This window comes from Oryza glaberrima, chromosome 9 (genome assembly GCF_000147395.1).
Source record: "Oryza glaberrima chromosome 9, OglaRS2, whole genome shotgun sequence".
Lineage (NCBI taxonomy): Eukaryota > Viridiplantae > Streptophyta > Magnoliopsida > Poales > Poaceae > Oryza > Oryza glaberrima.
In genome coordinates, this window is record NC_068334.1 from 17,586,887 (window position 1) to 17,652,204 (window position 65,318).

Here is a 65,318-nt window from a genome sequence, read left to right on the forward strand (position 1 = left end):
CCTCGCCTCTACGTCTGGTTTATACAGCTACCATTAATGATGGACATCATCGTCTTCCGTCGCCGACTGGTTATGCCGCCGCCGACTGGTGCTTTTATCTTCACAATTACGCGTCTTCACTACCGGTTTGCTTCTGTTGCCGCCGACTCATGTTCACTTCATCACGGCTATGCAACTTTGTCACCATGGTGGAGCAACTTCATTTTTATTATCTTCGGCATCGGCAAACTCTATTGCCTCTACTTCGCAAGCTTTGCTACTTCACCAACCATGACGACTACAAGAGTTTCGACACCTCGGCATACGTCACCAAATATGATGCCGTGTTATTTTATTACAACAAGTGGTGTTCCAATCTTCAATATTTATCTTCACTCAAGCAATGACTACTCGACGACAAGAAGTTACAGTTCTCGACTCTATGTTCAGTTGTTTCCCAACTAACCAAAGAGCCGGGGGCTACACAAATACAAGACTCTCAAAATTCGACAAGCTGAAGCAATCAATTAATCAGCCAACAAGTCAATTCCAGGAGTCATTATCTTCGTCTTTGCTTTAGACCAGAGTTATCAACCAATCAGCTCAGTTTCGACGAGTTGGACAACATCATCTACTTTCCTCCAAGTGAAGCATCTGCAACAGCTATAACACCAATTTGATGGATTATTGTCACTGACATCATCACCAGCACCTCTGCTTCATCGGCCCTGACATCAACTCTGTTGCTAATAGATGACTATGTCTTCGCCGACTTATTATTTCACTTTCACGGTTGCTATCGACTGGATCACCGACATTGTTATCTTCATCAACATCCTGTCAAGCCTCTTCAACATAGCCCACTCTACTGCTATTGATGGGCAACTTCGTCATTATATTTGATCATCTATGATTGCTGCTTATCATCATTACTGTCGGTTGCGTTTGTCGTCGCCGACTATTTTCTTCATCTTCATGATTGGTGGATTTCGTCATCGCCTTTGATGCGTGTCTACATCTTCACCGTCGGCTTGCTTTCATCACCACCGACCGGTATTCTCGCCTTCATGGATGGCTTATTATGTCGCCACTAATGGGCATCTTCATCTTCTTCACCAGCTGCATTGTCTGTCACCGACTGATTATTTCGCTGCTATGGCTACACAACTTTATCGCTGGGCGCCTTCATATTCATTGCTGGCTGACCTAACTGTTGCCGACTGGTTTCTTCGCCTCCACGGCTATGCAACTTCATCACTTTTGATTGGTATCACTATCTTCACTACTACCAATATTTTTGCCACCTCTGGTGGACAATATTATCTCTATATTGGTCGTCTTGTCTCTATACCAACTGCGTCAGCTACCATCAATGGACAATTGTGACTACGACAAAAGGACAAGCTATATACTCAGGGGCTTACTACCTCAAACACAAGTATCATACCTTCAATTTGGACTTGTTCCGGATACATGCAACATGAATTTGATGATCATGGGTTTATTTTCTATGCTCAAAGACTGGACTATTTATTATTCCCCATAAGGGTTATCAACCGAATACTTGTGCCAGTCGGAATTCAATTGTTATATCTATTTTGGAGTATCCCATAAAGGATAATCACTCAGATCAGAAGCTATTCATATGAGCTACACTTTGTCTATATCACCCGAAAGATTTATTACTCGGGAGCATGTTATATGCGTCATCCTTTAAAGGGTGTCGAAGGCATATTTTTTGGCCTAGGCCTAATATGTCTGCAGCCCATATTTTCAGGTGTGGCCTGTCACGTTCTTTTAGGGACTTAGGCATCTTTTTTGCTTAGGCAAAAGTGCGTGTGATTATGTGCCCAATACCTTAAAATCCTTTTATACCGCAGTTACTCGACTTTTTAGGAGTTGGTACAATGCATTTTAAAAGGTGCCAAACAGTAATGCTTTATATAGCTCCCCGCTGACTTTTTTATATAAGTCAAGGCGTTGTTTGGGTTCATAAAGCAATTGATTGGATACAATATTATTGCTTTTTGCCACGTAAGTGTGCACTTTTATTGACCAATATTATGGCTTAGGCTGATTATATATTTTGGTCATTTTCCATGCGGTTGGTAAATCCTTTATGAGTTTATTTACTCGGATTTTATACCACATATGCCATATATTTCCAGGTGTGGTGAAACCATGTGTCCTCTAGGGACTTAAGCACATCTATTAAAGCAGTGTGCGCATGTCGTATGCCCAATACTTTGGAAATTTCTTTATTCACAACATACAAGCTTCTTTATAGCTGTTTTGCTATGTGAATTTTCAATGATGTAGCCAACTTTAGGTTACACTCATCATATTTTACAAAGCAGTCGGTATATCACTCGGATCATGTTATTCAGGGATTCACACCGCATATGCTACATATTAATATCAAGTCGCTTGGTTGACTATAATTATCGAAGCCACTCGGTTGGTTGGATTATTTATTCCTTGACTATATGCTTGGTTTGTTCAATTAACCACATAGTTGAGGGCTACACCTATTAGGTACATCTAGTCGATGCACCTGACTTTATTTTTCAGCCCTTCACAGTCTTCAGATTTGGTAAAAGTACTCGGGAGACCATGGCAAAGATGATTGAAGCACTCGGCTTTGGAGTAATCTAGTTTGAGAGAAGATTATCTTTTCGACTGTGAAGGTCTCAGGGGCTACTGTGGAGATTTTGGGTACCCCATACCCACACGGCATGGTTATCCGACTAGTTATAGGGGATAACTTATATATATGGAATATGTAACAGATTATGACTTGGGTATTACGTTTCCTTGTATATTACGGAACGGCCTAAAGTCCTGGTTTGATAAGATTGTAAAGTAGATTTAGGAAACTGATACCGTATTGGATAAGGTTTCTATCTTGTAATCCTGCCCCCCATCCTATATAAGGTTGGCAGGAGGCCCTCTAGGGGGCATGAGACAACTAGATCGTCAGATCTATAATTCACCCGGCGGATTCAAATCTCCAAACAGGAGTAGGGTATTACCTCTCATTGAGAGGGCCTGAACCTGTCTAAATCCTTTGTCTCTGCATCCATCCACTTTTAAGTCTCGTGCGCTACCTCCTTTTATTATTGCCGAATTCATGTTTCGACACATAGTTGAGTATAGGTTGTAGTTACAATGTAGTTAGAGCGTAGTTTCAATGCAGTTATACTATAGTTACAATACAATTGTAAACTCTGCATTTCTTTCAATGGATACGGGGAACTCATGTTCTTCTAGTATAAAAAAAAGTAGTTACAATACAGTTAGAATATAACTACACTTTAATTATACTATAGTTATATTTAAAAATATTTTATATAATCGAAAAACTTGCAGCAACTTTTTAATACTTGCTCAGATAATTGTGTCTTCTCCGTCTTCGTCTCGCTTGTCGAAACAAGATTTCGACAATATAAAGGGGTAGCGCATGAGACCTAAAAGTGGATGGATGCGGAGATAAGGATTTAGACAGGTTCAGGCCCTCTCAATGAGAGGTAATACCCTACTCCTGTTTGGGGATTTGAATCTGCCAGGTGTAGTATTGATCTGATGATCAGTTGTGAATCATCTTGCCCTAGAGGGCCTCCTGCCCGTCTTATATAGAATGGGGGGGGGGGCAGGATTACAAGATAAAAAACGTAACCAATATGGTATCGGTTTCCTAAATCTATTATCAAACCAAAACTTTAGGCCGTTCCGTAATATACAAGAAAACGTAATACTCAAGTCATGATCCGTTACATATTTCATAGATATAAGTTATCCCCTAAAATTAGTAGGATAACCATGCCGTGTGGGTATGGGGTACCCATAATCTCCACATCGCTGAACACCTATGCAAACTACTCAACTAAGGCCCTGTTTAGTTCGTGAAAAGAAAATTTTTGGGTGTCACATCGAATGTTTGATCGGATGTCGGAAGGGGTTTTCGGATACAAATGGAAAAACTAATTTCATAACTCGCTTGGAAACCACGAGACGAATCTTTTGAGCCTAATTAAGCCGTCATTAGCACATGTGGGTTATTGTAACACTTATAGCTAATAATGAACTAATTAGGCTTAAAAGATTTGTCTCGCGATTTCCATACAAACTGTGTAATTAGTTTTTTAATCTATATTTAATGTTATATATATGTGTTTAAAGATTCGATGTGATTTTTTTGGAAAAAAAATTTAGGAACAGAACCAGGGCTAATTATATCTTCCAGATCGACATGGAGATCTGGACTGATCAACTATAGATACGTACATGTAAACGTTAATTGGTTGCCGAGCTTGTCTGTGGGCCTTCCACCACGTACAGAGTCCACAGCAAACAGCAGAGTACGCACGTACACGCCTCAGCTCATAATTGAGGAGGCGAGACGGCATGTGTGTACGTATACTACATGCGAAGGGGAGGAGCGAAGGCGAAGCCCCTCTCTAGCCACCTACTCTCTCCCCCGCGTACTTAATTTGTTCCTTTTGTCTGCTGATCGATCGATTGATACACTGTAGATCCTATATAATTGATGTGTCTGTCGTCTGTGGGGACTCCGGATAAAATTAACACGCCATGCACCAACGCATTCATAGCGTGTGTGTGCACGCAACGACGCGCGTGCAGCTAGCTAGCATGCAGATGCAGGGTGTTGTAGGGCACAGGACATGCAGAGCCATCGGCCATGGCCATTGCAGTCAGCAGATGCTGCTGCTGCTGCATGCTTCATTTCCTCACCGATCCATCCATCGGTGGATCTGTGTACCGGCCGGTGTGTACGCTTGATTTCCTCGACGTGCTAAGGTGTTTCAGCTATCGTGGTCGAAGTACTGCTCCTTCACCTATGTTAAAATTTATATAAAAAGGTTGCTTTATTTTGTAACAGAGGAAGAACGAGCTAATTATTACCCGTTTTCTTTGGGGGTTGGGGGGGGGGGGGGGGTGGGGGGGGGGGTCACGAGTAGAAGCATGCAGCTGCAGACTCGATCGGTGATGCAGACTATGGCGAGTAACTGACAGATGTGATAGAGGAGGCATATAGAGCAGATCGAGAGGAGCATATGCAGGCATGCATCACATGCCGTGCTAGCTCGCTGCTGGATGGAAGCCGAAGCCGTTATGGGCAATGGCATGGGCAATAATGGAATAGGATTGTTGTTTATCGAGGGGGTATGTTTGTTCATTTCGATCGGATTGTGCTCCTCCTACTGTTCGCTGCGTCCGGACGGAGTGACTGTGCATCGTGCCATCCATGAATACACTTGTTCACTTAAAAGTAAAAGAAAAGGGGAAGAGGCATGATTATTGCTGACTACATATATGTATTGGGCAAGTTTGGTGTTAGTATCAGAATTATACAGAACTTGAGGCTTGAATATTATTGCCTAGATTATTTATTTTTTTTTCATCATTCTGTTAGATGTAGAGCAGCTATTCTAACTCTAGATATCGAATTTATTAGATATTTTTGAATCTTAATTATGTATCTTAAGTTAGCTAGCAATTGATATTTAATTGTAAAAACAAGTGCTGAAAGAACTAGAGAACCATCATAAGAAAAAAGAAGAAAAATAGCGGAGATACATTTTTACATATACTAGTAATATGTTCATACATTGCAACTGAGCTATACCATTAAGAATGATCTAGGTGCGGATCGAACCTAAATCACATTTTTTGTTGTTAACCAACCTTTTTTATCTGGGAATTTTCTTTTATTATGCGAGAGAGTGTGTTGCGCACAAGGGGAAATAGGGGAGGAAGGAACCAACGACTCCACTTTTAAATAGTAAACAACCGTTTTTTATCTAGGAATTTTCTTTTGTTATGCGAGTGCACGCTGCATTTGAGGGGAGGACAAAACAAGTGTGCTATTAAGTAATAGAGGACATAATTCACAATCCTTTACAAAACAAAATCCACCTTTAAATAAATTTAACATGTTAAGGGAACAATTATTTTTACTATTCGGAAGTTACTACTGATGAATGAATATAATTATTTTTAAGTCCATGTAAAAATAGAGATCCAGAGTAAAAAAAATAAATTTAACATGGCATGGGAACAAAGAGGAGCATTTACAATCAAATTGGATTACATCAAAGCGAGGACCATGCTTTGATTATCATTGGTTAGCAAGTTCAGGTTGATATCTTTTAATACTGAAAGAATACATAGTTCTGCATCTGTATCATCCACACTTCACGATGAATATGATACTCTAACTACTAAAAACTTCGAAGGAAATACTCCTGGAATAAGGGGGAAAACCGTGAATAGATGGTGGCGGCTAACTATTAAAGCACTGAAGTATACTTTTGCAACAGTACAGTAATAGGAGTAATCCTTTCTCTTTCCGGAATGCTCCTGGAGAGCATGTTCCTCTGATGTGCCCTTCTGCCGGCAGACTCATCTACTCATCAGTCAAAGTATCAAATGCACAGGGGGTGTTTAGATCTATGGACTTAACTTTAGTCCATGTATTTAGACACTAATTTAGAGTATTAAATATAGACTACTTATAAAACTAATTACATAAATAAAAGCTAATTCGCGAGACAAATTTTTTAAGCCTAACTAATCCATAATTAGAAAATGTTTACTGTAGCATCACATAGGCTAATCATAGATTAATTAGGCTCAATAGATTCGTCTCGCGTATTAGTCCAAGATTATAGATTGGTTTTATTAATAGTCTACGTTTAATATTTATAATTAATGTCTAAACATCCGATGTGATAGTTTCTTAAAGTTTTAGTCACATCTAAATAGGTATTGCGAACTGTAAATTAATTGCCCCTCACCTTAAAAATTCAGATATCAACGATCTCCAGCAAACGTAGAAAAGGGAATTGAATGGTCCTGGAAGAAAGTAAAAACCGTGAATAGATCATGGCGGCTACTAGCTTAAAAGGGGTCAATTTCCCATCCTCCAATTCTGGCACATGCAGTAAATTAAACGAGTTTTTTTATCCTCTTGGAATGTTGCAACTTGCAAGGAAGCATGTTTTACGTGCTTGATGTGGCGTTTTGCCCCTGAACTCGTTCGTGGTATGTTCATTCTAGCTAGCTAAGGCCGGATTCTAAACTTCTTGGCTGGATTACTTTCTCTTTTTTTTCTTGTTTATTGTGAGTGCGCTAGCTAATTCCTAAACTATTAAATAACATATTTTGGGTAAAAAAAACTTTTATGTAAAAACTGTTTTTTAAAAAATAAATCTATTTTCAAGTTTATAACAGTGAACACTTAATTAATCATACAACAATGTCCTTTCTCATTTTGCGTGTCACCAAAAATTTCAACCAAACCACACACGCGAATGAAGCCTTAGACTACATGTCACGTCAAATACGTCGATTTCTATCTAGTCGGCCATCACCAAATTAACCCTAAAAATATCATCTCCCTGCATGCATGCCAGCGAATTCTACAGTTAGACCATATATGAAGCTGTCTCGACACCGACATGATTTGTATATATCGGCATGCCTGGCTAGTGCAAGCACAAACCTCCAGATAACCCTCAAGGCTAGGGCAACCGATGATAACCCAATTGATTCAATTCACATGAGAAACCGATTTGCAGGCAGGTATTGGTAGCTACCATGCAGAAAAAAAGGGAGAAAAGGCCGGAGAGAAACGGAGAAGAAATTTGCCTGGATCGCGACGGCCGGGGAAGGGGATTGTGATCGATGGTCTCCCCTCTCCTTTTCCATGTCCTTTGATTAAATGCACACACCCATTTGCCCTACCGTGCAACCACATCACTATTGTACGCATCACACCACCACACCCCTTGTTCTCTGGCCACTATTTCCAATTCAATGCCACCACTGTTGGGTCCTTTATTGCTTATACCTTGAACCCACTCTGTCTGCTGGGATCTTCTACCTCTCAAACCTAATGCATTGCATGGCGCATGCCCATTGGATGCCATGCTTAAATCAAAATAAATATATATACTTAAGGCAGACTGTCTCATTTCAACTTTTTGAAGAAGAGGGTAGCTAATAATTATGTTTGTGGAATAGGACGTACTCCATAATAGTACTACATAAGAAAAGTGATAATAACCCTATTGCTAATACAAATTATGTAAGACCGTACAAATACAGAGTTCAAACACTACACCATTACCAAGAATTACCATATGTCATTGGTCAGAGAAAATCTATTATACTGACAAACTATATGTCGCTATAACTGTTTGGCGACCTATCAACCCACAACAATTCCTTCTTTACAAACATACATGTTGTCTGTCAGAAATTTAGTGGCTCCACATCGTTTTTAAGTCACTGCGATACAGACCATCGCCCATCGGTGGGCTCTAATTACTACTAAAACTTATCTTGTTGGCTATACAGCAGTTCTAGCTACTTCTGGGCTAATTTATTTAACGTTGGGAGAATAGAATTTAGTTCTCTCCATATCAAATATATTTGGCTACAGGGAGCACTACAATTTTTTTTGAACGACTCAAACCAGACATTGTGAAGTTTATATTGATAGAGTAGGAAAAAAATTACACGATTACAACCCTAGGAGGTCGCAACCAGGAAAACGAAGAAAAAATAACCCACCCACCCCCCCCCCCCCAAAAAAAACACAGACAACGCCAACGCAAATACCTAAGAGAAGGTTAGCACTGAACCGGCCGTCGCTAGGCTAACAAAGAAAATACAGCTGATGTCGTCTAGAACCTATAGAGGGAGCACTACAATTTTAGGTTGATAAAAGCTCAAGAAAATTACTCAGAGCAATATAACCACCTTCTCCTGGACTTTTTCCTTCTCAAAAATTGAAGAAAAAACATATATACCGGCAAAATTCGAAGAGGTCGCAGTCGCAGGTGGTGCAATGTGTGCATAGCGTATGAATGAATGCCCAAACCCAATTGATAACACACGGCGGCATCTCGTTTTGGTCCAGTGGACCCGGCACACAAATGTATTAAGACGCATGTGTTTCCTCAGGCTAGCTGCATGGATCAGATCAATTACCTCTTAAATCCCCACCGGCTATGTACAGAGATCGCACCAGCTGCCTAATTAATTGGAACAGTAGACGGCTAGCCGTCGAGCTAGGCCACCTATGCACACACTGTGTGTGGGCACCGGGTTTCAATGCTCCTTCCCCGACAATTCGATCTGTCTATAGCTTCTTAATTATATAGCCCAATGCAATAATAATCTCTTAACCAATTATTTGCTTGTGATCTCGATGATCAAATGTTCAAGCAGGGTGGCTATAAAGTACATGCATGCAATAAGTTACTTCATTATGGCAGAATATGAGAAACCACTATACTATATGACAGATAGCTAATCGCGTAGACAATGTATTTAAGTCTTTGTGAGCTGTTTATATACAGCTATTCGAATTAACTGGACGAGTCATACAAGGCGCAATTATGTCCATCCTAATACAGTAGATCTGTTATTAACTATCAAATTAATTCTGTCTAAAAATATATATTTATAATAAGTTGAAACACGTCCAATTGGTTAGATGGAGGTATCCCGCCTTCTACCTTCTCATCTTTCCATTCGCATCTGCCTCGACCTTTTTTTTATTATATGCATGTAGGGTTATTGTGGTTATTTATATGTACTAATATATCCATTTTTTTATAATACAATTATTTCGGGAGGGAGGTACTACTATGTACGCTTACACAATACTACTCTATCCTAAAATAAAAAGTGTAACCATTTTCATTACAAGGGGCGCATTGCATGCATGCAATTAGCTAGAACATCTCCCTCCTTTTATTTTATTTTTTAAATTCTGCACTCTTAAAATCTCTAAACCCATTGGGTACCTGGATTGTATTTACTAGAGTGATCTAGATAAATAATTAATAATTATTGTGCCTTATATCTAGGATGGAACATATTTGTATATTTGAAATGTAACAATAATAATAACATTGTATGGCAAGTGTAATATATTAATGGAGCTATTTCTAGAGGAAGACTAACACGGAATGGGTTGACTAGTCAATATAATCAGTGGTGGTCCTCAGCAACAACTAGGTTTTGACTCTTGAGCTAATGATTTTTCCCGATTAATTTGAAATTATTTCATTAATTAACTATATTAGTTCTATCAAGTTTCTGTTTGTTCTATATACTGGCAAGTTTCCAAGTGAGCATCTTTTGTTATTAGTATTATTGTACTGCTCAATAGTTAGCTATGCTAATTAATTGAGTTCAGGTTAGCCTGAACAATAATTAAGATTAATTCCTCTAATTTCCAATCAATGCATGTATAATTATTGAACATGAATGGTACTGGATCTGTCCATGCTCCCCGATTTATTGACTGGCTTGGGATTAGCACTCACTCGCAATCTCACATCGATCATCTACAGGAATTGCACGGGCCACTAGCTAATTGAACAGTAACTTGCTGGTAAGGCCGCCTATATCTATAGTAATACTGTTCGCTCCTTGAATGCTGGTTTGAATATATCCTATTCCACGTGTAATTAATAATGGCCTTTAAATTTATTCTTCTTTTCAGGTGTTAAATGTATGCATAGTTGTGGCCAGAAAAGGCCAATCATATTTGATTCTGGATCTTACAGACAATTGGGCAGAGGTAATTAGGCTATATATAAATGAAATCTGTAGTGCAACGGTGCAACCATCTTATTGTTTAAGAGGGTAAAAAAAAAAAACTGGTTGAACTAATTATAAGACAAGTCTACAATTGACAATGACGAGACTTTTATTATTGTTCCGAGAGGTATAAAGAGGTATAGATAAACCAGTGTTAGAGCAAGTTTAATAGTATAGCCAACTACTAACTCCAAATTATCTATAGTCAATTTAATAGCCGATTAATATAATAGTTACCTATAAACATATATTACATGATTTATAGTTGTCCCACCAATACACACATGTATCTTAGAGTCCGTGCTGCAGCTGGCTACAAATCTGTAACCTGCTGCTCTTATCTCTCCTCCCTTATCTCCTCGAAATGTGTTTATAGCAGGCTTATAGTCTGCTATTGCACCTGCTCTTAGGCTGAGTTCATTCCCTTGAGTTCCCAACTCATCTCCCTTGTTTTCCACGCGAACGCTTTTTAAATTACTAAACGGTGCGTGTTTTGCAAAAAGTTTTTATAGGAAAGTTGTTTAAAAAAAATCATATTAATCTATTTTCAAGTTTTTATTAGTTAATACTTAATTAATCATATGTTGATCTATCGTTCCGTTTTACGTGTGGAGGGGAAGGGTTCCTAATCCCTCCAAAAGAACACAGCCTAGTCAGTGTTATATAACTTTACCCCGAAGGTATATTTCTCATGAATAACACAAATACTCGTAGTATACCTCTCATAAACAGAAGAAAACATTAAAAACATACTGCCTTTGTCTAAAACAATTAAGCAATTCTAGATACGATTATTAAGAAAGTAGGTGGAAATAATTTGGGGAATGTTAAGATTAGCTGATAAGAGAAAGTAGAAGAAATTGAATAGAGAATGATTGTGATCGGTTGAGAGAAGGAGATAGGTGAAGAAATAGCTTAATCAAAGATCGAGTGGTAGAAATAGCTTCATTTTGAAACGGAGTGAGTATATAAATATGAGTTTTCAATCTTATCCTAACTCCAATCTATAAGATTAATTATGATACCTCCTTTCACAAAGAGGTAAATATCAAATATAAGGAAATATATACCTCTCTCCAAGCTAAGGATGAGAGAAAGAAAACCTATTAATAAAGACCACCACCGAATAACTTTAATAGGTGAATTGTAAGTCTATAATTTGTTTAAGCGATGTATATGTAGTAATCTGTCATAGCATTATAGTCCATTTTCATTATCTTAATAAAATGGAGTAATGACCTGCCCTCAATGCATGTTGGAATTAAGAGTGTTGGTTGTGTAATCGTAAGGAATATAGTTTTTTTTTTTTTGTAAATATATCTTACTCCTACTTAGGTACCAAAGAATGTCTACGATCAGGTTGGAATTGTACAACTTGATGGCCAAAAAGATTAATTTCCATTATTTTTTCTCAATTTGTAAGCAAAAAACACTATCCCTGCATGTGCCTTATAATCCAATGATTTCTGTGGTGCAGCCAGCGAAAGTGCGAAACATTCGCCTCGACCATATATTTACTACGATCACAATTCACAAATGGTCCCGGTATAAGAACCACGTACGCCGTTTGCTTTCAGATGGCGAAAAGACGGAAACCCACATTAATTCAGTGTTGGTCCCTTGCTGATTCATTCTCCCTAGCTAAAATCTTGCTACATGTTCTCTCTACATCTCTACGTACCGTAGCCAAATTAGTTAAGGTAAATAAATTTCCATCGAGAATAATGTTTTTAATTCTGCCGGTTAATCATGCTAACAGTTGTTAATTTGTTTTTAGTCTAGCTAGCTCTTTTTATAAGCGGGATCAGGTTACTCTCAGCTCCCTCAATTAGCAGGTATCTCCCACCGCGATGTTAAAAACAAAAGGAGAATTTACATTATTTGTATATATATATTTCCCTGTTTATTACTTATATATGTCCCGTTCTTAGAAACGTCCTAAAATATGTGCAGTCAAACCTCAAAATCTTAAGTTATTAATAGATTAATTCAAAGGTATCATGATTCAAAATATGAAAAATGTTGACATATTTGTGTCATGAAAAACTCTTTCATAATTTATTTTTTATAATTATATAGTTTGATATAGTAATGATAAAATGTATTGGAGACTGTGTCAATGTCCAACCAAATCATCCTCTTAAGAACATAAGTACTAGTAACTGCATCAAGAGCCCTGTTAAAAATAAAAGGATAATTTACATTATGTTTATATAGTAAATGAAATCAATTACTTGGAAAATGCCATCAAGAAGAGGTCTAAGGCATCAATATATACTTCGGTTTTTTTCTCACCAAGTGTTATGACGTCTAGACTCTAATTAACAATAGCAAAATGGATTCTCCAAAAAATACAAATACTATATTGATGTCACATTTTACACCCTTTTCATATTCTTACAATATACTATGTGTTTATATAGGGCAGTTTCGCATTGTAATATCCAAAGTTTTGAAGTTCGGAAAGAATATTTAAATCAGCCTCTCAACATTTGGTACTTGAAACGGTAATTATAATTATATGCTATATAACATTTCATAATTTCAAGCAAGCAAAATTGAATATGTTACCATTAAGAAGATACTAGCTGAATCGATGGACTGGAACCCAACACCTTCCCTCGAAAGGGCAAAGTTGTGATCATTTCAGAACGACGAGCGCAAATTCCACACTAAAACATAGCTAATGTACAGAAAATGTGATGTGGTGACATTTTTACTACGGGATATTTTAAATGTTTAGATTAGTCATTCAAGAACAGTATATGCGAATCTTCCTCTATAAAAATATTTTATAGATTATAATTTTGCTATATATTCAATTTATATGACAAGTGTACATATGTAATAAAAGTTTTGCTCCAAAGATGCATATCGAAAAAAAATTGTAAGAATTAATATCCGTGTTATTTTGTAGCCACATTCATATAGGGGGTTGTTTAGTTCCCAAAACAAAATTTTTCACCCATTACATCGAATGTTTGGACACATGCATGGAGTATTAAACGTGGACAAAAAAAACAATTACACAATTTGCGTGTAAATTGCGAGACGAATCTTTTAAGCCTAATTGCGCCATGATTTGATAATGTGGTGCTACAGTAAACATTTGCTAATGACGGATTAATTAGGCTTAATAAATTTGTCTCGTAGTTTCCTGGTGGAATATATAATTTGTTTTGTTATTAGACTGCGTTTAATACTTCAAATGTGTGTCCGTATGTTCAATGTGACAACCAAACCTAAAAATTTTTCCCTACTAACAAGGCCTTGCGCCCCTAGAATCTTCCTCCGGATTTTCTTATTCGTCCCTTGAGCCTTCCCTTTAAAGTCCAATATTTGTCCTCTTAGTTTTCTTCTAAAGTGCCATATATATTTATCCTCTTGGGTCCTATATATATATTTGTTCTCTAGGCTCCCATATCATCCTCGGATCTCTCGTCTCGATTCCTATATTTGTCCTTTAGGATCCCTCATCCCATATATATTCATATTCTAGGTGCTTCATACATCCTGAATTTAGTTAATTTTATTCGTTTTTTAACCGATTCAGAAAACATCTTTTTTCCATTATTACAATATTTCGGAAATTAATGTAAGAACTCGTAAAGTTGCACGTTTGTAGTTTGGTCAAGACCGGTGATGATGTTCTTAGTTGTCTTTTGACACAAGCTATTGCTCATCTTTAAATAGCAGCATCAATAATCCGTGAATTGTGGCCCCGGACAAAACAAATTGACCTATAACAAAATGCTAATAATGTGTATATATAAGGAACAACAGTACCGGGCCGAAAGAAAGAAAACCCATCTGGACAAGATTTCTCCATCAAAATTTTATAAACCAAACACATAATAATAGTACATGTACCATCACTAGCTTGTAACTATGGGCACACACAATAAATGGGTTTTCGTTTCAAATAAGGACATATGGAAAAATGAATCGATCAATGGAAATTTGACTACAAATCTTTTTTTCCCATAAAAAGAACATTTCTTATAATATATCTGGCGAGCTGGTGAGAATATAGAGAAGTATATATATAATCCCCTAGCTTATAGCACTAATTAATTCCTGGATTTTTAGCTTTACTAAGTGTCACAATCTTGAGTAAACATTTGGATTGTTTGGGGAGCTAGCCGAGATTCTCGGAGTATCTATGGCTGCTAGAAGCCCCCTAAAGAGGGCATATATTTCTTATCTATATTTTGATTCTATTCATGAACCTTTTAATGAATATATAAAATACAAAATTTAAGTGATAAAGTCACAAGGTATTGATTGGCCAGTGAAATTCGAGCCCAGTGAGACATCGATTTTTCGCCAATCTAGAAAAATCGACACATTTCGAATGAATTTCCATAAACTCCAAACATGATAACTCGAGATGATCCAAATTCCCGAAATCCGATCAAAATTCATCGAGCTTGTGAAGCCTTACTCTGCAGAAAGAACATGTCCCTCCTTACGAGAAAGAAAAAAAAACCAAGAGGGGAAGCACCACTGGTGCGGTGCTGAAGTAGAAAATCTGGTGCTGAAGTCGTATGCACATGATTTCACCCATCAGAGTTTAAATCCTGATGTCCAAGAATACTATGCATGTGCTGAAGTAGAAAATCTGGTGCTGAAGTCGTATGCACATGATTTCACCCATCAGAGTTTAAATCCTGATGTCCAAGAATACTACGCACATGTAGTTGGGCTTCCAACAAGATTTTACTGAAATCAGAGATGCGCTGTTGGTTTCCGACTCTTGGAGAGTGTATAATGGTGTGCGCGCGCGTGCATCCATCTTGTAATCCGAAAAAACAAGAGTTATCTCCCGGTACATCGTACGTACGTACCACGTCCTCCATGCACACATTAGCTAATTAACCTCCACAGTAAATAGTAAATATACTCATTCCCAATCCCCTTCGGGGACCTTCCCTCTCACACTCACACGCCCTATAATAACCCCTCGCCAACTACCACGCCCACGCCACCACACACGCACACGAGCTGTGTCGATCTCTCCATAGCAAGAGGCGCAAGTTACCTTGCCAGCCATGGAGAACCCCTACTACGCGAGCTTCCTCAAGAATCACCACCGCCGCTACTGCTTCTCCACCCCGCCGTCGCCGTCGCCGTCGCCGGCTGGCGCTTACTCCTCCTCCTCCTTCCCGTTCTTTCCGACGGCGGGGGTGACGTCGACGACGGCCGCGACGCCGCCGACGACGACTGCCCCGCCGTCGCCTCCGCTCCGGGAGGCCTTGCCGCTACTGTCCCTCACCCCAGCCTCGCGCGGCGGCACGACGGCGGCGCAAGAGCGTGCGCGGCAGCGGGGGGAGGAGGACTACACCGACGACGACGACGGCGCGGAGGAGGAGGGAGCGGACGAGGAGGACGTGCCGGGCTCGACGCCCGGCGGCGGCGGCGGTGGAGGCGGCGATAGACACCACCAGCTCCGTCGTCGCCGCGCGGGGCGGCTCTTCGCCGACCTGAACACCAAGGCTGCGGCGGGAGACCCGATGGACGTGGAGGGCTCCGGCTCCGGCTGCTGCGCCGCCGAAGCCGCCGCGGCGGGGGACGACGACGCGGACGTCACGGTCGCGCTGCACATCGGCCTGCCGAGCCCGACCGCCGCCGCCGACCTCATCTCGGGGCTCTCGTCAGCAGCCGGGAGAAGATCCTCCACCGCGCGTCGTGACGAGGAAGAGGACGAGGCGGAGGAAGCCGGCGGCGCGAGCAGGGACGACGGCGACGGCGGCGACGCCGCCGACGCCGCGGCGCCGCTAGGGTTCGCGTCGACGCCGATCGGGCGTCTGAACAAGGGCCAGTACTGGATCCCGACGCCGTCGCAGATCCTCATCGGCCCCACGCAATTCTCCTGCCCCGTCTGCTTCAAAACCTTCAACCGATACAACAACATGCAGGTCAGCCAGCAATTTCTTCATTTCTCTTCACAGCTTAATTCTGCTAGCTGCTACTGTTCTTGCTTGCTCTAGATTATCGCTGCTCCATTTAATTTTATTCTTTTTTGCGATTCTTTGTGGGTTATTGCTGTTCAGTTTTGTCGCAATTCAAGACTAATAAGTGATTAATTTACTTAGAATTAGACATAGCATCATGCGTGATCCCCAAACTGTACCACTAGTGGTCCTCTTGTTCGTCTTCCCCCGTTTTTGTCGTCATGGTATGACAAAGCATAAGTCTTCTTCAGTAGATTGATAAATCCCTTTTCTTAGGCTAGAATAAATCCGATCTAGCTAGAACTGATTTTTTTTTCTTTCAAGCATATCCTAATTGCAATCACCTAACAAATAAATGATACCGACAGTAGGCGACGCAATTTTTACCTTTTCTTTCTAAGATCTGGCTATGAAATATTTCTACAGTAGTAGTTCAGGAAAGCTTTATGGCTCTTGAACGAACGCTGCATATCTAGCTGGGTGTAATTACTTGCTAGTTCTTTTGTCGGAATAATGTTTGACAATGCGTCTCACTCGTTCTATATATACCTCTTGATCCCATTAACGTATGCTTCTTATACTTAGCTAGTTACTCAGCCTCGATCAGCATGCGAACGAAAACCTGCACTACCTTTATATAAAAACAAAAAACTGAATTTTATTTTTGCCGGGTTGACTGAAAGAATTAGGCCGACCGAATTTTATTAGGATTGGTAAGAAGAAAGCCTGAACCTAATTAATTACTTAAGAGTTATCTGTTTACAGTGATTAATTAAGTGATATACATATGTATCTATGTAAAAATATCCATATATTCACCAACCTCTCTTTGCATTATAGGTACTCTGCTAGCTGCTAAACCTACATATTATCTGAGAAATTCTTGACAAAAAACGTCCCACACAACATGCAGCTGATCTTGGAATTATCGTACACTAGTAAATCTCGATTATCAAGTGTGTCTTGCCACTCCATAGCCGGGCTAGCTAGCTTAAGAACATGAATCCCGTCTTTTCTTTCTCTGAACATTAATTTGTTCTTTTGCTCGATCTGTCAGACCAATGAACGATGAAGCATGAAGCTCCTATTCCAAAGTCAATTTTTTTTAGAAACACAGTATAAACGTAATCGCTCATAACATGTGTACATTCATCCATATGAACGCATACACGCACACCATATTTTTAATGAACGACAAAGTATGAAGCTCCTATTTCCAAAGCCATATAATTTGAACTACAGAGATAGCTTTTTTTTTTCCATTCGAAAAAAAAATCCATTCAATGAGATAGCTATATTTTGAAACGGGCGACCTATTTTCAAAGCCATCTAGTTTGAAACGGAGGGAACATGAAAGCTAGAGAGCAGTTCAATTCTCCTTCGATTCCATGGCTGCTAGTGCTAGCTCGTACCTTTTTGTTTAGCTTATCGTTGAAATACGACGAGTACTAGCAACTGCTAGCAAGCAAGCTATAAGAGAAGGAGATTTGCTCCGGTCCAAAAAAAAAAAAAAAGTACCTCAAGGTATTGGTACCCTGTGGTATCAAATCGTTTCGGATCGTTAGATCTAACAATACCCATCCTGCCCAGCTATATCCGACGATCGGAAATGATTTAATAACGTGAGGTACCGCTACCTTGAGTTAGAGCAAATCTCATAAGAGAAGCAGTGGATACAAGCTACACGTGCTGGTGTCTGGTCTGGTCTCTGAGATCACCGGAGATTGAGCTGAGCTGAGATGAGGAGGAGAGGGTTGCAGTTGTGCACGCACAGTGCCGCCTTTTCGTGTGATTGAACAAGACAGATATGGCCAGGCCGGGGCAGCCATGCCATGCAAATGCAAATGCAGTCATACATGCATGCGACTTTTATGCTTTTCTGGGGGCGCTCTTGCTTTTTACAGGGGGCTCTCTTTAGAAATGCACGCATTATTAGAGTGGTGGTTCGTCAGAGCTAGCAGAGATCCCAGTGAAGATCTCTTCTCCAGAGACTTCACCTTTGCATGATCTGCATGAATAAGATTTGTACTAAGTAGATTAGATGAGTCCTGGTGTATCTATTGACGGATGGAAAGAGATCTCATTAGCATGCATGCAGCAGCTAGCTATAGTGTGTGTGTCTGATGATATCTCTGATGAAAAAGCTTAGCTTTGCTCAGCTCAGCTGCATGCACAGACAGGCAGGGCAGGGGCCAGGTGTTCCTGGTGCTAGCTACTTTCTTCTACTCCAATGGTGTGAAGTGTGTGTGGTAGTATCTCACAGCAGCCAGCATGCAGTCCACTACCATATGACACTGATCTCTCTAGCTTTCAGATGATGGAGCTTTTTTGCCAAGCTAGCTTAGGTTGGATGTTTGATCAAGCCACATTAACCTTTTCTTCCTTCGTTTCTCACTTGTCAAGAGCTAGTGGTTTTGCTACAGCTGCCGTTTACCTCTCCCAAGAACTGCAAGAGATGTGCAGTGTTCTTGCTGTAGCTTAGCTCCACTGTCCCTGACGCACACACTGTGCTCCTCAGGCACAAGCACGCCACACACTCTCTCATCTCACAAGCAACAGTCACAAACACACAAGCAATGGTCTACTCCTACTACTAGCTAAGCCATAGCCTTGTCTGATCTGAAGAGCTACATATATAGCGCTCTCACTTTCAAAAGGCCGGCGTTTCTTCTGCGCTCATGCGGCTTCTCCGGTTTATCACAGCTGCATGCATGGGGAAAGCCGGAAAGTTTGTGTGAGAAAGAGCAAGGAGAGATTGATGCATGAGCCGGCCAGGTCCAGCCAGATCGACTCCCTTCTGATCATCCGTACTAGATGTCTGCAAATATCTCAAGATAAGCAAACGCATTAAAAAGAAAGCCAGTATACGGTGTCCTAGTACCACACCGAAATGAACAGCAGCAGTAACAGTACAAGTCTGCATGTTCACATGGAAACCACCATTGCCTGAACCCAGCCTGCAAATCCAGCATACGATCATACAGACAACAACCTGACATCTGCGTTCTGAGTTACTAGCGGTGTACGTACATATACACGGAGTAGTTTTCAGGAGTTGTGTGTTGTGTTTATCTAACTTAGGGCGTATATAGTAGTATTGTACAATGTTTATTTGATACAGTATATACGTAATACAGTAATATGATGAGTGCAATATGATAATATGCAGATGCATATGTGGGGGCATGGGTCGCAGTACAGGAAGGGGCCGGAGTCGCTGCGGGGGATACAGCCGACGGCGATGCTGCGGCTGCCGTGCTACTGCTGCGCGGCGGGCTGCCGGAACAACATCGACCACCCGCGGGCGAAGCCGCTCAAGGACTTCAGGACGCTGCAGACGCACTACAAGCGGAAGCACGGGCTGAAGCCGTTCCTGTGCCGCAAGTGCGGGAAGGCGTTCGCCGTCAAGGGCGACTGGCGCACCCACGAGAAGAACTGCGGCAAGCTCTGGTACTGCCTCTGCGGCTCCGAGTTCAAGCACAAGCGGTCCCTCAAGGACCACGCCCGCGCCTTCGGCCACGGCCACGGCGCGCTCGGCGGCGCCGCCGCCCTCGACGACGACGACGACGGCGCCGTCTCCGACCTCGACCACGACTCCTCCTCCACCGCCCCCGCGGCCCGATCCCTCTAATCACAAAGACTTGCTTCGGTCCAGCAAAAAGTATCTCGAAGTACTGATACCTCACATTACTAAATCGTTTCTGATCGTTGGATTTAGCTGGATAAGATATGTATTATTGGATCCAGCGATTGGAAACGATTTGGTATCATAATGTATCGGTAACCTTGAGATATTTTTTTATTGGACCGGAGTGAATCTCTTCATTGTAACAACACTACTACTATGAACTACTAGTCTACTACGTTCTACCGTGGATGTATACGAGTTTGCTCATCAGTTTCGCTCGCTGTTGGTGATTGTCTTCTTCTTCTTCTTCTTCGTGGTACGTAGTACGGCGTACACACTGTTGATGATGGTGGTGGTGTCGCCATCTGGTGGGACGTACACGCCTTGTTCTCTTGTTGATTATTAGTGCAACTCCGTGATCTGGTATAGTAGGAGGCTAGCTTTAATTTTGCTAGGGCGATATCTCAAATTGATCGCGCCCATAGCTTTGTCGCGATCAAGGAATCGATCGATCGATCGTGTCTAGATTTTCTGTTTTGTTTTGTTATTATCATCTTTCTTGTTTAATTGGTTGGGTGCTGTAGCGTGGAGTGGTCTGTAAGCTGCATATATTGCCTGTGAATGCACTGTGTGTACGTATTTGCCAGCGGGTCTGATATTCTCGATCGATTTGTTTCGATCACCTCGTACAGTGGTATGTACTTTCGTTCATCTAGAATATGAGATGCTGCGTTACAAGGACGCGATGTGTGCGTCAGTCAATTTGCTTACTATACACATGGAAAATTGACTGACGCAAATTGACTAACGCAAATTGAAAATAATGGTGTTTTTATTCTTGTTTGTCCATCATATATACTATACACATTCAGACGAAATGTTTGTACAGAATTTGGCTCAAGCTTGTACATACTGTTTTTCATTTGCATGTTGTTTCCATATACTACCATAGGCAAAACACGTATTTGGTATATACGGTCAGGTCCTGGGTGCCCACGTTTATAAATATGTGATATAGTACAATTGAGGAATTTTATGAGATTAGTGGATTTGTTCATGGACATTGTCTGTTGAGACCTTGAGGGTGTTAGTTAAGGCCTTAAGGGGACATGGCTCATGTCACTAGCTAATGTGTATACATGTGGCATGTGTGTTTATGTGGGTTCCATGTGTTTGCCAAAACAGTGTTCTCATTGGCATTTTATGTCTGGACAAAAGCAACCACCAAGAATGTACCATCACCTGGACATGCATGGAAAGTGGCCCTTGATGATGTGCTTGAGATGGAAACTAATGAGCGGTAACACAGGTCGAAAGCGCACAAACCGCTCAAACTAGAGTAGGTGAAAAGGTACCAAAGCAAACGTCATAAGAGCAGTCGAGGAGTGGCGGATGACACCAGTCAAATAGGAGATAGGCAAAATTTGCTACAGGATATGCAAAAAACGTGTAATTGGCTAAGAGATACCGTAAAAACGTGACACGGCTGATTGACACTCTAAAAATTGTGTAATTGGCTATAGGACACCAGAGACAATATTTTATATTTTCCAGATCAAAAGAGGTGATAATATTTTTCAAATGGCGAGATTGCCCCTGCCATGGAGCGCCGCCGCCGCCAATTCATCGGATCGGATTGCCTCCGCACCTACCTCGCTCTCCGGCCTCCTCCTCCTCGGCAGCCGTCGAAAGGTCCACGGCCAGAGGGGAGTCGCGCTGGAAAGCCTGCATATGTAGTACTTGGTTGTAGTGTAGGATAAAAAGAAGAAGAAAAGAAGCCAACAAGGAAAATAACTCACGAATCCCCATCCGCTCTTTGTGAACTCCTGGCCCACTGTCCTGAACTGGCAGTTGATGGAGAGGAAGAGCTCCACGTATGGCAGCTCGTCGATGATGGCCACCACGACGCCGCTCTGCAGGCTGGAGGAGTAGTCGGTGATGGCGAGCTCCCGGAGGCGGGACTCAGGCACGCCCAGCTCCTGCATGAGGTAGCTCTTGGCGAAGGAGCCGACCTGGAAGCCGATGGGGTCAGAGCTGGCGATGAGGCCGTCCAGACCCTAGATGTCCGTGGACAGCTGCTGCAACATGAGGATGGAGGTGAGGCTGGCCGTTGGTCGTCACCGTCGCTGTTGGTCCTCACTGAACGAGGAGATCCTGGCGCTGCTCGTCGCCATGGCGTTGGTCCTCGCTGAATGAGGAGATCCCGGCGTTGGTCCTCGCCGTCGCCGGCAGTGATACCCCGGCGGAGCGCCGCCGCTTTTTCCGCCGCGTACCGAGCCGTCCCAGCTCAGGCCGTTGGCCGGCCGCGCGCTGTTCCTCTGCTCCGCCGCGTGCGTGAGGAAGATGGAGGATAGGAGAGAGATGTGGACCCCACTTATGGTTAGTAAATAGTAATCACTCTACTAATTAGGAACAAATTAGTCCATGACGCGTGAGGCCTGATGGTTAAAAACCTATTAAAAATTAGATTAAACATACACTGTCCATGACACATGGGACCCACCGGTGTTTAAAGAAGGAAAGAGAAGGGGCAAGTCAGGCATTTAGAAAAATATCTCACCTCTTTTGACCTGGAAATAATAAAAAAAAATGTGACCGGTGTCCTACAGCCAATTACATGTTTTTTGTAGTGTCCATCAGCCGTGTCATGTTTTCGCGGTGTCTCTTAGCCAATTACATGTTTTTTGCATGTCCTGTGGTAAATTTTGCCTACGAGATATGGTGCGTCATGAGGGAGGATGTTAATTACTTGCAGGCAACAATTGTGAAGTATCACAAGGGGAGACAGGGCAAGCGAAGGGAGAGAAGGGAAAATGAGGATTCGGGCGAGTGGAGGGAAAAAAGTTGCGCATGGCAATGAGTGGGGTTAGTTTTTCTTGCTAGGTCCTCTCTATGGAATTGTTTTTTTTTTCAATTTTAGCATTGTGTTGTAAGATTTGGAATTTTGTTATCTTCGCCCATTAATTAAAAACTCATGGCCTTCTTTTGAAAATGAAGGAATACTAATGGATTTGTACTAGCTAGAGGAAATTGAGCTAGCATCCTATCAAAACCCTAGAAAATGTTTACATTGCAAATGAGTCCTAAAGGGGTTTCTAGGAAAAAAAAAGTTAATTAATAAATGGATCCTCCCCCAAGATTTTTGAGATTTTAGATACCAGCTAGTACTAGTATTAATTAACTCGTGGCAGCAAATTCAAGCTAGCAGTGGATAATTTTGCCATATAGCTCTCTTTTTTAATTTCAACTGAACCTGTCGGTTCAAACAACGCCAGGTTTTGCTAGAGCTAACGCTATGCGTTTGGGATGGGGCCAATTTTATCACCATCTCTTCGTCTACATCTGGAAAACAATAACCTCCCAACCCTGTATCGGTCAAGCTTCTACTATTGCTATGTGTTCTTTCCTGTGCAAGCATCCGAACCTCCCCTGCAGAAAGGCTGTGAGAGACATGTCCAGTTGTTTGTTTGCCCTGGAAAAGGGAAAAAAGGGAGCAATGGGGTATTGTAGCTGGAGATACTTCCAAAAACAAAGATGTTTCCTTGCCCAAACATTTATACTCCTATCCTACAATTGCATGGAGCTTTGACCTACCTCTGCATTGCATGTACTGTAAAAGAAACAAGAGAGAGAGAGGGAAACAAAGCACAGAGATGAGTAGTATGTGTGTGTCACTGTGTGTAAGTGAGAGAGAACAAATAGCTTGGGGATCTTCTTTTCACGAGGAGAGGATATGTGCGTAGATGGAGATCAACTCTTTGGGCGCACTTGAAGGCTCACCACGGAATGGCCGACAAAAGTATGTCTAGGCAAGGTTGATGGATGGATGGAACATCAGATGTACATGCTTGCTACCTGCTGCTGCTGCTGCACACACAAATACCATGAGATGTTCATGTCAAATGATGAGCTTTTCTCATGCATCTCTTGGATTGAAAGGGAAAGATACATGAGAGGGAATCAATGGGGGGACCTGGAATATTATTATTGCCGCTAGTCAGGCATGGAGGAAGTTGCTCTTCTGCCAGAGCAGGCCGGGACGACACACTGTATGCGATTGCCTATCTTACGAGTTGTGCTGCCTGGGGTTCCGTTCGTTTCTGCAACTCGGGCAAGCAACTCCCTCGTTAATTCTTTGTGGATATACTTCTCAAACTATTTTAAGGTACATTTCGTAAAATAAAACTTTATATGTAAAAGTTTCTTAAAAAAATCAATCAATTTCTAAGTTTATATAATTAATAGTCAATTAATTACTCGTTAATGATTTTCTTTTTCATGCCATGAAAAATCTCACCTGAGTTGTTGAAACGACCATGCCCTTAATTCTAGCTTCCAATGGTTACAGCTTCTTATAGAATCACCACCTCTTCTAAATGCTCCATCCAATTTAAAATATAAACCCTCTGCCCTATAAAATATAAAATTTTATACATTAATCTGGATATAGTCTATGTCTATATTCTCGTATAAAAGTTGATTTATTTTGGGATGGAGAGAGTAAGTATTTCTATGATTCAAATTTTACATCATAATATTATAAGGATTCATGCACTTATTCCCAAGATTCATATCATTCTATTGATGATTCCTAAGACAATGAAACGCTTGAAATAAAAACTAAGCAATTCAAAATTGACAACTGAAGTTATTTACATGGAATCTTTTGACCTAACCTTAGTATTTGTGTAAGAACAATTTTACGGTACTTGAGAAGATACCATGAGGTACTACCTTTTCTATTGTAAATTTGATACCTCGTGATACCTAAGTACTATATGTACCAAATTTTACACTAAATCTTTGGTACCTCATGGTATCTCTCAAGTACCATAAAATTGCTCATTTATTTAAACCTAAAAATTTTTACATTTTGAAACCGAGGGAAGTGGTCCATATACTCATCTAGACTATGTGAATCAATAGCTATAGGATTCAGAATGAACCCAGCTAGCAGCAAGAAGTTGGGAAATCTAGTTTTGACATACTCCCACTAGCTGATGACTCACCAAGCGATGGCGGAGACAAGGGGGGAATGGATGGAGTCAAAGCTCCCTCAAATAATTTCTTTTTTTATAATAGGACCATCTAACTAATTAGGTAATTATAAACTGAATAGTAGGGTGTTAGACCCTCTCCGATATTCTTGGGCTCCACCCATATCTAAATAATGGCTAGTATATGGCGATTTTTCTTTTGCTAGGCCCGGTGCTAAAAAACTAACTTTCTTAATTCTCATAATCATCGGCCCCTTGCCAATTGATTTTGACTTACTCCCTCCGTCCTAAAATAAGTGCAGTTTTACATTATTCACGTTCAACGTTTGACCATTCGTCTTATTTGAGAATTTTTTATGATTCGTATTTTTATTGCTATTAGATGATAAAACATGAATAGTACTTTATGTGTAACTTAATATTTTTAATTTTTTTATATTTTTTTCAAATAAGACAGACGGTCAAACGTTGGGTACGGATATCCACGGCTACACTTATTTTGAAACGGAGGTAGTACTTCTCAAAACTTTCAACCCAAAACAGGGCCTTAGCTTCATCTAGACGACGGATCGATAGATGGAGGGTTGGTGTAACGTGCACTTCACGGGCACTGCATGCATATCCTCCCCCCTTTTTATTTTGTCAATCTTACCCGGTCCTCGTTACCACAAACTCATGCGTTTCATATATGCAGTTTTCAGGTGTAAATAGATTGCTTTTCGGGCAAAACAACACCGAATACCATGGGAAGCTAGCTTGCGTTTGATCCGGCGTGCGAAAGCAGGACGAGACGAGAGGGGGAGCAGTCGATCGGCGCGGCGCGCGGTAGCTGCTGGAGGACGGGTCACCTCAACGGGCACGCGTGTGTGAGAATTTTGCAGGTGGGGGAGACCGGCCGGACCGGGCAGGCCAGCAACGTGACCCGGACTCCACGTACCCCTTGTAGTACCATCTGCCACGCAGAAACACACAATCAATGCGACGCTCTCTTGCGTTGCGCATGCACACACGCGCGCGCTGGCCACTGGCCACAGACGGAGTACTGCGTTGGCTGCAAGTACTGAAGTACATTGGTGTCTTTTTCGCGCCCTGCCAAAATGTGTATCGGTAGCTGCCTGAATAATTCGTGGGGAGGAACTTTGGGAGATATGGAAATTATTGCCCTGCTATGCAAAGTCTAATCAACACCAGCAGCAGCTTCAGTCTTTGTCCTGAAAAGTTGGATATGCCGGTGCCCCAAAGTACAACCTACCGCTACCGCTGGCCTGGCTGGCTGACCAGGCCGGCCCTCCCGCGCCCAGTAATTTTCCTTCAACACATAAAAACATCTTTCTTTTTTTAAAGAAAAAACGTAGAGCTGGCTATTTTATACTCGCTCTATTGCAAAATAAGCGTAACCATAAATTTCGGTGTCCAACCTTAATCGTCCATCTTGTTTAAAATTTTTTCATGTTTAGTATTTTTATAGTTATTAGATTATAAAACACGAATATTATTTTATGCGTGACTTATATTTTTTAGTTTTTTTTAAAAAAATAAATAAGACGAACAATTAAAGTTGGGACACAGAAACTCATGGTTGTGCTTGTTTTGGGAATAAGGGAATATATATTTTTGAAACACATTACATACACAAATGCTTATAAACACGCGCACACAGTTGACCTTGTGAATACATACACATCTTTTCTCTATGAGCAACCAATATATCTTAGAATTGATGAAGTCACCACCAACGTTTCGCTGTTGACATATACCTTAAGGCTTACGAAGACACTACAAGCACTCCACAATCGATATGTACCTTGAGATTGATGAAATCATCACGAGCACCTTGCTGTTGACATATACATCACCTACACCTGGAAAAATTAGCCATAAATGGAGTACCCATGCTAAATCTAAGATTTCAACCATAGTTTATAGGTTTCACGAAATGAAATCTAACCAGCTACGCTATGCAAAATTCACAGGTAGAAAATATTTTTGTAGGAACAAAATAAGCAAAATCAACTGCATGTGTAAAACGGCACCCTAAAATTCCATGGAACACTAACATCAATCTTAAATATGCAAATCATATATTGTGCCTCTTTAACTTTTCAAACTGTTTAAGTTATATCCCTTGCTCGAACCGGCCTAATTTGGCCTATATGATTCCAATCATTAAAAAAGAGGATCTTTTGAGAAAATAAAAGGTGAGGGCGAGTCCGACATGTCACTTCATTAGTTTTCTCCTCTCTTTCACCTTCTTCCTGATCTAAATTTTTTTAAGAAGGCAAAAGCTACATCTTGTATATATAGGGGGTGTTTGGAAGAGAGGGGCTAAACCCTAAACTCAGTACATACGAACCCTTGAATAAATAAGAATTGAGAAGTATGAAATGTGGGCATCATAACAAAAAAAGAAAAAGATCGAAAAAGAAAAAGATCGAACCAGTAAGACTAATGTATACTTATTTATACCTTTGAGAGGTCCACTTAGACTATTATGATTTTCTCTTTAGCTATGTAGATTATATAAGATTCAATTCAATCTAACAAGTGGACTGGACTACCTTCGGCGGTGCCTAGCCTGTAATGCTTGCAAAGTCGCTAGGCAGGGTGATAAGATGAAAAAAGGTAGTATGTGCATCTCAATAGGCCTACTCGCCTTAAAACTAGACCCCCAGGGGGTCTCCTGGCTGAAACAAATATGCCCTATTTTCCGATACCTGATTAGTTGGTGTGGACAAGTAACCCTGAATCTGGGCTGTCGTCGCTCTATTTGATCCTCTGATGTTGGCCCTTCTGCATCATCCAGCAAGGCTCGGAAGTCTGAGCTATTAAGGTCCGGTTGACGTATAAGAGGCCTTCGATATGTTAAGGGAGAGAGGGGAGAGTCATTTCAGAGTTGGGTGGGAATCGTTGATAGAAATTTTTTTTCCCTGGGGTATGATAGCGTCTGAACTAAAGAAAGGGAATATGGAAAGTGAATGTGGTAAAGGATACCAAGAGCCCTGAATGATTTTTAGGCGTCTTTTCTTTGAACAAATAAATCTAAGGACTTATATTTTTGAGAGAGGGGCTAAAGTTTAGCCCCTCTCTTCCAAACACCCCATAGTGAGGGAGTAAACAAAATTAAAGTATGTACATCGACGTGTGAAAGTCCTCGCCTGACTTAAAAAGGTCAAAGTACGTAATCTCCCCCCAAATAGAAACTCTTGGAACTTGGACGCTCCTACTTTGACCCAAGCCCTAGCCTCCTATTTGATTTTGCAATCACGGAGGTTGGGGATGGCGATGTATCGAAAGATTCTAGTGTTCTGCTCGCATAATAGCACCCAAACGATGAGGGTCCATATTCTGAATTTTCGTCCAAAGATTGATGAATTGTCACAGATGGTCCTCCGTGGTTATCTTTAGGCTGCTTTCGAACCTCAAGGTTCCCAACCTCTCTCACTTTCTTTCGCGCGCACGCTTTTCAAACTGCTAAGCGGTGTGTTTTTAAAAAAAAAATTACGAAAGTTGCTTTAAAAAATTCAAATTAATCCATTTTTTTTAAAAAATTAGCTAATTCTTAATTAATCACACACTAATGGACTGCTCCGTTTTTCGTGCGGAGGGGATGGATTCCCAACCCATCCTATCAAACGCAGCCTAGTGTGTTCAGATCCCTGACCCAAATGTTTTGGTATAGTGCATTCGCCACAGTTCTGTTCTTCTATTTTGAGGCCACAAAGATGTCAGGTGCTACGAGTTCAGAGTTTGGTTCTTTAATCACTATGGTACGCCAAAACTTTTCACCCCTGAAAGTAAACAGGGCCTTAGTTCGCGAGACGAAATATTTTGGTGTGTCACATCGGATATACGGACACACATTTGAAGTATTAAACGTAGACTAATACCAAACAAATTAAAGATTCTGCCTATAAACTGCGAGACGAATTTATTAAGCCTACTTAAACCGTCATTAGCAAATGTTTACTGTAGCACCACATTGTTAAATCATAGAGCAATTAGGCTTAAAAGATTCGTCTCGCATTTACACGTAATCTGTGTAATTACTCCCTCCAGTTTCATTTTAATTGACGCTTTGGATAATTACACGCTCTACAAGATATACCTTTGACCTTATTTTTCTATTATAATATATACAATAAATAAATATATGTTTACTTTTATTATAGTGTTTTGAAAGACAAATCTATATATGTTTTTCTAGTTTCTTTTAAACTAAATATTTTTAAAGTTATTGATGGTCAAAGTTATAAAAGTTTAACCTCAACCTTGTCCAAAACGTCAATTAATATAGAACCAGAGGGAGTAGTTTTTTATCTATATTTAATACTCCATACATGTGTACAAATATTTAATGTGATAGGGTGAAAAGTTCTTGAGAGAGTGAAATGTGCGTGTTCTAGCCGCCGATGTAAATGTGGAGACCATGAGTCAAAACTGTAAACAAACAGTTGGAGCAACTCCAGTCAGCAAAGCCGCAGGAGCTGAAGGATGATGACCGAGAGAGAGGCTCAGAGGCCGCGAGGAAAAAGCTGACAGGAACCAACTTGGGAAGGCTGGCAAGAACCGAACGCGACGCAGCGCGGCGAAGTCAGCAGCTTCCCTCCCTGCTCTGCTCTGCGACCGCGGCCGGACGGACGGACGGAAGCTCGCCCGTCGTCGTCGGCGAGCTGTAACTAATCGCAGTTTCTTCAGAGTTTTCTGAATGATGCTTATGATACATGTTTGGACCACCTCCACTGCGTGATGAGGACCATGATGACACTGCGTGATAGCCACCGTTATTAGCACGTCAACGACTGACTGTAAGTACTACCTATGTACTGTACTACTAGAAAAAACGTGGAGATTATTAGGGTTGGTTCAAAAATCACAAGGAAGTTGCTTGTACTCTCCTGGTCCTGGCGTCCTGCCGTCCTTGGCGTGGAGAGAGACATGGCAGTACGGGTACGGCACTACTCACATCGCTAGTTTCAATTTGGGCCAGATCTCTTCCCCTGCATCACTACTACGTCGTCCAGTGTATTTTGGGCCGTTTGTATTTGGCCCATTACCCCCAAGCCACAACCTGAAAAGAGGCAGCAATTCTCAGCGGGAATGTCTGTGTGTGTGTGTGGAGTGCGAGCTCCATTAGCACAAGATGCCAATCCCGTCGCCTCATCACGCCATGGCGGCGAGCCCAGCTCTCGCACCAACCCGCACGGTGCCGGTACTGCCGCCGCGCGGGCCGTCTCGCCACCGGAACGCCGCGGCACTGCCGTGTCGGCCTGCGACGGCGCGGATCGGCGCGTCTCCAGGCGACGGCGCGGCCGCGGCAGCAGCGGCTGCGGTGGAGCAGGGCAGTCGGAGCGAGGAGAAGGATAGGAAGCGATGCCTGCGGTGCGGGAGCCTGTATCTCGACGAGGACAACTCCCCCACCGACTGCGCCTTCCACGGCCACGTCACAGGTAACCAACCTCGCGATAAATATCTTCTTCTTTCTCCGGTTCGTGGCTATCTTGGGCTAGTGTAGTGTGAAGTGTGTCGACATTTTGGATAGACGCCCACAACATTTTAACACTTCTAAGCATCTTCAAATGATTAGATCGACGTATTTTGAAATTAACGAAATGACCTTATATAAATATACATTATATAGCACTGAAATAATAATTAGCTGTAAATATAAGTATCTATTATATTATTAAAACAGCTTTGAAAGGAGTCACCACGTTCCCTGTGGGGGTTAGAAATTTTCACATTAATCAGAGAAAAAAGAAGAAAACGAAAAGTAGAGTCCAAGTAGAAATACAATTTAAAAATATCTGAAATTCAGAATTAAAAATAAGCAATATTGAAAGAAGTTTCCAAATAAGAACCCAATATGAGATTAATAAAAATAAAAATAAAATAAAATCCAAAATTAGAAAAGAAAAGAAGAGTCCAAGTAGAAATACAATTTAGAAATAGCTGAAATTCAGAATTAAAAATAAGCAATATTGAAAGAAGTTTCCATATGAGAACCCAATACGAGATTAGTCAAAATTCAAAATAAAAACAAAAATTAGAAAAGAAAAGGATAATCCAAGTAGGAATGCAATTTAAAAATAGCTAAAATATGGAATTAAAAATAAGGAATATTAAAAGAAGAGTCCATATAAGAACTCAAAACGAGATTAATTAAAATTCAGAATTAAAATAAAAATAAAATCTGAAATTGGAAAAAAAAGAGTTCAAGTAGAAATACAATTTAAAATTAGCTGAAATTCGGAATTAAAAATAAGCAATATTGAAAGAAGGATCGAAATAAGAACCCAATACGACATTAATTAAAATTCAGAATAAAAAATAAAATAATATCCAAAACTAGAAAAACTAAAAGAGAGTTCGGAATACAATTTTGAAACAACTAAAATTGAAAATAAAAAATAAAAATATTAAAATAACACAATATGGTATTAATTAAAATTTGGAAAAAAATAAATTCTCAAATTAGAAAAAGAAAAATAAGATTTCAATTATGAATACAGTTTATAAATAACTAAAATTTATGATAAAATAAAGACTATTGAAAGAAAAAACCATCTAAAACACATGGATAAATTAAGTAACAGACCTATAAAGGAGTAGAGTGGTGGCGATTGATACGACATATAAAAACCGTTAATAAAACACCAAATATAATACTAATGACGATTAAAAGGAGGGACGACATGTAGGCCGTGAAGCAAACGAGCAAGGCGGTTACCGGGACTTCTAGAAAGTAAAAAAAAAATAAACCCCATTGATAATAATATTCAATTTTTAAAATCTCAATGACAATAAAAAGGAGAAGCAGTGGGCGGGGTGTATAGGAGTATAGTTGCAGAGCCACCAACGGTTGACAAGACTTCTAGAAAATAAAAAATGAATAGTTATGTTCGAATTTTAGAATCACAATGACAATAAAGAGTAGGCGGCGGACGGACCGTAGAGGAGCATAGTGACATCGTTTGATGGGATTTCTAAAAATTATAAAAAATGAAACCCAACTAGATAATAAACTCTAAAAACTATAAGGTCAAATTTTTAAAGGTTCAGAACTTCTTAAAAAGTAAAAAAAAAAAACCAATGATAATCATGTTTGATTTTAAAATCTCAATGACAAAAAAAAAGAGGGAGGCAACGGGCGAGCGGTAGAGGAGTAAAATGGCAAAGCCGCTGACGGTTTGGCGGGACTTCTAGAAAGTAAAAATGAATCAAAACGATAATTATGTTCGATTTTTAAAATCTCAATGGCAATAAAGAGAAGACAGTGGCCGGGCCGTAGAGGAGTATAATGGCAACGTTTGACGGGACATCTAGAAATTATAAAAACGAAACCCAAAATGACAATAAACTCTAAAAAAATATAAGATCCAATTTTTAAAGGTTCCGTGGAGAATGAATAGAAATTGTGGTAGATCGGGCAAGCAAATAAAGAAGGAGATGACAACTAATGTGACTTTTAAAAAATATATAATTAGAAACACGGAGATGATAAGGTTTGATCTTTCAAAGTCTTAAGACAATGAGATAGCTATTTAATAAATTTTAAGTAAAATCATACTTAAAAAAATACATGATTTTGTTTGGGTGCTAGCCGCACAATTGCACGGGCCACCCAGCTAGTTACTGTTAAATAAGACTTAAATCTATCTTTTGACGGGTTTGCAGGGGAGAAGGGGTTGTTCTCGCTGTCGCCGCCGCACCAGGGGATCGACGGCGAATGGAGCGACAAGAGCGGGGTGATCGTGTACAGGTGGAACGACAGGGGGAGTCGCCCAAACACCGGGAGAGACAACTGGAAGGGGAGGTGGAGCTGCTGCCAGGAGCGCGACGAGGGCGCGCCGCCCTGCCGCCGCGGACGCCACGTCTCCTACGACGACGGTTTCACCCTCTACTAACGCACTCTCTCTTAAGTACAGCGAGAATGTGAGAGGCAACCACAAGTCCCCAAAAAGCATTCGCAATGTTGATTCTGTACGTCAGTGTCAGATCAGTGGTGCGGAGTGTGCTAATCAAATGAATTGCTGCACTAAATCACACATGCATCCATGATGCTAACAATGGAATCCTCTTATGACCAGATAAGCCAATGTCTCGAAACTAACCGCTGCTTCCAGTAACAGTGGAAGGGCAGGGGAAAAACTACTCCAGTTTGCAATCCATCATACGCAGGGGAAAACATACCAGCTCACACTTTTAAGTAGCATTATGCTGTTTATCTAACCACGAATGCTTCCAGTAAACTGTCTTTAGGGGATGATAAATAGACTTCATAATCGCAAACAGAAACAATATGTAGGATAAGATACCATGCTCCATTACATCCTAAATAACCCACCATTACAAAATTCAGTCTCTCAGAAAATTGCAACTCAGAGGATGATCAAACACGGGAGACAGAAACAGCACTTCATGATACTAGGTGAAGATAGGAGTTTACGCATCCTCTGTGATGGTAGCCTTGTCGCTCACGTAGATACCATCCAAGAACTTCCTGATATCCTTGTTCTTCACGTGGCATTTCTGTTTACAAGCAAAGGGAATTTTGGTCAACAACACAACAAGTGCACAAACAAATCAACAAGAGCAAAACACACGATAATTGATAAAATATCTTGTCTCACTGAAAGCATGGAAAAAAGAGTGCTAGACGAACCAAAAAATAGAAGATAAATCACATTGGCGAAAAGGTTTGATGTATAATCATGGTGTTGTGCAGACGCCAAATTCAAATAGGGATCAGACAGTGGATAACAAACTGTACCCTGAGCACCGACACCACTCATGGTTTCCAAACCAAGAACTGAGCAATGCCAATTAGCCCAACTACAAAAGGGATCTTGGTTGTTCAAGAAATGGATTTGTTCGTCACAAATGTGTTAACGTAACTTCAGTACTAGACATAACTAGTTAACAGACAGATGGTGAAATGGTTATTAAAACCTAAGTAGAGCACTGTAAATAATGACATTCACAACTGCCAATGATCAAACTAAGACATAGAACATCATGCCGCCTTAGCAGTTTCAACATATAACCTTAAGCAGCAAACAACGGAAACAAGCAGGCAGGCATGACTTGTTAAACAATTACAGCCCTAGATATATCATTGGAGCAAAGAGAACTAATTCCTACAACCATGGCAATGTGAGTACATAACACATGCAAAGATCAGGACTAATTAGGTTATATTGCATCATATCAGTATTAGAAGACCAGGAAATCTCCAATCTATAGGGAGAAGAAACGGGATCATATCATTCACCTGGTTGATGAGGGCTGCTGAGCGAGAGACGAGCTCGATGTCGTTGCCGTCGAGGACGAGCTCGTCCTTCACCTTCTCCGACCGCAAGATGGTCACCCCCTCGAGCATGTCAACCTTCCTCACCTGAAACACAAAGCATACAGAAATACGCATCAGATTTGAGAGATCTGTGGGGGAGATCTAGGATGATCCACGAACAGCGGGCAAATGGAAGTGATCCAAAGGTGGGTTTCTTACCTTCTTCTCGCCCAAGAAGTTCCTGATCTCGATGGCGGTGTTGGAGTTGGTGATGGAGGCGTTGATGGGGAAGTGAGCGTAGACGAAGCGCATCTTGTAGCGGTAGCCCTTGGTGACGCCGGTGATGAGGTTCTGGACGTGGGAGATGGCTGTGCGGATGGCGGCCATGGTGCGGCGGGTGCCGAACCACGCGTCCACCTGCAGCTTGCGGCCGCCCTCCAGCAGCTGGAAGTCGAGGTTGAGGTGCTTGAAGTTGCGGGTCAGCTTCCCGCGGGGGCCCTCCACCGTCACCACCTTCGCGGCGACCTGCACCGTCACCCCCTCCGGGATCTCCATCGTCTCGGACGCCAGGATGGTCTTCATCTTCGCCGGCTTCCTCTTGCCCCTTCCTCGGCGGCGGCGGCGGGGTAGAGGGGAGGGTTTGGGTGCTTGCTCGAGAGAAGGGCGGCGGCGCGGGGAGTAGTGGGCTTTTAATATAGTCGACGATGGCGCAGGTTAGGGTTTTGATCTCCGCCGTTGGATCGAGACATTAGGTCGCGAGGTGATGACTCACTGGGCTGCTGGCCTTAGGCCGGCCCCAATTCATGAATTCTTAGGCCCACTAAGAAGTATGTCAAAATTTGGCCCATCTGTAGATGCGCTGGGCTGCAGGTCTGGTAGCTTTGTAGTCCAAGCAAATTGAGCCCAAAATAATGGGTTTAATTCCCCGTGGAACTCGAATATTCCTCTCTTCCTCCGGAGTCCGGAGTCCACACACACTCATATTCCCATTATTTCGCTGCAGTTGCTGTCGAAATCGCTCTCGCTAGCCTCGCTCGATCTCGGCGCGACGCGACGCGCGCGCGCACAGGCAAGCGGCGGCCGGCCGGCCGGCATGGTGGTCTCGTGCACGCAGGAGCACGTGTACCGCCACCCGTGGCACCGGGTGACCGCGGCGGCGTGGCGCAAGTTCACGGACGCGGACGCGCGGGCGGCGCCGCTGTCGCACATCCTCGAGGTGCACACGCTGTCCCGCCGCGTCGACGCTGGATCGGGGCGCATCGACGCCGTGCGGGCCATCGCGGGGCGGGCGCCGCCGCTCCCGCTCCTCCTCCGCGGCCTCGTCGCCGCCGCCGACGTGGTGCTCTGCGTCGAGCACACCACCGTGGACGGGCCCGCGCGGGCCATGCGGGTGGTCTCCCGCAACGCCAACCTCCGGGCGCTGGTGCACGTCGAGGAGACCTGCAGCTACCGCCCGCACCCGGAGCGGCCCGACGAGTGGACGCTGTTCCGGCAGGAGACGAGCATCCGGTGCGCGCCGCTCGCCGCCGTGGCGGCCTGGGCGGCCGAGATGGTGGAGCGGCGGTGCGCGGAGAGGTTCATGCAGAACGCGTCCCAGGGGAGGGAGGTCGTCGAGACGATCTGTGAACGCCTCGCGCTTGCAGATCACTGACTGCTCGGTCTAGACGAAGAACATTCTCAAACTTCAATTCTGCTTCGGCATCGAAAGGGAAAGGATTTGTCTAGAGATTGCCAGTTGCAGATTTGCAGCATTTTCGAATGAAAAAATGTCGTTTCTTGATGTTGCGAACACTGTAAATTGTAACGAAGTTTTACATCTGCGGGATTCCACGCGTGGGAGCGCCGCTCTGTCCCGAGATGTTTCTCTAAATTTTCTGCGTTTGGAACGGCATCGAATGCGCCGACCTGTCAACCTGTGAAGTGAGACACGATCGCCTGAGAGCTCCGGACGTTGACACGATCACCTGAGTCCTGAGGCTGAGGTGAGAAGAGCGCGGCCTGTGCCAGAAAACTCCAGGCGTGGACACGATCACACGACGAATATGCGGACGGAAATCGAACAACAGAGCAGACGTCGTCGTCTGAACAGGTATTGCTGAAATCTTTCCAGGGGCTCTGCCTGTTTCGTTATGCCGTGGGGTCGCGGTGGGCCAAATAAAGATCCATATTTGTGCACGAGAAAAGCTGCCATAATAGCCCACGAAATTCGGCTTGCCCTAAGCCTGTAAGCCTAATTCAGCCCATAAATATCGACAGATTGAACAGCCCATCATGATACCACCCATTTCACGTTGGGAAAAGTACACCGAGGGTCCCTCAACTTGTCACCGAGATAAAAAACGTCCTCGAACCGCAAAACCAATATCAAGGGTTCCTTAACTTACCAAAACCGGTTACAATAGCTCATTCGGTGGTTTTGAGCCCATTTTTATTCTACGTGGCAGCTGAGTCAGTATAGACCCACGTGTCAGACTGTCACGTCACATCTCTCCCTTGGTGTACTTTCTCCTTCACGGGGAGGAGTCAAGGGGGGTCCCACTTCCTTTTTCTGTTCTTTCTTGTTTTATTTTGTCTCTTTCTCTCTGTTTCTTCACTTCGCCGTTCTCTCTCTCTGCCTTTTTTTTTCCTCCTCACGCCGTCACACGCGCGCAGCAGAGGAAGGGCGCCAGCGACGCAGGTGATGGGCGGCGGCGGTGGGGAAGAGGGGCCGGCAGCGTGGAAGGGGGAGAGCTTGGCGGCAAGGAGAGGGAGCCTGGTGGCGGCGCGGTTGCACGCAGGAGGAGAGAGGCTGCGAGGCGCGGCGGCTTGGCAGCGCGGCCGGGAGACGGCGCAGAGGGGAGGAATCGAGGTGGCGCCGGGCGGACGAGGGAGGGAAGGGAGTGGCGCCGGGAGGAGAAGGACGGGGCGCCAATTGGAGGGGGCGCCAGCGGCGGCATCGGCTCCGATTGGGTGATGGCCGGCTGTTAACGACCCAGGCCTCGTGTTTTTCATCAACACCGGCGCATCGCCGTGGCGCGGCGGTCGGCGCCCGAGGGGAAAGGGGTGGCTACACGGCGGTGCCCGTCTAGGTGCGACGACATTTTGGGGTGGATGAAGACAAGTAGACGACGACGATGGCGGCTTTAGTGGCGAAGGCGGAGGTGGTTGCGGGCGCGCGCGGGGGCGGGGAAGCAGCTGCACGGGGGACGGCCGGCGAGCGCAAGCGGCGGGGGAGGAGCGGCGTGTAGGCGGCGGGCGGCGGAGCGGCGCGCGGGCGGGCGGCGGCGGCAGGGGAAGCAGCGGCCCGGGCGGTGCCGCTCCACTGCCTTCTCCATCCTTCTCCGCCGGCAGGGAGAACAGCTCGCCGCCGCCGGCGAGGTCGAGGACGAAGTCGACCGCTACTGGCCGCCCTCCCCAGACAAGAGGGAGAGAGGAGGAGGAAGGGAGCAGCGATCCTGCTCCTCGTCACCGTCAGGCTCCCTGCTGGCGTCATGCGGTGAGTCATGAAGCGGCGGCGCAAGAGTCGAGGCCGCCGCAGGGGGCGGTGGGGCTACATGAGGGGGCAAGAGGAGGGCCGCCCCGGACGAGTCGCTCTCGGGGAGCGCCAAGGCGATTATCGCGGCCGCATCAATGTTCGATATGATGGACGACGAGGTGGCGTCGACTGCCGCATCAATGTTCGATATCATGTGCTCCCGGTTCTACAGTAGCGGCTTCTAGCGGAGCCCCTCCTCCGGCTCCAGCTCCCGCGCCTCCTCCCTACGTCGGAAGATGACGACAACGAGGCTGGCGTCCTCCGCTTGGCTCCGCCACCCCGTCAGCTTCGGGTGCCGCCACTCCGCCCGCGCGTCTGCTCACCGCCGCCCCACTCCGTCCCGCCAGGCGCCAGCTTCGCGTGGCGCTGGTGACAGCGACGAAGACCAAGGTTAAAGCGCCACGGTGGACAAAACCAGTACCACGTAGGATAAAACTGTGTGAAATACTGGTAAGTTAAGGGACTCTCGATATCGGGTTTTATGGTTCGAGGATGGTTTTATGGTTTTATGACTCTCGATATCTCGGTGACAGGTTGAGGGACCTTCGGTGTACTTTTTCCTTTCACGTTGGACCAAAAAAGGCAGCCCAGTTTTCAGCGTGTCCCCTACGCGGCCCAATCTGCAAAACGCGCACGCGGGCATCACGGCGACTCTCCTGGAAGCCGGAAGGTGCGGTCAAACCGGCGTCGTCCGGAAGCGGACATCGGCCCCGGGAGCGAGTAAACGAAGGTTGACGGCTCGACGCGTGTGCGACCCTGAACTGTCCCGTGCTGGGCTGGCGCTCGTGCTGAGTGGCCGGGAGACACGCGGTGGCGAGCGTCACACACGTGTGAAGCGCAGCGTCGCCGCCGGGTTCGATCACAGCCGCCGCCGTTCGACGGAGGATATCACACCAGCTGCCGGCCATCCACCCACAATCGCCACGTCTAAACTCCACAAACAATTATGTAGTAAACTCCTGAAGTGCAAAGCCACTAGTAGCATCATCCTGAACTGGAACTTTATGAGCGAAAAAGGAGCACTTGGCAAAGGTGATTCTAGGGTCAAGGGATAGCAATCCAAAGCCAATCGAAATATCAAGTCGGTCTGCAAACTGGAACGGACACACCGACGCTGACGCTCTCTGTTGCCCGCAAGACGGACGGTGACGTGTTGCGGCAGTAATATACAGTCCTGTTGATATCTTCGGTTGGATGTGGTTTTCCTGGTTCTCGTGCTTCCGGTAAAGGATTGGTACAGCCAGCCAAGGCGGCTTTCAAAAGTTATACCTGCAGCTAGTTATCTGGTACTAGCTCATTGACCTGTCAGTCACTTGAGCGGTACTCGACCTCATCCTTTTGAGCAATGGTCCAGCCTTTCGATGCCTTTATACCATGGATATTATTCCACGCCGACTTCAATTTTCCAGGGAACAGCTAATTCAATGGAAACCATGAAGGATTAAGCATTAAGCATCTTAGGTTATTTTTGAGGGACCGAATTAAGCTCAATTAACATCGAATTATGATGTAGGTATATATAACATGTGTTCGTCAACAGCCCGGTTCGTTCGTAGCTCATGATTAGCCGAACAATTACGTGTATATATATCGGCAGGACAAATCATTGGTCGAGTTGGTTGCCGGTCGATCGATTGGGCGGCCGGCCGGCCGGCTGCCGGTCGACCCGTTGTCGGCAGCGTGCGCAATTAAGCTTCCCCTGAATGATCAATTGATCATATGATCACGACCATGCATCTTCCAACCTCTGCAAGTTAGCTCCAATGCTCTATCCAAAGTACCCGACGGATCATCCATCCATCCATTCCTGCTTTTGCTGCTACCTATCCAAGGGCAGAGAGATATTTCGCGCATTCCGGCATATTTTCCTCGCTCTCCTTTACCCCAATTCGATTCGATCGGGTGAGGTGATCGATCAATCGATCGGTTGCCGAATTGTCAATGTACTCATGTGGGGAAAGTTTCGGTTCGCTCCGTCTCTCGCGTGGCGTCGCGCGTGCTGTTCCGGCGTCTTTTCCGTCCTCTCTGGGGCAAAGGGAATCCGCTTATCCGGGGATTCTCTTCGTGCGCTCCGGTTCGCGTGTCTCCTCGTGGTTGGCCGCCTTGTACTTTGTTAATTCAGGACGAGTTAAGCTCAGCGAGGCCGTGAAGTTTCCCTGTAAAATCGGGCAACAAACTACGCCGTGATTTCACATGAAAACGCCATCAGCGCGTGGCTGCGCGGCGCGTATGTACGGGGCAATGTATTGCGTACGTAGCTGGACCAAAACCGGTCCACGAATCGTCCTTCTCCATGTCGACATGCGTACAGCCGATGCATATATCATATACAGAGAGAGAGGCCGTGATTTAGTATTCTCAATTCTCGGATTGCAATTTGGCTTTTGAGTGTGTACGTACGTATGTGTGACAGTGACATGGGCACGGTCTACATAGGGAGGGAGGGGGAGAAAAGAAGAGGGGGGGGGGGGGGGGGGGGGGAGGCCGGCCGGAAGGAAAGGAATGGCCATGCTAATCCAGACAGCTCAGCGGGCGGAAAGCGACGCGAGGAGAGCTCCACGGCAGCAGCAGCAGAAAGGGGGGATCTTTTCCTTAATTTTTCTCATCGCGGCGTCAGGCAGATCGGCAGAACGAGAACGTGCGGTGAACGGGGGCACGCCGCACCACGCCACGCGACGGGTCGAGAGGCCGAGGACGACGACGGGTTCCAACTTCCAATTCCCAGCTAGAACGAGAGCTTTGCTTACCCGACCCGAGACGGCGATGCGGCTTGCCGATGGTTTGGTTTACCGCTTTGCCCCGGTTCTTTGCTTTCCCGTTTTCCACCCCCTCCCCTCCTCTTTCGGTCGAGCATATCTCTCCCCGCGGGGTGGGCTACTTGGCTACTTGCCCGGGTCCCGTGTCCTAAAAACACCACATATCTTACGGGGAAAAAGACCGTTCCACCCACACGCCTCCACACGCTTAGGGCCTCACCTTTTCGTTTATACTTGTACTTAAAATTTAAATTTTTAATCTTAAATTTAAAGCTAATTTTAAGTCTTTTCATTAAAATTTATCTTTCATCTTTTATTTTTTAGATCGTTAAGAATACATATATAAAAATTTTATTTATAAATTATTTTTCGTTTGTAAATATGTCATTTCGTTTATTTATGAAATAAGCGGAACGATAGCTCCACTGTACTACTCATCCAGTACACGGTCACAGGAGCCAGTGAGCCACGGCTACCCATCTGGATCCAGCTCCTCCACTCCCTGCGCCGAACTGTGGCCGGCAGCGAGCCACGAGTGGCGGCATGTCACGTTCCGCCGTGACGATTCTACCGTAGTACTACGCCCGTGGGAGAGGCGAGGCGACCGACCCAACGGCCGTGCACGCCGTTTACCGCTTTTTTGGCTGCGGAATCCACCCGTGAAACCGAGGGCCGCGTCGCCGCCGCGCCAACCCCACTCCCCCCCCGCGCCACGCCAACGAGGCCAATACCGGAAATAACACGCGCCCGCGCGGCAGGTCGCTGCCCCCACCCCCCACACACGCTGCGCCTCCGCGTCCATAAAAAGCCCCCCTGCCTCGCCGCCATTCCCGATCAAATCCTCTCCTCGATCTCTCCTGCAATCCTCATCACACAGCAAACCCAAACCGCGAGCGGAATCCTCAGCCTGCTGAGAGAGCCTGAGACCAAGAGGGGGATTCTTTTTTGGTTATTGACGATGGCGCAGCGCGACAAGAAGGATCAGGAGCCGACGGAGCTCAGGGCGCCGGAGATCACGCTGTGCGCCAACAGCTGCGGATTCCCGGGCAACCCGGCCACGCAGAACCTCTGCCAGAACTGCTTCTTGGCGGCCACGGCGTCCACCTCGTCGCCGTCTTCTTTGTCGTCACCGGTGCTCGACAAGCAGCCGCCGAGGCCGGCGGCGCCGCTGGTTGAGCCTCAGGCTCCTCTCCCACCGCCTGTGGAGGAGATGGCCTCCGCGCTCGCGACGGCGCCGGCGCCCGTCGCCAAGACGTCGGCGGTGAACCGGTGCTCCAGGTGCCGGAAGCGTGTCGGCCTCACCGGGTTCCGGTGCCGGTGCGGCCACCTGTTCTGCGGCGAGCACCGGTACTCCGACCGCCACGGCTGCAGCTACGACTACAAGTCGGCGGCGAGGGACGCCATCGCCAGGGACAACCCGGTGGTGCGCGCGGCCAAGATCGTTAGGTTCTGAGAGGCAAACAAAATTAAAAAAAAAATCTACTGTTTTAGCAAGAAATGGAGAAAAAAATTGGGAATTGAAGGTGTGGATGTTATTATTATGCTGTTCTCTTCTCGCAATTGTTTTTCCCTTTTTATTCTTTTTAATTGCAAACGGGAGGAAAAGTGGTGGAAAAGGAATAGTGTAACAATAATGGTGATGTGAGGTGGTTGAGGGAAAAAGAATCGAAGAACAAATGGATTGGGTGTGTATTTGTCTCGCACTTTCTGCTCCATTTTTACAAAATTATTCGGCATATGGTTATTGCTCAATCATTGAAATGAAAGGAATGGAATTGAGTAGCTTGATTAGCAATCACTTGGTAGCTGGTAGCTGCCCTATAAACAATCCATCCAATTCCAGTTCCGACACATTCCGTGTTCATCTCAAACTGGAACCTTTCTCCACACTTTGTAAACTGCAAATTATTCATCCAACCAAGCAACTAATCATCAATTCGTGCGCATCTCTCATGAACCGCTAAAAAGGGAGCAAAAAAAAAAAAGATCAGCCAACATAGTACTACTACCCAAGTAGAATAAACTTTTCATTTTTCTCAACAAAAAGATAAGTCATTTTGTGCGGAGAAATTATGTGCGAGTAGTAAAAGATACGGCGCGATTTGTGCATGAACACGGGTTGCTGTCGTGGAGGCCACACGGCCTGACTCTTCACATGGCCACGTCCACATCCTCTGCTCGTGATGGCCAGTCGTCTTCTTTCTCTCAAGTGTTGTGGTCTCACTCTGACCTGTTCTTCACTCGTCTTTGATTACTTCTGATTATATTTTTTTATTTGGTCTAACACGAACTGTTAGCAATAGAGTATACGTGATGGTAGGCGAATTGTGTTCTTGTAGATGATGATGATTAGGATTCCTTAGGCTGCTCGATGTGATGCGCAATCAATAGTCAAGAGTTCTCGTGATATAGTTCTCTCTTCTCGTTAATTTGGCTTTGCCAGTTGGGCTTTTCTATTGTTTGTGCCGAAACTGATCCCTTGAGGTTTACATTACTTAATTCTTTTTTGTTGTTGAAATGGAGTTTAGCGTGCTTCATGTGGCAGTACGGAGAACGGGCAAAATGGATGAGCACATGGTATTCTCATCGAGGTCTTTGGTGAGGAAAGTTCAATGTTATCTTTTCTTACTCCCTCCCAATCAGGCAATCATGTTCATTGTTCCTTGCAAAAAAAAAATGTTAATTGTTCCACCGTTAGATCAGTATTTCCTTGAGATTATCCACATAGTTCAAAATGAACATTTTAATTTTAAATATCATCTAGATGCCAAATTCAATTTCAGTTTTTTTTGAGCAAGTGTTTTTAGCTGTTGTTGGTAGTAACTGAAGGGAAAAAAGAAACATAGCAGCAACTTTTAGTGTGTGTTTCTTTTTCTGAATCATTTTCTGTATACCCAGATCACCTTTACCAACAATCACCATCAACAAACAGGGAGCAGATGGACTACAAAAGTACTGTCAGAACACCATAATCTCTTATCTCCAATTCTCCATGTTTGACCTGTATAGCGTCACGACATGAACGATAGAGTACACATGCTTTGCACCTTGCGCTTCCAAAGAGAAAAAAGTAGTAGAACTGGACACGGAGTGACACGTCCTCCTGATTATAGAATCCAAACCCAACAACCGTTGTAAACTTGTAACCCATCAAGGCATCAACCCAGCCAGCCAGTAGCTTTCCACGGTGGGCTGGCTTGGCTGGCCTCGTAAACCCACACGCACGCGGGCCAAATTCCCCGTGAAATCCCGTGAATTCCACGAACTCCACCGAGCGCTGGCCCGTCCCGCGCGGCCTCGGCCGTTTCGCCCATTTTTTTGCCGTTTCGCACGGCCCATCGGTGGCGGTCGGCTGATCACATCCCCCGCGGATTCGTCGCGCCTCACGGCTTCCCCGGCTCGGCTACCGCTAGGATGGCAATTGTGCCCGTTTGCCCGTTTACCCGTGGGTAAAAATCCTATTAGAATTGGGTTTGTTCTCTATTTTATACCTATAGGTATTTTATTGGGTTAAAAACTATGCCCGATGGGTAAATGGGCATGGGTATGGGTAATCACTACCCATGCCCGCTTTGCCCGTTTACCCGCGAAATCTAACTTACATGTAGGCTAGAAGCAAAATCCACTAGAATACATAAGCCACGTTCTTTGTTTTCTACGGTTTCCCTTTTATTTCCCTTATTATCTCTCCCTCTTACTCTATCGCCGTCAGAGGAGAGACACCACACCGAGGCAGAGAATATTTGATGTTTTAAGTTCGATATCGAATTTAAAAGCTTGTAGACTTTTTGTTCCACTACTTTTGTTGTGGCGGGTAAACGGGCACGCCCGCGGACACAAGGCGCCCACGGGCGATGGGCATGGGAAACCATCCTTACCCGTCATGTAGTAATGGGTATACCCACGGACAAAAATAATCTTATGGGCACGGGTATGAATAGGCACTACCCGTACCCGTCGCACCCGATTGCCATCCCTAGCTACCGCGAATTCACGCGGCGCCGGTGGTGTCGTCGCTCGTCTCTCTGCACGGATCGTTGTTCGTTTCTGCTTCGTCGCCGAACAGTGCTGACACAACTTGTGGACATTAACCGCGGTTGTCGGTTGTTGCAGAGCAGTTCATCGCGGTAGTTCTGATCTTGATCTTTGATCCGATCTAATCTGAAGCCTCGCCCTCGCCAAGAGTTGAACAGCTAAGCGTCGGCCTTGACCCCCTTTTTGTGTGAGAGTGAGACGCTTTTGCATAAAGCAATCTGCGCCACAATCCAACGTGACGTGACTTCACTTCTCTGATGTGATCGCACACAGGGGTGATCTTTAGTAACTTCCCATATGAACAAAAGTGGTATTGTTCAGTTTAGTGGCTCTTATGGCTGAAACGATGCCTGAATCTGCGTTCGTTGGCGGCAAAGGTCAAGGAGCTACTAATTGAGCTTCACTAATCATCGGTTCATCACGCACCCAGGAGCTGCAAAAAAGGGCCTCCTATCCTATGTCCCTATGTGTTCTTGTGTTGATGCATCTGTTCTTGTGTTGATGAAATTACTTAGTGCTGATTACCTCACTTTGATCTAGAATACTCCCGTGTAATGGCCGACCAAGTTAGACACCTATTGTTAAATGGGTGACAAGCTCCGATTTGAATACTCTTAACCCCCTGCATCAGTGTGGGCTAACATGTTAGCAACTATTCAGCTTTACGACTTGTTAAAGACTAGGGGGAGTGAGTAGCCAGTAGGTGACGACGAAGTTAAGCAGATAAACAGGAAGATGCCAAACGCCAAGCTCAGCTCCAATAATGGAGCAGAGCATGATTCGCGCACACGGTCACACAAGAATGCACGGGTGGAATTTCCAAAAGGATCGTTAACCTGACGGATTGGCAGGTGGCAACAACACTGAACACTGAGCATATCCCTATACGTATATATGTGTATCTGTCGGTCTCTGCATCTGCAGAGACACACCAAAATCCACAATTCTTCTCCATGTTCAGATACTACGTCTGAATTCACGTCTCCATTTTGGTTCTCTTCTGTCAGAGACATTCCCAGCTGGGTATCCCTTGGCAGGAAGGAATGGCCTTTGCGTGCACAGTGGCATGAAGCAACAACGGCACAAGACGCCATATGCTTTGATTAGCCAGGGAGCCACGTTACGTTTGTTATAGCTAATCTTGCTTTCAGGTAATCATTGTTTCAGGAGAAAACAAAGAAGTTTTCGGTCTCGTCCCAGAGCTTTGGTAATGAGTGGTAGACAACCACCAAACGAAACGAGCGATCGAGGCCTTGACCGGACCGGCGCCTGATCAAGAAAAGTGATCATCCAGAACTGGTCCCTCTCCACGGCTCAAGTTCAGAGCATCATCCAAACCATCACTCTGATTCACTGTTGATAATTTCATCATACATGTGCCGCGCAGATGGTGTTGGATAGGATGGTTTGCCTATGCCACGTGATGTTTCTCACATCCCGACTCAGGGGATGATCTACAACAGAAACTGCCGGGTGTCCTCCGTCCACACACTCATGGTTCCTTTGAAACGTAGAAATTTTGGAGGAATTTCATAGGAGATAGTTTAATTCCTGGGAAATTGCTTCATCCGTCCCTGTCTCGATCGACGGCGGATGAAGATTTTCTAGAGTTAGGCAACACTAGGAACTAGGAGTGACTATTCCATTTTATAGCAGGTAATCAGGTAGTGTTTCAGGAACTCTGTTCTCCATTTACCCATTATCTCGTTTTGAACTTAGCACTGTTGGAGTTTATGGTTGTTGGTTGAAGTGTCGATATACAAATTGTTGACCATGGGACAGGTTTCTTGGTTATTCAATAATGTGCTTATGTAAGGCAACCCTCAAATTCAGGCTCTGGGCTCCACGAAGAATTATATATCTTCAGAAACGACAGAATTGGAGCAATTAGTATTGCTGCCACTTAGCAATCAAACCTCCTCTCAAATGAGAACAAAAGTAGCTAACACACTCAACTTAAACATGACTCCATGAAGATTTTCTTCATAGAAGTACACCGTCTTTGTAGTACGAACCACCCACCCTTTAACATATATAAACTTATGTTCCCTGATGGTTATGTTGGTTTTTGTCAGCAAACTTAGTTGAATATATATACTTTTTGTTTGCAACTTGACGCTGGATTTTAGGCCATTTTGGATGGCTCCTGTGCCATACTGAAATAAATACGGCTCTGAGTATCTTCTTTATCACACACATGTTTACGGACGAACAGTGTTCCTGGTAGACTGGTGGACCAGGTGGTACCCTGGCACTACTGCAGCTAAAATTAATTAGTAATTCAATTTATATAGGACCCATTTCTGCCATACAAGCTCACCAGTTGATGACTGTCATACTGATGGTATACTGCTCCTCGTATTGCACATTTGAAAGAACTAACTGAAGAAATCTATAAATATCTGTATGAAAGTAAAAAAAAAAAAACTACAGTCCAAGTACTCAAGCTCAATTCTCTGTTGGACATGTTTGAAGCAAGCCAATATGATCCCTGATTATTCTAAATTATAACCGAATTTAAGCACTGTAATTTGGTGGCACGTAAGCAGTAAGCACAATGTCAACTTCAATTCTGATTTTTCTGTCACATGCATGCAGCTCACCATGGGAGCGAACTTCACCACAAAAAGATAGTAGCACTTTCAAAAGGTAAAGCTAACCATATGAACTAAACAAGGCCTGGTTTAGTTCACCAAAAATTTTTTCTAGAACATCACATTCGATCTTTGAACATGTGCATGGAGCATTAAATATAGACTAAAAAAACTAATTACACAGTTATGGGGAAAATCACGAGACGAATCTTTTAATCCTAATTAGTACATATGATTAGCTATAAGTGCTACAGTGACCTATATGTTCTAATGACAGATTAATTAGGCTCAAAAGATTTGTCTCGCGGTTTTCAGGCGAGTTATGAAATTAGTTTTTTTATTTGTATCCGAAAATCCCTTCCGACATCCGGTTAAACATCCGATGTGACGCTTAAAAATTTTCTTTTCGCGAACTAAACAAGCACCGACAGACAAGGCTGATTCACGAAAAGATATGTTTTGACCTTCACTTTCTTGATTTCAGCATTAAACAAAATATTATCATGTTAGGAGGGAAGCATCAATCGCACTCTATTTTGTCTCATTAATCAAACCGAATTCGTACTATCAAATTTTGACTCGAAGTCAATATTGGCGACGTGCAGAAGTCGCTGAAGGACGGTTTCTGCTCTGGCCAGTTAATTTAGCTCGTAAATTTGCATTCAAAATTCGTTAGGTACATCGTACAAATATGCAAAATTAACACAAGCTACGACTCATGAGCAGCATCCCAAGCACAATATAATGGTACGGTTCGTCCTATCGGTATCATAATCTTTTGTCATGCACAATCGCAACACAAAGTCTCTCGATAATCCCGTACGATATCCGATTTGGAATATGCCCGTTCCGTTGCATCATATGATTGATGACCAGCAGTTTAAATTTTGTTTTGAATACTACTATGTGAAGTGCCTGTTTGTAGAGTCACTGTAAAAAAAAAAAAAATTCTTCGGTTGCTGATACTGTGCACACGTGTAAAGCTCACCTTTCTCACCTTGAGCTCCACGCCAAATGATCTCTCTTGTAACGCCTCCTTTAATGAGGTTATGCTTGTTCACCTTATACAAGAGACAACAACAAATCTACCCCTCCAATCGATTGTCTCATAGCACATTGTTTAAAATGTTTTGGGTTCTATAATTCCTCTCACATTTTCTTTAGGAGCTTAGCTCTTAAAGAAGAGATAGTGCATTTTCTCTCCTTATCTTCTCTTTCTTCCACATCATACAAAAGCTGATGTGGAGATTTATGAGCTAGCTGACTCACTCTTATTGGAGGAGGTATAAGCAGCACAAAATTGACATAATTTAGCTTATCATGCACACGTATTAGTGAGTGGACCAACGGCATCCACCACCCACTTACTCCATGCTGAAGTGATAAAGCTAGTTTTCAAATCTTCCACAAATAAACAACTCTACATGATAGTACTATATTAAACTGCTTTTAATTTAAATTCACCATATGATTTTCATGTAAATCTTGACAGATTTATTTTAAGATATCTTCAAACAATGTATTTTCTTGACTAGAGGTAGAGAGAAACAATTACACATTTTTCCCTCGGATACAATATCTTAGAAATGCTAAAACCCAAGCCAGAGGTATGGTTGAAAATGCGACGGTAAATTTTCAGTACTTCAGTTATTGTAGTTATCATCAGTCTTATTGAGCGCGTAGGAATTAAGTATTGAGTCAGTAAACTGGTATAGTTCAAGAGAATTCAAAAGTTCAGTATAGTTTGTTGAAGGGACCATTAAATAACTATATGGCTGTTAAAAGATAAACACTTATGTTAAAAATATAGACGAAAACAGTAAAGTGTACGGTATTAATTTTTCACAACATGCCCTTGCATCATATCCTTAGGATTTATTTGTAGGTTTTTAGCCTTGCTAACTAACCTTAGGATTTGCTTACACAAACTCTTACATGCATAACCCCCTTGATAGAAACATTTACGAGGGTTTCTTCCCCTTCTTCAGCCTATTCAGGTTATTTGGTCTTCATAGGGTAGACTTATATCGTTATAGGGTCACTGGTCTCCCTGGAAGGTCTTTCAGGGTGGCCTTCAGCTCCAGCCAATCTTTATCTCGTTGGTGACTTATTGGTCGGCCCTACTCGTGTCGCCACATCGATCCCCTGCCCTCAGCATGCTAACAAGACCCGCCAATCGACCTTCCCCTTTCCTCCCCGCCTCTCCTCCTACCCAATATGGGAGACGGCAAGGTGCCCCCATTAGCTCCCCTACCACTCTGATCTAATTCCTCTATCGCCGACTTATCCACTACCCTCCTCCGACCTTGCGGCTCTAGCGGCAACACTGTCATTGCCGGGGAGTCGGTCTTCTCCATATCTCCCAGCTCTCTTTTTGGCTGAATCTTGGAGACAATTTTCTAGCCATTAGATCGAAGGAGATGACTGAGGTTAAGATAAGGCCCATCCTAATATAGTAGTTTCATTCTATTTAAATCGGGTGTTATGTTAGTATTTTTTTAATGATGTGGTAAGAAATATAATAAAGTGAGAGATGGGATCGATGAGTTTCATCTAAATAAAACCATGTCCAAACTGTTCCGACATGCCAAGAGGTCAGAGGATAAACCATGTCCAAATTGTTTATAATATATAGTTTCTTGCATGTATTACCTATGAAACAACAAAAATAAAACCATGTGTTTTTCAATCATCAATTACATGACTTGTTGCTTATATGGCACCTTCGGAAATATAAAAGATGGAAATATAAAAATAGTATATTTCACTGGGAATAACTTTCAAATACTCCTACCTTTGTTCAAATTTTGTCGGCAACTATACAGTAATCGCGTTTATCCAAAAAAAGGGGATTGCTATATGGCATTCGAATAAAATTTGGGGATCAAATCTTACAGATTTTGGACCATTGGATCCATGCCAAGATTCGTGCATCGGCTTCTCTCCTCCAACTCCGGCGGGCTCCCCTTCTTCTCCAGCGCCGGCGACACCCCAACTCCGGCAGGTTAGGGTTTGGGGTTAGGGTGAGGGTAGGAGGGGGGTTGGGGAGGGGGAAGAGGGGGTTTCCTTGGGGCTTAGAGGGGGATGGCCGTGGGTGGCGGAGGACTGGCGGTGGGCGGTGGACTCCGGCGAGCGGCGAGGCGGCGGCGGCATCGCCGAAGCCGCGGGGATGGAGGAGGGCGGTGAGCCGGCGTCGGCGGCGGGTCAAAGCAAGCGTGGGATTAGGAGGCGGCGGCCAGAGGTAACGGATCCGGCAGGGCGGGGGCACCTCGTCGTCGCCGCCATGAGGACAAAGTGAGGGGGGAAGGGGAGGGGGAGGGGGCTTGCCGGGCCGTTGACTTTTTCCGGCCAGCCGGCGAGGTGGGCGGCAGCGTGGTGGGGGTGGCGGTGGCGGTGGTGGCGGCGGATCGCGTGCGGGACGGGAGGAGGAGGGTGGCAGCATGATCTAGAACCGGGGAAGGAGGAATAGGAGTTAGGGTTTAAGGGGCTGCGCGAATCTTAAAACACATCCAATGATTCAAAATTCGAATGATAGGAGGTGAGATTTTATGTCATATGATATATAGAAAAAAAAAGGCCGTGCGGTATTCGATGACTGAGCCGGTTTTGAAACCCTAGGCCAGTATATGCTCCGAAGATCGTCTCTTTGACAGAACCGATGAGAATTGAGAAAACGCCAAAGCTGTGCCGGAGATAAAAATAGTATAAATCTTGAAGTGGCGTTGCCACTTTGTTTCATTAATCTCTGCAGGTTAAACAAGACAAAAACAACAAATTAATTAGGCAACCGTCTCGCGGGTTTAGCCCGGCCCCCTACTACCAGCTTATTATATCTCGCCTCCACGTCCTCGTCGCTCACAACGCGACACACTCCCAAGCACACACACAGAGCGCGCGCGCGCGCGCCCATGCAGCAGCAGCAGCAGCCGCGCATGGCGGACATTGACCTCGACGCCGTGCGCGCCGTCCGCGTGCTCGGCCGCGGCGCCATGGGCACCGTGTTCCTCGTCGCCGCGGCGGCGGACGACGCCGCCGGCGGCGGGGCGTGCTACTACGCGCTCAAGGTCTTCGACAAGAGGTCCGTCGTCGCGTCGGCGGCGAGGCAGGGGGACGCGGCGCGGCGGGCGAGGTGGGAGGTGTCGGTGCTGTCCGGGCTCGCGCACCCGCACCTCCCGTCGCTGCTCGGGCGCGCCGAGACGGGAGACCTCGTGGCGTGGGCCGTGCCGTACTGCCATGGCGGGGACCTCAACGAGCTCCGCCACGCGCAGCCCGACCGCGTCTTCTCCCCCGCGGCCATCAGGTTCTACGTCGCCGAGCTCGTCTCCGCGCTCGCCGAGCTCCACGCCGCCGGGATCGCGTACCGCGACCTCAAGCCCGAGAACGTCCTCCTCCGCGCCGATGGCCACGTCACGCTGACCGACTTCGACCTCTCCCGGCTGCTCCCGCCCGTCTCCCCCTCCGCGTCCACCTCCACCTCGTCGTCGTCGTGCTCGGCCACGTCGTCGCCGCCGCCGCAGCTGCAGGGACATGGCCGGAGCCAGCTGAGGCGAATCTTCGCGAGAAGTGAGTCGTCGGTGGCCGCGACGACATCGACGTCGTCGCCCGGGCAGTACACCCACAACCTGGCCTGGTTCCTCAAGAGAAGCGACGGCGGCGGCGGCGCCGCCGACCACCTCAAGAAGGCGAAGTCGGCGAGGGTGTCGCCGGTGAGCCGCGGCAAGAAGCAGGCGAGCTTCTGCTCGGCCGCGAGCGCGAGCGGCGGCGCCGCCGCCGCGTGCGAGAGGTCATTCTCGTTCGTGGGCACGGAGGAGTACGTGGCGCCGGAGGTGGTGCGGGGCGAGGGGCACGAGTTCGCCGTCGACTGGTGGGCGCTCGGCGTGCTCGTCTACGAGATGGCGTACGGGAGGACGCCGTTCCGGGGGCGGAGCCGGAAGGAGACGTTCCGCAACGTGCTCCTCCGGGAGCCGGAGTTCTCCGCCGACTCGCGGCGGCGGTGGCCGGAGCTCACCGACCTCATCGCGAGGCTGCTCGACAAGGAGCCCACGAAGAGGCTCGGCTTCGCCGGCGGCGCCGACGAGGTCCGTGCCCACCCGTTCTTCGCCGGAGTCGCGTGGGACTTGCTCGGCGAGCTCTCCCGGCCGCCGTACATCCCGCCGCCGGCCGACGACATTGCCGCGTGCGAGGGGTTCAGCGTGGTAGAGTATTTCAACAAGCTTCACGAGCCTTCGCCGGAGCCGGAGGAGGAGGAGTTGACGGAGTTCTTGCCGGAGTTCTGACGTCCGGTCTCCGGTGTTCCACTCGAACTACAGTATTTCTCTCTTTTTTTCACTTTCACCTCAAAAAAATCATTAATCATGTAATCCTGTGGTGAAAGGGTGGTAAGCTAAAATTGAGTAGAAGAGATTGTACTGTAAAATTGTGACATGGTAAGGGTAGGTTTGTGAAATAAGGGTAACTATTTCGGTAGGGGACTGTAAAATCCGAATCCTTTTCTGGTCACTAGAGGCTAGGGTGACTGAAAATACTGTACTTCACAAGGGTTAATCCCTGCAGTCTAATTGACTACGGTACAGTGTTCGATTTGTTGGTCTCAGACGCCCGAGCGGAAGCATTTTCGATCAGATAGTTGTATGTGTTTCGATAAAAAAAATTCAGATAATTGTAGTTATTGATTCTCTCTGCATGATGACACAAGGACGATTCCAAAATTTTCGTGGGATGTAATTCCTATTTTTGAATTACATCTTTCAGTAATAACATTGTGCCAACAAAATACAGAATCTAATTACTGAATAATTGAGTCGACAATAAATGGCACAAAATGGCACAATGTTGCTGCTGATCTATGACATATTGACATCTGACAGTGGAGTTACTATACCAGCAGAGGAAATATGCCATTTTCCCGATCTGTCAGGATTCGATATTCGGAAAAGATGTCCCATGAATTAAGCAGTGTTGATTTATTAGATTAATCATTAAACCCCGTCTCAATGTTTGACCATGTACGTGCACTAATTCATATATAATCCATGGTTCGTACAGCTTGACTGTTCAGTTTATCTGTACTTGCTTTGAGCTGTGGCTGAAGGCTGGCTGTTGATCTGAAGAACTACGTCAATATTTTCCAATGCATGCAAAGTTCTATTTACGACGGGGCTGAGATTAAATTTCAGATCTGTGCAGTACTCTCTGCTTTTCTATAAACCTTCAGACTATGAAAGAGCTGAAACATTCAGGCTTTAGCTAGGTTACACATAGCTATGCACTATACAGTATACACACAGCTTCAGTCATTTGCAGGCTCGTAGTGCTTACTATTCTGAAAAAAAAAACGAAATACTACTGTATATGCTACCTCCATTGCTGTCCACATGTATTTTAAAATCTGGACTATGATATTTGAATAAACCAGTGAAAGCCGATAACAGCCTATAACTAACTATGGCATTTTTCAAGATTTGAAAGAAGAGACGTCCCTCCAACATATTTTAAGAAAAAAAATACGAGTGTGTTACGGATTAAATATGAGATCTTATGGTTAAAATCATACATCTCTTGTTGCTGCCCTATCAAGTGCATCACACCTAGCTTTGCCACTGTACCTACTGCATTTTCACAACTATTATGTAAGCCAATAGTTTGCCATTTACGAAAACCACATAAAGAAACCATTCTTAGCTTGATAATATAGCTGTATATAGCTTTATACAAAACCACTACCCGTAATTAAATGGCTATGGGCATGTTCCACAACGCAACCAACAACCTCAACAGTGATTTGTGTGGCTGTAATAACCGATACGCTGTGCTGCCCTACATAGCGGTTGTACCATGCAGGGCCCTGTTTGGTTCCATGGGCTAATGTTTAGCCCTCACCTTTTAGCCTCAAATTAGCCCTCAATAATCCAAACAGGTGGGCTAATTTTGAGCTAATATGAATTAGCCCTCCTTAAAACATTAGCCCCTCCAAGGGGTGCTAATGAGGCTAATTTTGTGTGGGGACCATAAAAAACAGCTCTCTCTCTCTCTCCTTCTCTCTCCTCTCTTTCTACTCTCTCTCTCTCCATCTTTTAGCTTTGAATTAGCCCATGGATCCAAACATGCCACCTAGGCTAATGTTTAGCCTACTAATTCATGACTAAACATTAACTCTTAAAATTAGCCCTGGGCTAATCTTCCAAACAGGGCCCAGCTAAACACGCCATATACATATGTGTGTGCATATATATTATCTTCAAGATCAGTCATCAATCCTTTATAATCATTACTCCCTCAAAGGTTTGCTATATTTTGGGATGGAGGGAGTAATAACCAACGTGCACATGCGCAGGCACAACACAACTATTTCCTTCGTCTCATTTTAAGTGCAACAATGAGTTTTCGTGCCTAACTTTGATCGTTTGTTTTATTTGATTTTTTTTATAATTAGTATCTTTATTGTTATAAGATGATAAAGCATGAATAGTACTTTATACGTGACTTATGTTTCAAATTTTTTCAATTTTTTTTAAATAAGACGGACGGTAAAAGTTGGACACGGAAAATCATAGTTTCATTTAAAATGAGACATAGAGAGTACTAGCTTACAAACTCGTACTACTACTGCTTGAAGTGTTTAGAGCCTGACATATATGTTCAGACTCATCTTAAAAATTAGAATTATTATTTTTTAACAGTGAGATCAGAGAGCAGATGCTTAAAGGAGACTGACAACAATGGTAAATCCGGTGATGCTTCTCCCACACGCCGTTTGGGTTTCTAGGTACACGATCGGCCGACAATTGGCACAAGGATGGGCCGCATTCATGCATGGCCGGAGAGATCTCATATGCGTTGCTGTTGCTTCCGTTCGTCCAGGCAAGGCAAGGCAACGGTACGTACTAGATGCCGCGATGCACGTCAAGGACGATATATAGATGGAGCTAGCTAGCTCACGACATGCGTATGCATGGAATGCACGCACGTCGCGAGAGGTGTGGCGACCTACTTTGTCCGGCAAGAAAAGACACCGGAGAGCGAGGCCCCTTGCTGCTGTTAATTCGATCGTACGCGCGCGCACGTTCTCCAGCACGGCTAGCTACGTACCCTTGCATATGCAAGATTAACTTGGCCTCAGCTAGCAGCTACAGCACTAGCGTAAATTTTCAGTGTAACGACTTACGCTTTGTACGTACGCCGCCTTGACGCATCCCTGGCCAATGAAAATTGAGAAAACTCTCCTCCGGTACCCTCTGTGTTTTTCAAAATAACGTGTGGTATTTTCTAAATATGTCAAAATAAATTAATTTTTATCCTCTATCAGTCCGCAAATCGATGAGTTATTCCTCTAATAACCCTCATCAACCCTTACACATATCCACCTACCAATATTACTTTTCTATTAACGAGGAAAACTTTGATTTTTTAGCTACTATCTAATTTTGAGCACCCAAAACTATGAGTAAAATTACTCTGGGTGTTTGGTGTGACTAGATGGCAATCAACAGCTACAGTAGCAACATACAATTTCTACCATAACCGCAGCAGCAGCCGCCCTGCACAGCAGTTATAGTTGGCCTGCCGAATATACCCTCTGTACTAGTGACTCTAATAACAGATTGCCAGTCATGCCATGTATCATAATCCTCTGACGTAATATCGCCATGACATTGTGACTCATTAACATACTATGGACTTACGGGTGGATGGCTCTATCATTGATCACATCGATCACGTCATGTAGTTATGTCAGAGAGGAACCTTTTGTTAGTCAGACGTGGTTTTTTCTCTCAAAAAAATATATTTTCTCTCAAAAAAAAGTTAGACGTGGTTTTCACTTGTCTATGCGGGATTAAGATTTGATTACTTTAACAAGTGAAACGGAGATGTAAGACAATTTTTCTTGTTCAGTTTCATTGATCAATATTTGAACTCGATACCTTTTAGTTAACTCGGATAGTTGCACGTTCGCGAAAAAAGTTAACTCAGATAGCATATTAAGTTGTACCTATGAGTACACTCAGTAATTTAAAAGATTAAAATGACACTATAGAAAGACCGTAAAATTTACTTTAATTTGTACTATTTCATTGACGCATCAATCTCTCGAGGTCATAGCTTAGCACTATCCATGGTTGATCTAGTATCTGGACGTAAAAGAGTGATTTGATTCAGGTTCCCCCCGCCCAATAGCTCAATACCCAAATAGTACCTCCGTTTCGAAATGTTTGACGCCGTTGATTTTTTATACATGTTTGACCATTCATCTTATTTAAAAAAATTTAAGTAGTTATTAATTCTTTTCCTATCATTTGATTAATTGTTAAATATATTTTTATGTAGGCATATAATTTTACATATTTCACAAAAGTTTTTGAATAAGAAAAACGGTTAAACATGTGCTAAAAAGTCAACGGTGTCAAACATTTTGAAATGGAGGGAATATTTGGTTGTGGTCTATGCTGTTTAATGTAAAATGTTCGCTTTGCTACGTAAGTTGGTTAGTCCACGCATGTTTCATTCAACGGGTCATGGATTTAATCCCAATCCCGTGCACCTAGCTAGCTATAGTATATTTTTTTTCCAAAAATAAAAAAACCTGTACATATCTCTTGAATAACCACTGTAAAAATATTGTGTCAAACATTGGTTATTTTCCACCTATGAAAAACATTTTACAATTCATCAATGTAAGAGCAAGTTTAATAATATAGCTAACAACTAGCTCCAAAAATTGAAATATCACCAATAGCCAACTTGTTAGCTCGCTCATACAATAGTTAGATGTAGATATATATTGTATCATTAATACATAATCCTTCCATCTCTCTCACATAGTTTATTAAAGTTTGTGCTACAGCTGACTATAAATATGTATCCCGTTTTTCTTATCTCTCATCTTCTCTCCTCTAGCACAAATCTGATATAGCAAATTGTACAAATTGTACAGCCCGCGTACATCACTTTATTGTACCTGTTCTAAGTTAATGTAAGCATCCTAACTTCTTGTTGATGTTGCATCAAATTAATTACAGGTATAAAATTAATTATTACACCTTTTGAAACTGTTATAATCAGAATTTCGGTCCTCTCAACATCCAACCCCCCTCCCCTCTCTCTCTCTCATTCTAGAATGTTAGACCCTATCATACAGTCTCCAATGGGAGGGGAGGGGAGGGGAGGGGAGGGGAGGGGTTTATAAGCTCTCGATCTTCTAGCCAAATGTGTGCCACTAAGAGCAAGTATAATAGTGAGCTATAAGCCTACTATAAACTTAGGTGGAGAAGAGAGGTAGTGAAAAATTAAGGATGTTAGCTCTCATGCAAGAGCTAACTTATCACAAGCTTCAAGACAAATACATTAAATATATAAGTGAGAGATAGAGAGAGGAGAAGAAAATTGTAGCCAACCTTATAGCTAATCTATTATATATGTTGGCTTTAAGATGGTCTAATAGTAGGAAGTTGGCTATATTATTATTCTTGCTCTAATGACTACTGGGGTAGCTCTCACATATCTACCCAAATGAATACGACGTGTTTATATGCATCATTATCTTATCATGGCATGCCTGAGTTGTTTCATCGATCTCCTGTCGATCATCAGGTACCTAGCTAACTCCAATATGTAGCCACTTGGATATATTACTAGTACTGGTGCATGGTTTGACATTGGCACATGTGGCAATAATTTGAGTAGACTGGACGAACAAGCCGTGTCAACTCGTTTGATTCGTGAAAGTGCATTGCACTAGCTACTTACTCTACATGATGTCACACGTGTGATGTGTTTGAGAGCTTAGCTTCTAATTAAGCAACTCAAGTTTTTGTCTTCAATCTGCACACGTAGTTGTCACATGGGTGCATGCATGCTGCAGGTAGCTTTCTTTTACGCTAGCGAGTAATTTACGCTACTCCCTCCCCGGCTGATAATACTTATCGTTTTACAAAAGGGTGAAGTCAAACTTTAAAATCTTTAATTATGAATCATTTTTAAAATATTTGTCTTTCAAATATGGTGACTACATGTATAGATTCGTCTTAAAAAGTACTTTAATAAAATAATATATTTGTTAACATTTTTTACATATTATAATAGAAAATAATGGCCAAAATTGTTTTTTAGAGACCGTGCCCTTGTCCAAAACGACAAGTATTATTAACCCGGAGAGAGTATATAGAGAGTTCATCAAAACTACATAGTACAGCTTCCACTCTTCGGTAGTAGTTAATTTAAATTTTAAATCTTAGTTTTAAAGTTGATTTTGGTGTTTTTAATTGTTTGTTTTACTTGCGTTGACTTTTAAGCCAAAAAATACATATATAAAATTTTAACCGCGATAAATTAGTTTTTAAGTCGCTAATAAGTATTACGGCTTATAATCAGTTTCATACATAGGGGAACTGAAAGCTTCAAATATGTAAATTAAATCAACTGGAAATGAGTTTAATTACCTCAGTGCAAGATAGATCATACGAGATGTCGTAACTCGTAAGTGCAGTGCGCAACAAATTAAAGCATGTGTGGAAATTAAAGAAGCTTGGACAATGACAACTGTAAGAACGTTTGCATCGCTGTGGTGGGATTGCGTATCTATTGTGTGGTGGCGCGCAAGTAGCGGAAGTTGAGGAAAAAAAGGGACCAAAGACACGAGTGAAATAAACATGCACGGATATAGTGTGGCCCCCTTTAAAAATGTAGTAGAATTGATAAAAACAGACATGAAAAGGTTAGGATTATAATATAAATGTAATTGTTAAATAAAGAATTACAAAATATAGAAATAAATAAATAAATATCGTTGCAATAGATCGTGAGCAGTGGTGGATCTATAATTTTGTTCATTGGTGTTATAGCATACTAATTATATTTAGAATATAGTGTTATAATATATAAACAAGCAATTTAAGCATAGCTTGTCGAAAGACGTCGGTGCCGCCTGACACAGGTCATAACACTGTAGATCCGCTCCTGGTCGTGAGGAAACAAAAGAAAGAAACTAGAGGAGAGAAAAAGGTTCAAAGAAAATTTCCCATAAAGCTAGCCATATCATGTGTTAACTTTCCTCACATTTATTTCTCTCGAGCCATTTCATAAGGACCAAATAAGAAAATAAAGTAGGACTCAAACTTTTTTTTTAAAAAAAATCACTATGTTTTTTTTTGTTTTTCTTTTTACAAAATCAAAGAGGGCCTTACAACACAGTACACGGAGATACCGCGGCGTCCGTCCTTTACGTAACAGCTGGAGGAGTACGTAAAGTGGCTTGCTTTTATTTGTGCCAGCCAATTCACAAACACGTCCTGCTTGCTTGCCATGTTGTTTGCCTACGCGAGGATGGACAAAGTTACGACCGCCCCCGATGGTGACGCGCATGCCTACCTGCGGGCGGCGATCTCTTATCGTCAACTCCCGCGGAGTCGTCGTCGACTCGTCACCGATCGCGCGCGTCGCATGCATAATGTGTGCGCGCTTGCGCAGGGCGGCCGCAAGCTGCCGGCCGCAAACCACGTACAACAACGGGTTTGGATCAACGCGCGCGTGCCACGCGAGAGAACCAGTGCAGGTTCGGTGGTGATTCGGGGGGATATCGCGCGCGCCACGCGAGAGGATCGTATCGCGGGATGGACGACGCGCGGGCTGCACGGAGAGTACTCGCGCGTGACGTTGTGGCCCGTGGACCGGTTTGGCGGGCAGCGCGCCCGCGTGCTTCAGCTGCGTCGGATCACAGGTCGGCCCGGCCGGATCGGAGGAAGGGACTCCGCCACAAGGAATAAGTTCATTGTACGTCCCTCAATTTGTCGCCAAATCCGAAATTCGTCCCTGAACCGCAATATGACGAGTCCCTTAATTCTTAAAACCGGTGCAAAGAAGGTCCAAGACAGTTTGGTTGACGTGGCGGCGTCTACGTGACATTGATAAAGTCAGAAAAAACATGGGACCCACATATCAGTGTGTGTTCAGATAAAAATAAAAATATGCAGTGAGACCCATATCATCCTCTCTCTATTTCCCCTCTTCTCTAACCTTCCTCCTCTCTCTCTCCCACTTCTGTTCGGAGGAGAGCGGCATGGCCGCGGAAGCATGAGGCGGCAGAGCTCGTTGCGGCAGCGCTCCGGCAGGATTCATGCCGTTGTTTGCGCTCCTCGCACCGCTACCTGAGCCCTGAGCTGCCGCTGGAGCCCCGACGATTTTTGTCATGGCGTGGAGTGGCGGAGTGATGCCACCATCAACAACCTGGGCTACCTCACTCGGCGGACAAGCTCTGGTGGATGCTTGTCCCGGCGGCCGATGTCTATATATATATATAGGGATGCGCTAAACGGCACCCATGGTGCGTTATAACTAAACTACTCCCCTCACAACCCCCAACCCCCAACCCCACCCTCCCCCCTACCCCCCAGCCGCACCCACCCCACATCCCTAACCCCGCACCTTTTAGAAATAACATATAGTAAATTAATTACTAAATGATTGTTTGTGGCGCAATATACGATAAGTAACATATTTACTATACGTAAAAATTGAATGATGTATCAATCCCGCACCTTTTGCTAGCCTAGCCACCAACAATAATATGTGTGACTTTAGTAATTCGAATCCTTTTAGCCTATGCCGCTCACCATAATTTTAGGTTATTCCAAATGGATGTCAAGAGTGCCTTTCTCAATGGACCTATCTCAGAGTTGGTCTTTGTGGAGCAACCACCGGGGTTCGAGGATCCAAAGTTGCCAAACCATGTGTACAAGCTCCACAAGGCGCTCTACGGGCTCAAACAAGCCCCTAGGGCTTGGTATGAATGTCTCCGAGATTTTCTTTTGAAAAATGGTTTTGAAATTGGAAAGGCGGATACTACTCTCTTCACTAAAAAATTTAAGAGTGATTTATTCATATGCCAAATTTATGTCGATGACATAATATTTGGTTCTACTAATGCCTCTTTTTGTGAAGAATTTAGTAGTATCATGACTAAAAGGTTCGAGATGTCTATGATGGGTGAGTTGAGCTTTTTCCTTGGGCTACAAGTGAAACAAGCTCAAGAGGGCACTTTCATCTCTCAAACCAAGTACGTGAAGGACAATTCTCAAGAAGTTTGGGATGGAAGATGCCAAACCCATCAAGACGCCCATGCCTACTAATGGCCACCTAGACCTCGACGATAATGGTAAATGTGTGGACCAAAAGGTATATCGCTCCATGATAGGATCCTTGCTTTACTTATGTGCATCTCGTCCCGATATCATGCTTAGTGTATGCATGTGTGCTCGCTTTCAAGCGGAGCCTAAAGAGTGCCATTTGATTGCCGTCAAGAGAATTCTAAGATATTTAGTCCATACTCCTAATCTTGGCTTGTGGTATCCTAAGGGTTGTGACTTTGAGCTTTTGGGCTATTCCGATTCGGATTACGCTGGGTGTAAGGTTGATAGAAAAAGCACAACCGGGACTTGCCAATTTCTTGGGCGGTCCCTTGTTTCTTGGTCCTCCAAGAAGCAAAATTCCATTGCTTTATCTACCGCCGAAGCCGAATATGTCGCCGCCGGTTCTTGTTGTGCCCAACTCCTTTGGATGAAACAAACCCTAAAAGACTTTGGCTACAACTTCACCAAGATCCCACTCCTATGTGACAATGAGAGTGCCATCAAAATAGCCAATAATCCCATTCAACATTCTTGAACCAAATACATAGATATTCACCACCACTTTTTGAGAGATCATGAGACCAAAGGAGACATATGCCTTACCCATGTGAGAACCGAGACCCAATTAGCCGACATTTTCACGAAGCCTTTAGATGAGAAAAGATTTTGCGAGCTTACGAGTGAGCTCAATATCTTAGATTCTCGCATCATTAGGTGATGGGTGATTGGCTTATTTATAGTCAAACATATGTCACTAAAATGTAAATTAAAAAAAAAAAGAGCTTTTGTGTCTTGAGATCACTTCTTGTATAGAAGATGGTCTTGATTCCAGGAATAAAGCTCAAACATTCCCCTTTTTATCCAAAAACCCTTTTGTGAAAATTTTTGAAAAATCCTTTGTGTGCCTTTTATTGCGAAAATTTGGTTTTTATTTCCTTCTTGTGATGTATTGTGACCATAGTTATGTAATGTTATTTGTTGGCTGGTCATATACATCATAAGTCTCTTCATGTCCATAGTTCCTAATTTCCCTTCGTTGAAATCTCATCACCTCCTTGTTTTTGGGCCTGACTGCCCTTTATCTGTCAGGCCGGAAGTTCCGGGCCTCCCTGTCCGGAACCTCCGGGTGTCGGGGAGTTTTTACTCTCAGGGGGAGTTAGAAACCCTAGTCTCTCTCCTCATTTCTACTCCCTCCCCGACGCCAGCCCTAGCCGCCGCTACAGTGCCCCTAGTGGCGATTTCCTTTTCCACCCGTGAAAATTTGATTCTTCTTCGTGGAATCAACCACATTGGTGGCTAGGAGGATCTTCCCGCGATAGTTCTGCGATTTCCTCTCTCAAGGTAGCACTTTTTGATTTCCTCTCTCGGTTCATTGTGTTTTTATCCTGATCTCTAAATCTGTGAACCTAGGGAGAAAACCACTTGGATAGTCTTGTTTCTGCTACCTTGTAGATCACCGATCTATAGGATTTGTTCACATGCACTGGCTATTTTTGAGACCTCAGTTCTTCATTTTTGCCGGCCGGAAGTTCCGGTGTTCTTGCACCCGGAACCTCCGGGCGCTGTCCAGCTAGCCAGCCACTCTTGATTCTCTCATTTTTTTTTACCTAACTACTGCACTCCAGTTTATTGATTCCTGTTGCAGTAAGCACTATGACTCGTGAGAAAAGACAGAAAGCTTCTCAGGATGTGTCCGGTGATGAGAGTCCTCCTATTCGTTTTCCTCGTGGTCGTTTGGGAAAAGAGAAAGTGGTTGAAGGTGGCAGTGGCAGCGGCACTCGTACCTCTCCCAGGTTTACAAGGCAAACCAGCAATCGCCCAGTTCAGATTCGAGATGTTGACAGTGGTCAGGGTAGTGATGCTCCTTCTTCAAGAGGTCGTGGGAGAGGTGGGGGTCGCTCTTCTGGGGCTGGAAGGGCTTCTCATGATTTCCCTGTTGGATCTCGTGAGAATCCCGTTCGGCTCTACAAGACTATTGGTTTTGACACCACTCCTATACACCACATTGGGAGACCCAAGTCCAACTACCTTCATCAGCTTGCCAAGTGCCGAAGGGACCGATTGATTGATCCAGAGACACAGCCTGAGGAGTCACAGGATCCACGTTTCAGAACCTTAACTCAGTTGGATTGGTACAACTCAGTGATTATGGCTAGAGACAATCCAGTGGTTGAGATGAAGTGGATTGATTGGACTTACATGAGGAAGAAAAACAATGAAGTGTTCAATCAAGTAATGCAAGTTTGCCACAACAAGAATCTTGGGGATATTCTTGCCTTGGAGTATGATTGGAATGAGGAGGTCTATGCGACAGCTTTCTTTGGTTCTACAAGGAAGGGAACTCCTTATGTAAAATGGATGACTGAGGGTGTTAGGCACAAGATTTCCATAGCACAGTTTGCTGAGATATTGGGCTTGGAGGATGAGGATCTCAATAGGCCTAATATTCATAGTGAAGCACCCCTTCCCTTGATCAAGACCAAGTTCATGTATACTAAGGATGCACCTAGAACTTGTATGGGAACTACTCATGGTTTGCATCCAAACTACAAGGTGCTGTACTCCATCTTTCGTTGGTCTTTGCTTCCAAAGGTTGGAGATGCCACTGCTTTGCCTTCCAAACATGCTCATCTTCTCAGTCGCATGCGCTACAATCAGCCTCCTTTCAGTGTGATGAAGTTGATTTGGTATGAGATTGCCAACACCATTCTTGAGCCTAAGCGAGGTTGCATCTATGCTCCATTCATTATGAAGATGATTGAGTCAGTCACCGGGGTGTTCTACATCAAAGATGGGCGCCACAATCCTTTCCGTCCTCGTGTTCCACCATCCTCTTCTTCAGTGGCACCTAGATCCATCCCCTCTACCTCGGCTGGTCCTTCTTCTAGTGCTCCACCGCCATCCTCGAGCTCTTCTCCCATCAAAAAGGCACTTTAGGCAATCTTCTGTATGTGTGCTAAGACTGCAAAGAAAGTGAAGAAGATAGAAAGGCATCAGAAGGAAGATAGAAGAGAGGCTGGGAAAGAAGTGTCAGATGATTCTGAAGATGAGGTCTATGTGGATCCTTTTGAGGCTTATGAGGCAGCCCGCAATGTTGCCGGTGAAGGTCCATCCACCTATTTCAATGAAGAGTCTTCCCAATCAGATGATGATGATGATGAGGATGAGGATGACATTGAGGCAGCTGCTGAGGATGTTCCTACTAATGTTGAGGAAGCTGTTGACACCACTGCACAGTCCGATGAGTCTCATCTCTCCGGTGATACCGAGATTGTTCCCTCAGATGGAGATGGAGATGAGTGATCCTCTTCTTCTCTTCATGGTTTCTTGCTTTTTGGTGCCTTGATGCCAAAGGGGGAGAAATTGTGAATTGAAGGGGGTCATTTAAATCATTTTTTGCTGCCTTGACTGCTGTTTGGTCATTTGGCCGGAAGTTCCGAGTCCTGTGATCCGGAAGTTCCAGCCAGGCAGATTCCCTCTCTATTATCTATCTCTCTATGGACATGTAATCATATTCTCTATTGGTTGCTATGGACATGTAATCATATTCTCTATTGGTTGGATGTAATGACTGTTAGATGTTTCTTTATCATCTTTTATGTCAGCAAGTTAGACCATATGGATGTTGCATTTTGATGTGATGATGTGTTCTTTTCATCTTTTTGAGTGATTGCCATGTCATCTAGTCTTTCTATTTGCATCACTCTTTATTTAAGCTCTCTCATCTGCATCTTATTTGATTAAGGATAGTGTTAAGTTTCCTTTGAGCTTTCCTTCGTTTTTATGCACATTGTATTTCATCTCATTTTAT

At 44.0% G+C, this 65,318-nt stretch overlaps 7 protein-coding genes across 7 annotated transcripts; 5 read left to right on the forward strand and 2 right to left on the reverse strand.

Moving 5' to 3' along the window:
* The first annotated feature begins 15,616 nt into the window (after positions 1-15,616).
* On the forward strand, positions 15,617-20,499 carry LOC127785406 (zinc finger protein WIP2-like). The gene is made up of 2 exons (XM_052312846.1): positions 15,617-16,538; positions 19,744-20,499. Exons 1-2 carry the CDS (start codon positions 15,672-15,674, stop codon positions 20,203-20,205), a joined length of 1,329 nt encoding a protein of 442 aa, XP_052168806.1. The 5' UTR covers positions 15,617-15,671; the 3' UTR covers positions 20,206-20,499.
* Positions 20,500-21,825: 1,326 nt separating this feature from the next.
* LOC127783809 (glutamate receptor 3.3-like) lies at positions 21,826-22,187 on the reverse strand. The gene is made up of 2 exons (XM_052310966.1): positions 22,002-22,187; positions 21,826-21,927 (listed from the first exon to the last, which is right to left on the reverse strand). The coding sequence occupies exons 1-2, from the start codon at positions 22,185-22,187 to the stop codon at positions 21,826-21,828; spliced, it is 288 nt and encodes a 95-aa protein (XP_052166926.1).
* Positions 22,188-30,308: 8,121 nt separating this feature from the next.
* Positions 30,309-33,668, forward strand: LOC127784812 (uncharacterized). The gene is made up of 2 exons (XM_052312201.1): positions 30,309-30,646; positions 32,874-33,668. The coding sequence occupies exons 1-2, from the start codon at positions 30,340-30,342 to the stop codon at positions 33,101-33,103; spliced, it is 537 nt and encodes a 178-aa protein (XP_052168161.1). The 5' UTR covers positions 30,309-30,339; the 3' UTR covers positions 33,104-33,668.
* Positions 33,500-35,165, reverse strand: LOC127784811 (60S ribosomal protein L9). The gene is made up of 3 exons (XM_052312200.1): positions 34,708-35,165; positions 34,471-34,593; positions 33,500-33,728 (listed from the first exon to the last, which is right to left on the reverse strand). The coding sequence occupies exons 1-3, from the start codon at positions 35,068-35,070 to the stop codon at positions 33,642-33,644; spliced, it is 573 nt and encodes a 190-aa protein (XP_052168160.1). The 5' UTR covers positions 35,071-35,165; the 3' UTR covers positions 33,500-33,641.
* Positions 35,166-35,517: 352 nt separating this feature from the next.
* LOC127784200 (uncharacterized) lies at positions 35,518-36,533 on the forward strand. Its single transcript, XM_052311390.1, has one exon. The coding sequence runs from the start codon at positions 35,582-35,584 to the stop codon at positions 36,137-36,139; it is 558 nt and encodes a 185-aa protein (XP_052167350.1). The 5' UTR covers positions 35,518-35,581; the 3' UTR covers positions 36,140-36,533.
* A 5,005-nt stretch (positions 36,534-41,538) lies between these two features.
* Positions 41,539-42,450, forward strand: LOC127783558 (zinc finger A20 and AN1 domain-containing stress-associated protein 1). Its single transcript, XM_052310750.1, has one exon. The coding sequence runs from the start codon at positions 41,717-41,719 to the stop codon at positions 42,209-42,211; it is 495 nt and encodes a 164-aa protein (XP_052166710.1). The 5' UTR covers positions 41,539-41,716; the 3' UTR covers positions 42,212-42,450.
* An 8,815-nt stretch (positions 42,451-51,265) lies between these two features.
* Positions 51,266-53,067, forward strand: LOC127784902 (serine/threonine-protein kinase UCN-like). The gene has a single exon (XM_052312315.1). The coding sequence runs from the start codon at positions 51,296-51,298 to the stop codon at positions 52,661-52,663; it is 1,368 nt and encodes a 455-aa protein (XP_052168275.1). The 5' UTR covers positions 51,266-51,295; the 3' UTR covers positions 52,664-53,067.
* Positions 53,068-65,318: the final 12,251 nt, after the last annotated feature.

What these genes read in the sequence shown, in the direction of transcription:
- LOC127784902 (XM_052312315.1), top strand. Translation starts at nt 51,296, where the DNA reads ATGCAGCAGCAGCAGCAGCCGCGCATGGCGGACATTGACCTCGACGCC.
- LOC127783809 (XM_052310966.1), bottom strand. Translation starts at nt 22,187, where the DNA reads ATGCAGGAGCTGGGCGTGCCTGAGTCCCGCCTCCGGGAGCTCGCCATC. An exon ending in CAAAGAGCGGATGGGGATTC is followed by an intron (nt 21,928 to 22,001) that starts GTGAGTTATTTT and finishes CTACATATGCAG; the next exon opens with GCTTTCCAGCGCGACTCCCC.
- LOC127784200 (XM_052311390.1), top strand. Translation starts at nt 35,582, where the DNA reads ATGGTGGTCTCGTGCACGCAGGAGCACGTGTACCGCCACCCGTGGCAC.
- LOC127784811 (XM_052312200.1), bottom strand. Translation starts at nt 35,070, where the DNA reads ATGAAGACCATCCTGGCGTCCGAGACGATGGAGATCCCGGAGGGGGTG. An exon ending in ACTTCTTGGGCGAGAAGAAG is followed by an intron (nt 34,594 to 34,707) that starts GTAAGAAACCCA and finishes TTTGTGTTTCAG; the next exon opens with GTGAGGAAGGTTGACATGCT. An exon ending in CAGCAGCCCTCATCAACCAG is followed by an intron (nt 33,729 to 34,470) that starts GTGAATGATATG and finishes GCTTGTAAACAG; the next exon opens with AAATGCCACGTGAAGAACAA.
- LOC127784812 (XM_052312201.1), top strand. Translation starts at nt 30,340, where the DNA reads ATGCCAATCCCGTCGCCTCATCACGCCATGGCGGCGAGCCCAGCTCTC. An exon ending in CTTCCACGGCCACGTCACAG is followed by an intron (nt 30,647 to 32,873) that starts GTAACCAACCTC and finishes ACGGGTTTGCAG; the next exon opens with GGGAGAAGGGGTTGTTCTCG.
- LOC127783558 (XM_052310750.1), top strand. Translation starts at nt 41,717, where the DNA reads ATGGCGCAGCGCGACAAGAAGGATCAGGAGCCGACGGAGCTCAGGGCG.
- LOC127785406 (XM_052312846.1), top strand. Translation starts at nt 15,672, where the DNA reads ATGGAGAACCCCTACTACGCGAGCTTCCTCAAGAATCACCACCGCCGC. An exon ending in ACCGATACAACAACATGCAG is followed by an intron (nt 16,539 to 19,743) that starts GTCAGCCAGCAA and finishes GATAATATGCAG; the next exon opens with ATGCATATGTGGGGGCATGG.